This window comes from Panicum virgatum, chromosome 8K, assembly GCF_016808335.1.
Source record: "Panicum virgatum strain AP13 chromosome 8K, P.virgatum_v5, whole genome shotgun sequence".
In the NCBI taxonomy this organism is placed as follows: domain Eukaryota; kingdom Viridiplantae; phylum Streptophyta; class Magnoliopsida; order Poales; family Poaceae; genus Panicum; species Panicum virgatum.
The window spans coordinates 15713375-15782380 of NC_053143.1; the positions used below are offsets into that span (position 1 = coordinate 15713375).

The following is a 69006-nucleotide window of genomic DNA, read 5'->3' on the forward strand; positions in this document are numbered from 1 at the left end:
CAGCGCTGGGATAAAATGGACATAACTCTCTTGTTCGGAATCAATTTTGGGAAAATGAGGATTTGTTGGAAAGAAAAATTCGTGCACTTCGCAATAGAGCAATGTTTCAGTACAGGTTCTGTTCTGGAAATTGAAAGAAAAATTTGTGAAGATGAGGCAGCAATGGGACAACGAGGAATTGAAGGAGGCGACGACGATGAGAAGCAAGGATTGGGACCATGACTTAGTACAAGAATAAGTTGAAGGAAATTGAGGCAACAAAGGTGAAGACACATTGAAGATGATATTCATACACATAAGGGAAGGACTTCAAGAATTACAAGATGGTCCATCTTCTCCTTCCACGCCTAGCATCATGCTAAGTATGGGGGAGGATTTTGTGGACAAGGAAGAAAGATCTCATGGAGTAAGATAATCACGATTGCCACAAGATGCTCATGATTCTTCTTCCATGCTTAGCACAATGCTTAAGTATAGGGGAGGCCGTGCTACACTTCATTACGCGCTACACTTAAGTATAGGAGATTCACATATCCTATGTTGCTTTTTGATTTAAGTCTACCGATGACCTTACACCTTGTGTTGTTTAATTTGAAAACTTAATTCATATGCTATCTACATTTGTGAATCTCTTGCAAAGTTCTACCTACCAAAGCCTATACATACATATTTTTTCATGATGAAACCTTTAGATTGCAAACTTATATTTTGATGAGTTGGATTAAGATTGATTTCTTTGGTATGAGGATAAGAAGCTGGTCATTCCGTTTTTTGTGTAACCTTCTTTTTGCTAGCCTATTTATCCATGCATTGTGAGTTTCTACTTCAGGAATTTTGCAAACCTCGCTGGATATCCACCCTAAACCAAAAATATCTTTTTGTGATTACCTCCTTGACCACAACCCAATTTGAGTATGGATTATCATTTCGACGGAATCAAAAGAATCAAGGGCACCATATAAAGAAAATTTTTGGGAGACAATGCTCCCTGGAGATTCAAGAGGTTCTACGAAGAAGAAGGTGAATTTGAGATACTTACCCTAGCTAGTTGGTTCTCCCACTATTCATACTCGAGGACGAGCATTCGTTCAAGCATGGGGGGATGGCTGGGTAAGTATTCTATGTGATCAAAAGTTCTAAGGAGCAAAAAGAAAGAAAAATGAAAAAAAAGAGGAGAAAAGAAAAGAAAAAAAAGATAATAATAAAATGCTCCTTAGTTCTTTTTGGCTTCATTAATTTTCCAAGTTACTTTGAAGAACTATTCCATACTCAAATCTTCTAACCATGTGCAATCCGATAACGAGAACTTCATTTGTGTCTCGGGATCATCCATTTGCCACTTGCACATGTCCAGCTATCTAAATGTGTGTGTTTCATCTTTCTCCCTCTCCAACATTACTTTCCAATAGCCTTTTTGACTAGTCTCGGTAATTCCATTAGATCTCTCTCTTAGTTTGAAAATATTTCAAGTATAATGTTTTGCTAGGATTGTTTTTACCTACCAAGCTCCACATAAGCCTTCCACTTTTATATATGAGTAGAATAGGTTGAAAACAATCTAATGTAGGCTTGAGCGACTTGATGAGATGAATGTTTCCATGATCTTTTGCAAGAGAACCTCACTAATGTTTGATATGCATTCTTTTGAAAACTCTTCACGATGAAACAAGGTAAAGGTTTGAAGTTCGCTTAAGTTTGAGAGCATTGTATTTATTATTGTGGCTTGTTCTTTAATTGCTAATCTATCTTCCATAATGAAAAAGTAGCCGGTCACAACATGAACTTAAATGCTAAATACTTGAGAGAGCAATATGTCTTGTTATGTATGACTAAGTGCAGAGAGGACATTAAGGGGCAATGCTGATTTCTTTATAAGCAAAACTCCTAGACTTACTCGAGGACGAGCAAGGTTTAAGCATGGGGGGAATGTTGGCGCTCCTTAAGTACCCATTTTATCCCTTGTTTATCCTTGATAATGGCATGAATTTAATATCAAAATCACTAACCATCCTAACCCCAGACTAATTATTGGCCATTTTCACGTTTGCACATATATTTTGGAGGAACTTCGTTTTTGCAGGTTTTTGGCCTATTTTAGAGCATGAAATGATGAGGCCCATGATTGAGCGCTAACACGGAGAAAGACGAAGGCCAAAGCCCAAAGGAAGGACCAAAGCCCATGTTGATTCGAAGCCCATCCATGCACATCCATCCTCCAAGAGAGCCCAAAGGACCAAGCCCACGAAGATGAGATCAAGATACTTCGGGATTAAGCAAAGCAAATGAAGATTTAAGGAAGGATTTCCTATCCCATCCTTTCCTCGAAGAAATCTCCAAGATAACGACGTCCAAAGGGGTGCAATTGTGAAGGACATAAACTCTAGGAGATGCAAGGAGTCTACACGCGAAAGATGAGACCGAGGCGAGCCCGAAAGGGGGTAGGCCGGCCGGCCTAGGCCCATGGGGCCGGCCGGCCTAGCCCGTTTCTGAGGCGGTTCGGCCTCCCCTTCGACCGGTGGCTTCCTCGGCTTATAAATAGCTCGCACCTTATTCAACTCGCGGCATCCATCCACCCAGAACTCGACGAAAACCTAGGGCCAAGACCGGAGGGAGACGACGGTCACCGTAAGTCTTTGAAGTTGTCTAGGAGATGGCTTAGGCCACCCCTAGCCGCCATGGCGTCCCTGCGTGGTTGTGTCATGGTGGAGTTCATGAGCTAGTTGGAGTCATCAATGGTGTATACGCGGTGGTGACGATCCAAACGAATCTATTATGTGAGTAATGTCTTCATGTCATCCGATCTATTTAGCGATTATGTCCCTCCTCTTTGATTTCGTTCTTGCCTTGGGTGTGCTTATTCCTAGATCTGTTCTCGAGATAGATTGCATGGGGTATTCTTGTAGCTATGGTGGCTAGGAGTTCATACCAGATCTACCGAGGGGGGTTCGACACTAGCGTGCTTCTGGGTGCTTAGTCCCAAAGGGAGTGTCGTGACAGGGCATGGCCTGAGTAGGGGGGTTCCCGAGGGGTTGGATTGGAGGTTTTGGTTTAAAGAGGCTTTGGATGAGATGCATGTTGTGCTTACTCGTTTAGCTAGAACTACAACTAGAATGCATGTGATAGGTTTAGTCATGCTTTATCCTTACCGATGTTCATGGATGAGATCAACCTTTGTACATCACTCATATCTATCAAAGGTTTACCCTTTATATGCAATCAATGCTTCATGTTAGGATAGATCCGTTAGATTAGATGGAAAACCCTAGTAAGTTCATTGTCGATCCACGGATTGATAAACCTTGGGGGAATACTCTAAGGGAAAAGCTACCACGATCCGTGCGCTTGCGGTATATAAATTGGGGCGCTAAGGAGCGTCAACGGTCATTGCGTAGGAAATCGTTGATGGGAAGATCCTGCGTGTTAGTGATAGGCATACACGACAAGTGATCGTCAACAATATTTTCTACTCATTTTTTATCTTTTATTTCAAAGTCAAATTCTTGGAGTAGCAAGATCCATCTAGCAAGCGTGGTTTAGCATCTTTCTTGGTGAGCAAGTATTTTAAAGCAGCATGATCGATAAAAATGATAACTTTTGTACCAACCAAGTAAGATCTAAACTTATTAATTGCAAACACAACAGCCAGGAATTCTTTTTCAGTTGTTGCATAATTCAATTGTGCTCCTATCAAAGTTTTACTTTCTTAGGCGATTGCATGATGCTTCTTATCTTTGGTTTGGCCAAGGACCACCCCAACAGCATAATCACTAGCATCACACATTATTTCAAACGGCAACGTCCAATCAAGGGGTTGAATGATTGGAGCTGAAATGAGTGCTTATTTTAAGATATAAAAGGATTTCAAACACTCATAAGTAAACTCAAAAGGCGCATCCTTAGCCAAAAAAGGTTTGTGAGTGATCTAGCAATCTGAGAAAAGTTCTTAATGAACCTTCGGTAGAGCCCCGCATAACCTAGAAAGCTACGGATCCCCCTTTTACGTTTACCGGAGGTGGGAGCCTTTCTATGACTTCAATCTTAGCTCTTTCCACCTCGATTCCCCTCTCGGACACAAGATGCCCGAGCACGATGCCTTCTTGGACCATGAAATGGCACTATTCCCAGTTCAGTACTAGATCCTTCTTTTGGCACCTATGCAAGACCTTGTCTAAATTATCAAGACAATGATAGAAAGTCTTACCATAGACCCATAGACAGAAAAGTCGTCCATGAAAACTTCCATGATTTCTTCAATCATGTCGGAGAAGATAGACATCATGCACCTTTGGAATGATGCAGGAGCATTGCAAAGCCCGAACTACATCCTTTGGAAAGCATACGTTCCATAAGGGCATGTGAACATGGTCTTGCTTTGATCGTTGGGGTGGATGGGGATTTGGTGATAACCCGAATACCCATCAAGGAAACTGAAGAAAGAGTGCATTGCCAACCGCTCTAACATTTCATCAATGAAGGACAACGGGAAGTGATCTTTTTTTGTTGCCGAGTTGAGTTTACGGTAGTCAATATACATCCTCCACCCCTGTGATGGTTCGTTGTGGGATCAGCTCATTTTTGCTATTCTCAACAACCGTCATTCCTCCTTTCTTCGGCACAACCTGAACGGGGCTCACCCACTCACTATGAGGCACGGGATAGATTATCCCAGCGTGGAGAAGCTTCAGGACCTCTTTCTTAACAAGCTCCCTCATCACATTGTTTAGCCTATGCTGAGGCTCCCTAGAAGGTGTGCTGGACGGGTCTATAGGGATGCGATGAGTGCAGAGGATAGGGCTGATTCCCTTAAGGTCCTGGAGTGAATAACCGAAAACAGGCCTATGCTTTTCTAGAACGGCTAGGAGTTTGGCTGTCTCCTCGTCAGAAAGCTTGTCGCTAATGATGAGAGGAGATTCGGTGTCACCATTCAAGAAAGCATATCAAAGGCCAGAAGGAAGGGGTTTTAGCTCGATTGGTGGTTGTGCTGGCCATTCGTGAGTTGGGAGCTCAACAATTTCTTCTGAATCATCTTCTTCTTGGACAAAGAGTTCGGCATCTTTTTCTAAAGATGATTTAGAAGGCTCAAAGGGAGAAATGGCCATCACTTCCTCAACTAGCTCTGACTGGGGGAGAAGTTTTGCTGGGGAATTCTTTGTCCAAGAAATCGGGATCGAGAATATCTCTCTTCCCAGTTTCACATCAAGGGTTCCTAGTATGGGAGCTTCTAGGAATAGTTTTTCGAAGGGATGCACAATTAAGACGTTCAAGTCATAGACATCGAAGACATGAAAATCAAGGGCAACCTCCAAATCATCGTGACATAAAAGTATGTCATGAATTATCCCAACTCATTCTAGGATGGATTTTGGTGTGTTCAGAAGGGTTTTCTTGGTTGGAACCAAAGAGTGCTCCAAATGCATGAATGCATAGGAGGCTGACAAGATATTTGCTCCAACCATGGGATTGTATAGGGCCTTCCCCAAAGTTCCTTGGATAAGCATTGAATGGTTAAAGAGGGGGTGATGATCTGAAATGGTTCAAAAGATAGCTCTCCCTCTTGTACCCATTCGTTGCTCATTACAGTGGTTAGGTTTCTGACCGCCTCTTTAAGGAAAGCCTTATCGAGTGGCTCGGTAGGACCAACTGGAACTAGGGGTTTCTTCTAGTAAAAGTAATTCAACGTATTTCTAAAATCTTTGAATAAATCATCCTCAAATTGAAAAGGGAACTCTTGAGGTTGAATTTCTTCTTCCTCCAGTGTTTCTGGCTCGAGAGATGGCTCGGTGGTTAACTCCGGGTCGGTTCGGAGTAAGGGTGCCAACTCAATCAGTGAGACTTCCTCACAGCTTGAAGGTTCTGCTATTGGGAGGGCATCGGTGAAGGAGGTGTTTTCTAGAATGCGGTCTAGAAGGGCTTCTCCTTCGGAAGTGGTTTTGTGCATGAACGACCCTCCAGCGGTGACATCAAGCTGTAGGGCAGACTCCTTGCTAAGCCCTAACCAGAAGTGTTGAAGCAACACGTGGTTGGGGATAGAAAAGTCCGGGCTAGCATGGGTTTGCTTGGAAAACCTAGCCCAGGCAGCACCTATGGTTTACTTCTCATCCTGACAAAAGTCGAGGATCTCTTTTCACAAGGAAGCAATGCGAGAAATAGGGAAGAAAGCAAGACATAACCTGTCTCTTAGCTTTTCCCAATCTCCGTTTACCTTCCCTACATTATGGGCACACCATTATTTCGCTCTCTCATCAAGGGAGAAAGGAAACAACTTCCACCGAAGTGTTTCTTGTGCCATGACTGCGATTGACAGGCACAAGCACAGCTGCTCATACTTTTGTAGGTGGTGGTAGGGATTTTCGTTATCAAAACCAAGGAAGGATTGTTCCCGAACCATAGCTATGAAGCTAGGGCGGAGTTCAAAGCATGAAGCTGTAATAGGCTTGGAGGATTTTGGTGGCTCTAAGAACTCGCCCTTGTGAGCAGAAAGTTGGTGGATAGAAAGATTTTCAATAGAATAAGGATAAAAGAAAGAGAAAGGTAAAAGAAAGGATACACATGCAAACTAAGTTCAAAGACAACTACAGCAACCGTTTCCCGGCAACGGCGCTAGAAATGCTTGTTGGTATTTCTTAACATTCACAGATAAGATCCGCAAGCGCACGGAGATACCGTTGTAGTACATCACCCATGAGTATTCAATGGTATTGTATTTCCACGAGGAACGAAGGTGTAAAGGTCTTTTCGCTAGCTTACCTAGAGAAAAGAAGATAGGATGGCCCTGGGTAGTGTGGTTGTCTAAGAGAAGAGATACTTAAGAAAGGTAAACCCAGCTCTCACTTGCGTACTTCAGGCACTGGCTTACACCTGGAGATGATGAAAGGTCCTTCCCATCGCGAGTTGAGTTTGTGCAGGCCTGTTTCATCTTGGATTCTCGAAGGACCATATCTCCTATGATAAAAGACCTTGTTTGGATGTTGCGGTCGTGATATCATCGCATGTTCTGGAGATATCGAGTAGATTGCAGTAAAGCATTGCATCTCATCTCGTCGAGTGAGTCCAGCTGTATTTGACGTCTGCCATCTGGTTCTATTGTGTCGTACATTTTTAGTCGAGGTGACTTCCACATGATGTCGGCTGGCAGTATTGCTTTAGAGCCGTATACTAGGAAGAAAGGAGTTTGTCCAGTAGCCTTGCTAGGTTCAGTGCGCAGCCCCCAGATTACCATTGGTAGTTCTGCAAGCCATTTGCCTCCCTTTTTGCTTGTGGAATTGAAGATCCTTTTCTTTAGTCCATCAATTATCAGTCCATTGATGCGTTCTACTTGACCATTGGCTCTTGGATGCGCGACTGATACATATTTGACGTCAATGCAGGAGTTCTCACAATAATCCCAGAATTCTTGCGAAGTGAAATTTGATCCTAGATCTGTGGAGTATTTCACTGATGAACTCTACTGCCCGATCTGACGAAATTTTCGTGATTGGCTTGACTTCAATCCATTTAGTAAACTTGTCAACTGCCACCAATATGTGTGTAAAACCTCCTGGCGCTGTGGGGAGTGGTCCGATCATGTCCAGGCTCCAGCAGGCGAATGGCCAAGATGGAGGTATGGTGATCAAGTTGTGAGCAGGCAAGTGATTCTATTTGGCGAAGTATTAGCATCCTTGACACTGTCTGACGAGTGCTTCTGCATCTGATAATGCTGTTGGCCAGTAAAATCCTGATCTGAAGACTTTGCCAACCAAAGTACGTGAAACTGCGTGGTTTCCACATGTGCCTTCATGAGCTTCTTGTAGAATCTCTTTTCCTTCTTCTGCTGTGACACATTTCATGAGGACACCAGATCCTGTGCCTTTGTAAAGCTTATCGTCGATGAGGACATAGTTCTTGCTACGACGCATGATGAGTATTGCTTCTGCGTTGCCCTTTTGAATTCCTGGAGGAAGCACTTGATTCTTGATGTAGTCGATGAATGTAGCACGCCAGTCGACTTCGATCATCATGACCTCTTGACTAGTTTCTTGAGGAGCTGAGTTGACTTCCATTGGGGTGGAAGTGTTGATTGAAGGGTGATATAGCTCGTGGACGAAGACTCCCGGAGGGACCTCTGCTCTATCGGAACCAAGTTTTGACAGGACATCGACTGCAATGTTGTTGTCACGGATGACGTGACGGATCTCCAGTCCTGAAAACTTGTTTTCGAGCTTCCTGATTTCCGCGACGTAAGGATCCATGGTTTCTTTGTTGATATCCCACTCCCTGTTTACTTGTTGGACCACAAGGAGGGAATCTCCATAGACGAGTAGTCGCTTGATGCCAAGGGATATGGCCAGTCGAAGGCCATGCAAAAGGGCTTCGTATTCTGCTTCATTGTTGGAAACTTCAAAGAGGATTTGGAAAATGTACTTGAGTTGTTCACCTCTTGGGAAGGTGAAGAGTACGCCTGCTCCTCCTCCGCCTAGCTTGAGTGAACCGTCGAAGTACATGCTCCAATGTTCTGGGATAGACGCTGGAGTTGGGACTTGATTCTCTCTCCATTCAGCCAGGAAATCGACTAGTGCTTGAGACTTGATTGCTGTTCTTGGCTTGAAGTGCAGATCGAGTGCTCTAGTTCCATTGCCCACTTGGAGATGCGTCCAGTTGCATCCCTGTTGTGGAGGATATCACCCAGTGGGAAGTCGGTGATTACTGAGATATTGTATTTGTCGAAGTAATGCCGTAGCTTCCTTGAGGTGATGTGTATTGTGTAGAGGAGTTTCTGAATCGGAGGATATCGGACCTTCGATTCAGAGTGTACTTCGCTGATGAAGTAGACAGGTGTTGGTACTTTGTAACGCCATGAATAAATTCGTAAGCGCACAGATACCGCTGTAGCTTTCACCCAAGAGTATTTCAGGGTATCGTATCTACTGGGGAATGTGAGTACGCTATCTACGGGTTCAGGCTCATCTAAGGACACACACGCTGGTGTGGAAAAGATAGAAGAGAGGACTTTCTAGATCTAGAATCTATGCCTAGAAGAAGGGATCACGTCGCCATTATACTTCGAGCTACTGGTTTCGATTGGCTTATACAAGCTGATAGCTCCAGTAATAATGCTCTATCCAATATCCGAATGTGGAGGATTACTAGGGCTCGAACAGGGCTATCACCACTTGCCGGCTACCTCAACAAACCGTAGGACTATCAGACAACTGAGTGGTATAGTCCAGCCTAGACACCACGTCCACGCCTTTCCCTACTAACATTAGCCCTGGCCAAGACTACCCTTTTTTATTCGGGGTCTTAAGCTAAGATCAAATGCTACTCGCTAAGCATACACATCAACTAATATAAGGTAGAGACGATAACTTGCAATCTAAACTCTAATTCTAAAAAAACAAGAAAGTCTCGAACACTTACAACCGATTAAGCATCCGTCGAGGTATAAGCGGAGAAGAGTGCCGATAGACCCGGCACTTCCCCCGACTCCTCCTCACTCTCCTCCTCTTCTTCTACACCTCCTAGACTACCTAAGCATCTAGGATGAAGGCCTCAAGCTCTATGGAAGGAAGGTGAGTTGAGTTGTGTGGTGTGGTGTGTTGTGTGTGTTCCATTTCTCCAACCCCCCCCCCCACCTCTATATTTATAGGAGGGAGCCACAGCCGAGGGGGACTTCATCTGCAGCTAATCCTCTCCAAACCGACCTAAGCATCCAATGGTGAGCCTTCACGTGACCTTCCCTTTTGGTATGTGGGTTATTTCCTAGACCCACTTGTCATTGGCACGGGTATTAGCCTCTGGTATGTCGGTTTCTTGCTCTGGTGGGCCCTCTAATCCATGTTCTGACACGTGTCGCGTCCTGATTCACTGGAACATTGTGTCTTCGATCATACCACACCATTATGCTGCAAAATCAGCTAAAAATCACCTACACACATTCTAGAACATCATCTGTGGAATTCGTTAGTAAATAGGTTCATTTTTTGTAGGACTTGACAGTCAAAATAGGTCGTTAGTGACCATCAACAACAGGGTGCTGGACGCCGTAGGCGTTCCCTTCTTCTTTGCGCTCTACCACAATTGTCATGCTGACGATGTGTGTGGCAACCGCGATATAAAGGAGTAGCTCCTCTCCGGGCATTGGGGCCGTGAGGATAGGAGGCGACTGGAGGTGTTGCTTGAGGTCTTTGAGTGCATCGGCTGCTTCTTGAGACCATCAAAACTTATCTTGCTTCTTGAGAAGTTTGAAAAAGGGAAATCCTCTTTCTCCAAGCCTCGAAAGGAATTTGTTTAGGGCGGCCATTCACCCTGTGAGCTTCTAGACGTCTTTGATGGAGGCTGGAGCTTCCATGTTCATAATTGTGTTTATCTTTTCAGGATTTGCTTCAATCCCTCTGTGACTGACGCTGAAGCCAAGTAGTTTGCCGGATGGCACGCCGAAAACTCACTTGGTTGGGTTCAGCTTCCACCTGAAGCTTCGTAGACTATTGAAAGTTTCTTCTAGATCGGGAATAAAGGAGTTGTATTCCTTTGTCTTCACGACCACATCATCGACGTAAGCTTCTACGTTGTGATGAAGCTGATTGGTGAAACATAGCTGTATAGCACATTGATATGTCGCTCCAGTGTTCTTTAATCCGAAGGACATGATCTTGTATGCGTATGCCCCGAACGGAGTGATGAATGCTGTCTTGATTTGATCTTCTTCTTTGAGGGCTATTTGATGATAGCCCAAGTAGCAATCAAGGAAGGATAGTAAAATGCAGCCGGCCATCGTGTCGATGACTTGGTCGATACGAGGAAGCCCGAAAGGATCTCTCGGATAGTGTTTGTTGAGGTCTGTGTAGTCTACACACATCCTCCACTCGTTGTTGTTTTTCTTGAGAACAAGTACAGGATTTGCCAGCCACTCGGGGTGATAAACTTCTTTGATGAATCCAGCCGCGAGTAGTTTGGCAAGTTCTTTCTTGATGGCTTCTCTCTTCTCTGCTGAGAATCTCCATAGGCGTTGCTTCTTAGGAGTGGCGTTCGGGTTGACATTTAAGGAGTGCACAATCAACTCCTTAGGGACATCGGGCATATCGGCTGGTTTCCAAGCAAATACGTCACGGTTGGCTCTAAGGAAGTTGATGAGCGCGCTTTCCTATTTGTCAGTGAGTCCCGATCCAATCAATGCCATTTTTGATGGGTCACCTTCTTGTAGTTGAATCGTCTTCACTCCCACATTGTCGGGTGGCTTTGGTGTAGAACGATTTGTCTTCTTCGTAGGGATTTCCATCCCTGATGCAGAGTACTGTTGGGCAGTTGCGAGTACTTCTCCTGTGGTGTCTAGTAGTCGATTTGTGGAAGCGTAGGTGATAGCTTTTTTTTCACATTCAAATGACTTCTGGAGATCTCCGCGGAAAGTAAGGACTCCTGTTTTTTCCAGCATTTTAAGCAGTAGGTAGACATAATGAGGGATTGCCATGAACATAGCCATAGCCGGTCGTCCAAGTATGGCGTGGTATCATGACTCGAAGTCTGCTACTTCAAATTTGATGAGCTCTGTTCGGTAATTATCTGGAGTACCAAAAGTAACTGGGAGTACCACCATGCCAATTGGGATGGAAGCGTTTCCGGGTACGATGCCGTACAATGGTACTTTACTAGGTTTCAGTTTGTCCGAAATATCGAGTCCCATCTTTGTAATTGTACTCATGAAGATGAGATTCAAGCCGCTGCCACCATCAATAAGCACTCGAGTAAGTATGGAACCTGCCACCACTGGATCCAGAACGAGTGGGAATTTTCCTGGCTCGGAGAATCTGGTCCACTGATCTTCTCTAGAGAAGGTAATCGGGACCTCGCTGTGCCTAATGGTTTCTGAACGGCTGGTTCCATTTTTAATATTTCCCGCCAGACCAGTTCCTGACTTCTTTTGTTGAAGGAAGAGTCTCCTCCGTAGATCATGTTGACCATTTTGGCAGGTTGTTGAAATCCCATGGTTCCATCTTTATCATTCTCTTTGTCATCTTGCTTGTCCTTTTTCTTCTTGTCTTCTTCCATCTGGCGCTCTTAGATTTATGCACTCGAGGATCGTATGCTTTCCCTTTGGGTGGAGGGGGCAAGGTCTTGCGAGTAGTTTCTAGAAATCATCTTGCTGATTCCCCTTTTTGCATCGTTGACCCCGATCCAATGTTGCTACTGTGTCTTCCGGCTTTTGTTTTTTGTCAAAATTGCGTTGATTCTTGTTGGAACGTGAATCTCCGTTGCGCTTCTGATTGTTGTCATTGCGACAGGGAAAGCGATCGCGCTCCTGCTCTTCTTGATCGGCCCATCCCAACATCATATCTCGAAGTTCCACTACTGAGCGGGGTCGGTTCCTTCCAAAGTCGCGGTATAATTGCTGGGAAGCTAGGCCATTGTGAAAGCAGTTGATAACATCGTCATCTGCGATGTTAGCAATGGTAGCACGCGTGTCGAAGAACCTTTTAATGCAGGCCTCACCGTGCTCCTGCTTGCATGATGAATGGAGCCTTGAAAATTGTCGATGAAGAGCTTCTTCAAATCTTCCCATGAGTGGATAGAGTCATGCCTCAAGCTCTCGAGCCAAGTGAGGGGGGCAGATTCCAAAACCATTGGGAAGTATATGACTTTGGTAGAATTCATATCTCCTACTACTTCAATGGCAGTCGAGTAGATACGTAACCATTGACGAGGATCTTGCTTTCCATCGTATTTCTTTAGATTCTACATGTTGACTGGATTGAAACTGACCGGGTATTCAGTGTAGTTTATGTTGTGACTAAAGGCTGGAAAACGATCGGTTTCGTCCACGGGGCGTCCGTGACGCCTGGCATTGATGATGTCTCGTGCATCGTTGAGGTTGCCACGATTGTGGTCGTGACCTCTTGAAGGGCTGGCATGATGACTTTCATCTTGATATCTAGGCTGGTGTGGACCACGCAGGCGAGCATCTTGGTCTGCTTCCTGGTTGTCTTGCTGTCGTGTTGGAGTACGACTGTTGTGGGAAGTAGATGGAGCTGGGTTCTGCCTACCAATCTGATGCAAGGCATCTCTGGTCAAGTGCTGAATCTGGCGAATTTCAGGAGTATCTGGTAAACCTTGCATTAATATGGCTGCCTCGGCTAAGTTGATTAGCAGGCTACAAAAAGCTGGATTGGTTGCTTCGTCCAAGTCTCGTCGTAGGTTACGTGGACCATGAGGTGCCACGGCATGCTGAGCTTGTGCAGCCGCGTTCTTCCTGCGAGTGGCACGACGGCGGTTCCGTCATCGTCAGCTATCTCTGTCCTGTTGAGATTCATCATGTGGAGCATTGACTAATAGCTCGTCATCTGAAATCTGATCCAGGTTCTCGTTGGCGTATTGATCAGTCAGAGATTCGAGTGCGCTTTCCTCTCCCTGGAGTGAAACATACACTTGTCTATTCGGGGTCGAGTGAGTCGTGCTGTAGTCGACTAGGGCAATGTCGCCGATCTCTTCCTCCCCGATCGGAGAGAGTGGTCTGCCCAATTGGTAAGGCAGGTCCTGAAGACATGCTACTAGACGAGCGTTGTCGAGTGATCCGGTAGATTCCGAGCCCTTCCAGTATATGACTCGGCTTTGCGGTGTTGCCATGATGGTCAGACTTGGAAAGTTGAGTAAGTCCGATTCGAAATCATCACCTGAGTTCGGATAGGAGTCGAACTGAGGGGCAATCCAAGTCATGACGTAGTTCTGAGCAAGATTTTTTCGGTGGAAAATTGCGGAGTACGATGCGACTGAATTTTCCAATCCGAGAGGAAAACGAGTCGAAGTCGTGTCCGAGAGGGACAAACTTTCAATTTCTTCAGCGAGTTGAGGAAGAAGGATCTCGGCGGAAGTGGTTTCGCCGAGTTGCTCCCGTCGAAGTGTCTTCATGCTCGTGGTGTCGATCAAGTGGCTAGAGAAACCTCCTGATCCGTCAGCGGTGCAGACCCATGAGACCCCCTACCTGGCGCACCAGCTATCGGTGTTTTACCGGCAATCTCTCCGAGGTATACCCCGAGGAGATTGATTGTAGGTAGGGACTCGCCGAGATCAGAACGTGATGGTTCCAGGAACACAAAGATTTAGACAGGTTCAGGCCGCCGAAGCATAATACCCTACGTCCTGTGTGGTGGTTTGTATTGCCTTAGGTGTTGTTCGATCTTTTGAGGGGGTCCCTGCCCGCCCTTATATATCTTGGGGGGACAGGGTTACATGGAAGGTCCTAGCCGAGTACCAGTGGAGTCCTACTCCAACGAGATCGAGTAGTTTCCTTGTACATCAGCTAGTCCTACTGTGGGACGAGTAGTTACAAAGAGGTAGGGGGTAATCCATGTCGTCCCCCCTTCTCTAGAATATTCCACGCCTGTGAGCAGTCCCGCTGCTACGGGTCTGACACAAGCAGCTGCTCATGCTCAACAGCTACAACAAGCTAGAGAGGGCCTGCGACTATCCATGGATCAGGAACGTTAGGTCCAGGAAATCGCAGGTCTTCGAGGATAGCTTGAGAAGTTGAAGGCAGAGCACAAGGAAGAAGTCGATCTCCTGCAGAGTAGAGTAGATACTCTAGGGAAAGACAAGTACTCTTGAAGAGAGGAGTAAACATCTGCAGGAGAAAAACAAAAAATTGACAAAAGATTACAAAGGTAACTCCCTTGTATTGTTAGTTCTTGCAGCCACAAAAAGTAGTCGATCTCTCCTTCATCCTTCATGCTGGTACTTATATCACCTTATGTTCACATAGAACTCAAAAAATTGATAATAACAAAAGAGGAACTGGTGACTGATCTGACAAATATTATGTACTGTCACATAGATGTTGTGGAGAAGCTATCCAAGATTAAAGCTGATGCAGATAAGCAACTCATTCAGAGTATGCAACAAATCAAGGACTTGGCGACTGAGAAGGATCTCCAGGCCAAGGAATTAACCGATCTCAAGATGGCAGCGCAGGCGGTAGTCAGCGTGGTCGAAGATGGTGAAGCAGGTGATAGGACTTTGGTGTAGCGTCTTCGTGAGGCTCCCCAAAAAATTGCTGGCTTCCTATCCGAGGCGTCAAAGCAGTATATGGTGCACGTCCTGGGATTGGTCAAGTCATACTGGTCTGGAGCAAACTTAGATCTAATTGGCGATGGGTTAGCTGAGGGATACTCAGATGAAAGGTTCGCTGAGTATGTCGAAGAAGTGAAACGCATTGCCAACAAGATAATTGACGTGCTAGAGCAGCCCTTAGATGGAGAGGCGTGAACTTATTTACGTCGTGAAACATGTTGTAAAATGATGGGTCGTCACTTGTGAACATATTTATTTGTCCATGCTGCAGGTACTTTGTACTTGTTTAAAACAGGCATAACTTGTATCTATTAGTACTTTAGTAGCAAAGTACTTGACTTATTTGTGTAGTATGTGCCCCTGCAATGCGAGGCCATAGGTAGTCAATGGCATGAAAACGACGATTGGTGTGGGACTACAAAACTTTTGTGTCTCAGACCATTACCGGCTTAACGGGTGCCACAAGTAGTCGAGGGATGTAGGACTGTTAGGTTTTGATGTCCGAAACCTTAAAAGGTTTAGCGAATACCATATCCAGTCGAAAAATTGTGAGACTACCAGGTTTTGATGCCCTAAACCTCGAAAGGTTTAGCGAATACCAAATCCGGGCGAAAAATTGTGAGACTGCCAGGTTTTAATGCCCTAAACCTCGAAAGGTTTAGTGAATACCAAATCCAGTCGAAAAATTATGAGACTGCCAGGTTTTAATGCCCTAAACCTCGAAAGGTTTAGCAAATACCAAATCCAATCGGAAAATTATGAGACTGCCAGGGTTTAATGCCCTAAAACCTCGAAGGGTTTAGCGAATACCAAATCCAGTCGAAAAATTATGAGACTGTTAGGTTTTAATACCCTAAACCTCGAAAGGTTTAGCGAATACCAAATCCAGTCCAAAAATTATGAGACTGCCAGGTTTTAATGCCCTAAACCTCGAATGGTTTAGCAAATACCAAATCCAGTCCATAGCTTAAAGGTATAGCCCGAAGAGTTTTGTAATGATCGGGGTTTGAACATGATAAGGTTTGAACCACCTGATTTTTCATCTAAGATGGGGGGAAAATCGAGGTTTGAACCTGAATCGGTTTGAACCACCCGAGTTTCCTCTAGGGTTGAGAAAAATTGGGGATTGAACCTGATTCGGTTTGAACCACCTGATTATCTTCTAAGACGGGAGAAACAATCGGGGTTTGAACCTGAATCGGTTTGAACCACCTGAGTTTCCTCTAGGATAGAGAAAAAATGGTGTTTGAACCTAATTCGGTTTGAACCACCTGATTATTTTCTTAGATGAGAGAAAAAAAGTACTCAATCAAACTTAGGAAATAGATCTTTTATTTAATACGTAATGATGCTTGACTCGATATAGGTGTTTCATGAGCCAACCAATATTATGGCTGTTGCGAAAACGGCCCTTATAAATGGTACAAAATTTGTAATAATATAAAATTTATTAGTGTTGCAAAGACTATGATAGCTTTAGTGGAGATATCATCCTCATTGTGCACTTGCACCCTCGTCGGCGGGAAGAAGGGGTGCTCCTAGGGCTTTGCGTAGAGTGATGCACTGGAAAGTCGAGTGCTTGGATTTGGGGTGTAGGAGACACTGATCATGTAGTTTGCCGTAGAGATGGTCTTGAGCTGATGGAGCATTGTTCTTTGGTTGTCTTTTCGGAGATGGAGGTGTAGGGTTGACGTATCGGCGGTTGTGCGAGTTCCACTCGTGATCCTCGGGTAGTCGATAGTTGGAGATGATCACTATGCGGGCCTCACATCTACTTCTTCACGTTCCTTCCTTCTGGCGATGATCACTGTGCGGGCATCGCGTCCGATGTTGATGACGTTACGGAGATCACTGTTTGAGTAGTCGAAGGAGTTGCCGACTTGCTGGCGATGTTCTACTGCAAGGCGGCGTCTTACGTTTCTCTTCTGATTGCGAATTTTCTTCAGTTCATTCTTATCATCCTCCAAGTGTGCGGTTACAGTAACACCTTGGGGGCGGAGGAGGTATTTCATAGTTGAATGCTTCTGTTGAGGTTGGTGCTGCTTCGGCGTCGAAGAAATATTCATCGTAGTCGCTGGAGTTGTAGTCAACAAGATCAACTCTTCCCATTGGGTCATCGTCGTGTTCTTCGATCTCTGAGATTATTGCAATGAAAATCTCATGATCAGGGTTATGGATCTTCTGGTTGTCTTCTTCTTGGAGTGGAATGCCTTCTTTGAAGGGAAGTGCGTCATCTTAGAAGCTGGAGCATGCTAGCCTTGGATGATTCCATTGTTTGTTGTCTTTCTGATTTGCCTTGGGGTCATTTCTTTATAGGGACAAAGATAGTAGAGTCCTGGTCGGATTCCAGTTTCTGCTCTACCTTAAATTTTGCCCAATCGGAAGTCTGAACCTTCTTAATAGCTCCCTCCTTCCCAGTTAAGGTTTGAACCACACGGAGTAGGAGTCGGGGTTTGAACCTTGGTGGTGAGGGTCCACACGGGGGGACAATCCGAGAGTGTAGTGGAGAAGATCTTCATCGATATCGTATGGTAGAACATCAGGAGGCAGCCACCCTCCTTCCACTCAGATGGAAAGGTTGTTCATGAAGTTGTTGTAGTTTTGTAGATTCTCAAGTTCTTTAGGAGAATAATGAGAGCCCGGTTCTTCTGGTTCTGCAGGCTCCTCTAACACAGGGGTGGGTGAATTTGATTGATGAATAGTATTGCACCACCGAGACATGTAATCCACGATTGGGACAGAGTCGTCTAATCGACTTGTGCTGGCAAGGAGTCTGTCCAATCATCTGTTCGTCTTGGGGGTGTGATTTGCAATCTTTGTCTAGGAATCCTCCCATAACTGCTTGGCTTTTGACGGTTCCCACAATTCTTCGATTTTTTCAGGGTTGGACAATCCTTCTATAAATAGGTCGATATCGTCTAACCACTCGACAAGCTCGTCGTTGGAGATTGGTCCATCCAGCTCATTTAAGTAGTCAACGAATGCTTGATCGCGATTGGGATCTAAGAATTTTGAGAAGGTTTCTTCACATGAGTGTTCAGAAAAGAGATCCGCCTTGGATCCGAGTGAAGTATAACCCAAACGATCAAGCTGTGGGTTGCACTCCTTAGTTTTCCAGTGGTTCTCTGATCTGAGCTCCTCTAGCTCGTCGAAACTTCCAATGCGGAGTGTATCTTCTGCCAGCTTGATGCAATATGCGATTTTGTCGTCGATACGATCGAGTCCTGAGAAGATGTCGCCCGTGCGATCAAGTCAAGGACTAGATTTCTCAAGCTTAGTGCGGGGTTTCTTCTTGCGTAGAGAGGATTCTACAAGGTTGATGCAGTCTGCGATGTTGCGTGATACATGGTCGATGCCATCGAGAAGGTCCGTGTTGTCAACTCGCGGGCGTGGGATCGCCAATAGATCTTTTAGATAGTTCTCGATCGTAATGGGCGGGGTCTCATTGCCTGCTGGCGCTGTGTTGTCACAATCGACGTCTTGGTGGAGGTGTAAGGCGGGAGCCTCTCGATCAATGATGGCGTCCGGCCTTGTGGTCTCTAGGAGATGGTCCAAATCTTCTTCCAACTCAGAGGGAGATTAGGATGTCATTACATCAAAATCAGGTCGTTCTCGGACTTCTTCGACATGAACTGGGATAGGGATTTTGTCGAGATGATCGACGAAATCGTCAATTGCATGGCGCCGTGCGGCTTCCGATGTCTCCAGTGCTCTGGGGTCAATCAGGTGGCTGTCGAAACCACCTGAGCCATCAGCAACAAAGACCCAGGAGCCGACGAAAAAGGTGGTGCCCTTTGGAGGCATAGAGTTGCCCTCGAAAGATGCCATTGAGTTCTTCCGAGGATTGTTGGCGAGGTCCCATACCTGGCGCGCTAGCTGTCGGTGTTTAGCCGCCAAGCTCTCCGAGGGATACCCCGAGGAGATTGATTGTAGGCAAGAACTCGCCGAGATCAGAACGCGATGGTGAAAGGAACACAAAGATTTAGACAAGTTCGGGCCGCTGGAGCGTAATACCATATGTCATGTGTGTTGGTTTGTATTGCCTTAGGTGATTGTATATTTTGGAGAGGTCCCTACCCGCCTTTATATAAACTGGGTGGACTGGGTTACATGGAAAGTCCTATCCGAGTACTAGCAGAGTCCTACTACAATGAGGTCGAGTAGTTTCCTTGTACATCAACTAGTCGTACTGCTGTATGAGTAGTTACAGTATGGTAAGGTACATCCATGCGCTATCCCTTACTCTAGAATATTTCACGCCTGTGAGCGGTCTCGTTGCCCCGAGTCTGACACAATGTTCCTTACAATGGTGATCATTGAAGGCTACCCTAGTGTCAGTTTAGCCCACAATTGATGAAGTCAACAGCAGCTCATGTCAGAAGTTCAATTGCTAGTTTCAAGTTATTATTGATCGGTTAAACCGACAGTCCATCATCTCATTTGAACCGAAGTTGCACGCAGAAAAGCCCCAACGGCTAGTAAAGCTATTTCGAATTGGTGGCCTATATAAGGGCCTCACCCTGAGCATTTTAAGATTGCTGGAATCCAGAGGAACCCCATACACACCAAAGAAACGTCTCCAAGCCATTGAAGAGCATATTGATCTAACACTTTGATTTAGCACATTCTTTGTGCGTGAGAGTGCTAGGCTAGCTCAAGTTTGAGTACTTGTGTGCTGTGCTTGAGAGCTGCTCAAGCTTGTATCCCGGTTGAGATGGTTCGTGTTGTCTGAGAAGAAATGTGAAAAGTCAATGGATAGTCTAGGGGTTCCTCAGGCATAAGAGGTATTTGGTCCAGTCTAAGATTTGCCTCCTACATTTCGAACGCCAGTGGGGAACTTTTCTGTTTTGAGGCAGACGAGACAAAATTTTCACTCCAGCCGTGCGACATGAGGCACAATTTGATTGACCAACCAGGATCCACACTAATAACGAAATCAAAATGCTACTGAGATAATTAGACTAATATATTTTTTGATTGACAAGGTCAACATAGGGTTTATACCGGTCACACCAGGCGGTAATCAACTACTAGTATTTTGTTGGGTCAAGGACATGCCCAACAAACATGATTGCTCCGGACACCTCCTCAACCACGAAGAACATGAAGGGGTGGTCGGCGACGAAGTCCACTCTCCTCGGTGGGCTCTCCTGCAGGCACATAGCGCCACACATCATCATGGTGGCCGCTGCGGCCTCGGTGCCTTCTTCGTTCACCTCGACCACCGCCTTGTGGCAGATCTCATCGGCGAACAACGGCAGCATGCCGGAGTCATCGTCCATCGCCATGTCGGACAGGTCGGCTTGCCAAGCGTCCAAGTTGGCTCTGATTCCCATGCCGTCCCTGAGGATGCACGTCAGGCTATGCGAGAAGGACAGCTTGAACTTGGGCAGCCTGAACTCTCCGACGGGCACCCGCGTCTCCGGCAGGCGGTGGCGCTAGAACCCCGGCATGGACGTCATCCTGCCGACCAGGTCCGGCAGGCCATCGCGAGCGTCCGGGAGGAAGACGTACATGGAGTACCACGGGACTTGGTCGCCAGCAGCCATCGTGTTGGGCCAGCCTCCTTCCAGTCCCTGATGCCATGCCGGCATGTACTGCGGCCGAAGCGGCGGAGGTGCCGATTTGTACGGGAGCTTGAGCACCTTGAGCCCATCGCGAACGCTGACGAACTGGCTCGACCGTGAATGCATGAAGCGCACGCCGGTGGTGGCGCTGCCGTCGAGGCGATAGAACTTGTCCGCGACTGTGTCCGCCTCGTCAAAGGGCTTTTCCCACCTTCCCTTGAACACTACTATAGAACAGGCATTTTGTCCTGGTTGGGAAAGGTCTTTTGTCCCGGTTGGGAAAGGTCTTTTGTCCCGGTTTCCAAACCGCGACCGCCAAGGCTGGACAAAAGGGTCCCTCTTTTGTCTCGGGTCAGGAAACCGGGACAAATGAGGGAACACCAACTGGGACCAAAGGGTCTGCCAACTGCTGGCAGACCCTTTGGTCCCGGTTGGTGTTACCAACAGGGACCAAAGGCCCCCTTTTTTTCCTGTTTCTTTTCATGTTTCTTTTGGGTTATTTCTATTCCATTTCAGATTGAATTTTGTATTGGAATTTAAGTGGAGTATGAACTGCAGTAATATAAATATATATTCATTTACTCATATAAAGTGCAACACAAAAGTCAATTACATATAAAGTGCAACACAAAAGTCAATTACATATAAAGTGCAACACAAAAGTCAATTACATACAAAGTGCAACAAAAATTTTACTTAATTTTGTCATATTTACTCCTATTATCTATGTTTGACACGCCATCATAGTAGAATTCTCCAGTCGGGTTCAGGACCTCATGAACAATAAATCCGCACATGGCTTCTTGAATCGCCAGGATCCTTTCCTCTGGTATGAGTGTGTCTCGCATTTGAGAGAGCTGTGGAAAAGTGATAATATTAATTGCAACAATTTACAAAACGAGTTGCACGCAAGCTAAGTTTGATAAAGCTTTGTACTTACTTCCTCCTGCCATGCGGTAAAGGTCCTTTGAGGACCTATTAGGCTATGGACATTCTCTATGACATAGTATGCGCATAAATTAGTTCCTTGCGCCTGCCTCTGACACTTCAAGAGAAATAAAAGAAATAATTAGCTATCAATGTATTCATATAGACTAAAGGATATGGAATATGCAAATAAAGTAGAATCCCACCCGTACCGGAAAGTTTGTCCTCCACTTTAGTTCGGCATTGAAATTATTGCCACTATGCTTTCGAACCAACTTCTTCCAAACCCTGAACACGAACCAAAATGAATAAATATAGTTGTCGTTGATTTCAAAGCAATGGTGATTGAGGTGGTATGATAAGAATAAATTACTTGTTCAACATGTCGGTCATGTTTTTGTATTGGTTTGGATCTCTGTGCAACGAGTCCATAACAACCGCTAAGCTCTTGTCGGGATATATGTTAATTAATATCCAGTGATCTCTGCAAGATTTCATGTAGGGTTAATAAAATTCAGTTATATAGAACTAAAATAGTTATATGGCAGAAAAGACTTACCCAAAGTTGTACGGAAATGCAATGATCGCCTTATAGTGTTGAACACTTAAGTACTTGTACAAGTTTTTGAATGTTTATGTAGGATTGCTCTGGAGATTCTTGCAATTCACAACCATTGGGTCCACGAAGCCGATGTGATAATACCCTTTTTTGCGGCATGTTTGAATCTCCATCCTACGGGATACAAATGAAGTAAGAAAACTCCATCCTTAGTTATATATGGTAATGGACAAGATTTAAAGAACACACTTACAGAAGCCACAAAGTGACGATAGAGATGTCGAGGGCATCCTGATGGTATAGTTGGTACACTTCTTCCCAATCTAGCCATATGATGGCCTCTCTGCGAAAGAAATCTTCATCTCTAATCTTTGCGCCCTGCATGAAGTTGCAATCTCTCATCGCCTTCATGTACAAGTCATGTAGCCTTCGCATTTGCATTGGAAGCAAGTCCACAACATCTGGGGGGACAAGGCTGGTGCCTTCTTATATTTCCATCTCACCACTGGAGCTATCGGATACTCTTTCAGCGGATCCAGATCTTGATTCAAAGCTCCTGTTATCTAATCAATAGTGAGCTTTGTTGATTGCAAGAACCCCAGAAAGCCTTGATGTTCCTAGTTTAGAACAACTAGTGGTTCTATTGACTTTTTCTATTGGGCCCCAAGCTGTGGAACACCACCGGACGATGACGACCCTGATTTCCTCTTGTCGTATGATTTCTTAATCGAGCGGTCGTAGTCCGAAAGCGGCGGTGGCTCAATGAACTTTCTCATATTTGATTCCTTCATTCCAATAAATTTTTTTAATTTTGCAGGGTCCAGCAGTTTGTCCTGATTCTGTGGCTCCGTCTTCTTTCGCTTCTTTGGCGGTGGCGAAGGAGGTGAGCCAGGAGATGGCGGCTTGGCAGGAGTAGTCAACAGCCGCCTTTGAGATGAAAACGAAGGAGAGTGTTCTGGGGCAGGTCTCGAAGACGGTGGCGGAGGAGGTGAACGACGATCGAGTTGCGGCGATGCCGGCCTTGATCCTTGATCGGTAGGCTTGAGGACGATGTACCGCTTGTCCCATAGTATGTAACCATGAACAGCGTCTGCTAGTGTTGTCTCCCCGTAACCTCCAGGAATATCGAGCTCGAGATTCTTCCAATCATTGCACACCTCCTCGACCCCAACTTTAGCGTATCCAGCCGGGATCTCCTGCCCATGGTACACCTCGCCTGGTGTGCTTGGCATGGCGGAACCGTACGCTACCGTGAACCTTAAGTTCTTACTGCATGTTTGAAGCGCACAAGGTGTCCGCTGGGTGATCTCATCCACTAGATAGTGCTGCTCGGCCATCGTATCAATAGCGGGGATTCCCGTATCGACAGGGAGGGCCATGGAGGCGCAGCTGCTTTTACTTTGATATAGGCCGGCCGCATCGACGATAGGCTCTGCAGGCGCCGTTTGCTGTTGCTGCTGCTGGCTCATTGCTAAGGCCACCTGGCGTTTAACCTCATCTGCCATTCTTTCATCTTGTGAGAGGAGTTGTTCCTCTAGCCTTCGCAAGTGCAGGTGCTCCTCGTTCTTCCTTCTATCCCGGCTTCTATATGTATCGATGTAATCTATGAAGCCATATTTCCACACAACCACTCCCTTGCCCCTTGTACGCCCCGGATGTTCTGGGTTCTGAAGAGCGTATGTTAGTTCGTCCTTTTCTCTATCGGGCTGGAATGTGCCTTGGCTAACTGCTTGTATGGCCTCCTGTAGTCTGCGGGCCACTTGCTGAATTTTCTTGCCAAAGATGCACTCACCCGTCTCTGGGTCCAACGTTCCACCATGAGCATATTACCAGTTCTTCGAACATTCAGGCCAGGTGATGGTCGCAGGCGTGATATCTTTGTCAATCAAATCCTGCTCCATCTTCTCCCATTTTGGTTTTGCCATCTTGTACCCACCTTGCCCAAGAGTGTGACGATATACTATCTTCAAGGCATTTTCCTTGGCCTTTTGCACATTTCGAATCCCAACCTCTGAAGACTTATATGCCACAAAGGCATTCTAGTGGTCCTTCTGCTTTGTAAGGTCTCCAGTGAACTCTGGCATTTTCCCTTTCTAGATATAATTCTTCGTCAGATTCTTCTTGAATGTTTGAAGCTGTTCGGCCATCTTGCTCAAGGTCCATCGCTTAGCAGCTTCTTCTGATTCAGCCGGAACCGTGAAGTTTTTCTTCAGCTCCCGCCAGAGCCACTCCTTTTCTCTTTCAGGCACCGCATCCCTTTGCTCGCTTGGATTGCTTGCTTTCCATAACCTGAAGCTGATAGGGATGTGGTCCTGGACAACCACATCCTGAGCGATCGGTTCTGGAGCGATCGGTTCGCCATCTAGAGCCACTTCTGTTATGATAAATCGCCCTTCCAATTTCTTGACCGGGCCTCGCTTTGTTTTTTTGGCCTGACTTGATGATCCAGATGGCTTCAAAAAAATTCATATATATTCATGGTGATTACTCATTGTAAGTACAACAAATGAAAAGAATGATCGATGTTAAGATATATACATTTGTTTCCTGGGGCTGATCAATTTCGTCGCCACCAGACATATTGAGGTATATGTCGGTATTGGCGTCATCACCGGTGTCGTCGGCATGACCAGCTGCCGCGGCGCTACCGGATGCAATCATATCCATTAGGAACTGCTCATCATTCATCGCATCACGTCGCGGATCCATCTGAACAAACTATTGAATATACAAATTGTTTTGATCAAATTATACACCTATTTATCCAAAATATTCAGAACTAAATTTCCATCTAAATTTTGAAACTAAATTTGCATACCAAATTTCCAAGGATCCAAATTTCCAACTAAATATCCATCTAAATTTGCAAACTAAATTTCGAAGGATCAAAATTTCCATCTAAATTTCCAAACTAAATTTCCATCTAAATTTCCAAGGATCCAACTAAATTTCCAAGGATCTAACTAAATTTCCATCTAAATTACAAACAATCATTTCCAAACTAAATTTTCAACTAAATTTCCGAACTAAATTTGCATCTAAATACATCCAAATTGAGGTTAAATTACAAACAAATTAATGCACTAAACAAATTAATGTGAATCACAACAAATTAACTTCAATTACAAAACAAATTAACTTGAATTACAAACAAATTAATGCACTAGATTTGAACCTCAAATTATTTAGATTCTATATGTCCAGCAAAAATATTGCATTTTATTTAAGTGATAGGACTCATAATTTATATAACTTTATACATATTATAATTTTTATTTTGACCATGCAAATATGTATTAAATAATAGAAATATTTGAAACTATTGGCTTTCGAAATAAAATGAGTTTTCTCAACACATTAACGTTAAAAAAGTGATTTTCACATATAACTTAATCAATTCATGTTATTAGTCAATGTGTTATTTTGCGAGGAGTTTGTGAGTGTCAATGTGTGAGGAGAAATTGATGCAGTATATATATAAATCAAAATTTTCAAATTTCCCATCACATGTTTATGAAATATTACATAATAATTCTAATACATCAAGGATCCGCAGGTACTGGTATGGTAACAGACTTTCTCTTCACAAATGTCCATTGATTATGATCACGGCGCAAGTATGGAGCATCCGCAGGTACTTGAATTAGATTTAAATATAGTTAGTAATGGAAGAATAAAAACTATAAAAATGAAAATAAGGGATACATAAAGAAAATGTACAAAAATAGTATAATAAACAAGTGACTATAATGGAAAAGGCATTGGATAGGGAATAATTGTAAAACCAATAAATGAAAAATTAACAAAAGAAAAATAATAGTAAAATAAATAAATCAAGAATAATATATTTCATGGTGGAAATAACTCAAAAGAATACAAATGAAAAGAAGACCAGGAAAAGAAAAAGGAAAAAATAGGATGGAACCTAACAACTAGGAATAAAAGAAAAGAGAAACAAAATAAGAAGACAAGAAAAGAACTATAAACAGCAGCATGCTAGCAGGTGCAGCAAGCTCATCAATACAAATGAAAAGAAGAACTCCACATGCATTAGATCTATCAAGATGCTATTCCTCTCTGGGCTCTGGCTTCCTTCCTGTTCCTGTCCAGCGTGGCGCTGGCGGCGGCCGTGACGAGCTCCCTCTGTCCGTCAGGGCGCGGTTATCCTTCCAAGACTGTCGCCACTCCACAAATCAGGTTGGTAACTTCGCTAAACTCGTGGCCGGTTGTTTGTTATGCAGTTCGATCGGATATGTTCTTTATTAAAAAAAAGAGGATATGTGAATGGTCTGCTATCGATTTAGGGATCCAGATCAACTGCAGACCTGCACATTTCTGTTCCACATAACACATCCAATCAGTGTCAACCGGACCGTATGCCTAAACCATATGTAATTATTTGACCCAAAACAAATAGATGTGCATGCAGCATGCACAATTTATGATGCCTTTTGCCAAGTATATTTCAGCAAACCGTTTGGTTTGAGTTAATTTTTTTGGCATAATGTCACAGTACTTCTGAGTTATTGTAGCCTAATCAACTGAAAAGGATAACACATTCATTACATTGTGCAATTGAGTACAATACTACATAAGGTTCAGGTTCTTACATGGGAATCAAGATTACAGTACGAAAGACAAGTTGCTGATATGTTGATATGATTAACTATTTGGTTGATGTTTGGCATATGTGAGATTACATTATTTAATCATCATTGGCGCTATTTATGTTACAGAAGCACCGCTTGTATCTCTCTACATTAATTATCATGGACTATTCTCTTTTCCATTATGGAGTACATGGCATTTGGATATGGAGTATATGGTTTTTGGGTATTATTTGAATATGGCATCTATCTTATGGCATTGCATCATGTTGCATTGCATTGCATTGGCATATGGAGTTATGTCGTGAACCTATGGTTCCGACCGTACCGGTACAACATCGTTTATTGGGCACAACGATGCAGCTTCATACCTTGTTGGGTATGAAGGCAGGAGTTCATGTGCATTTATATGCTTTTCTATATGGTTTTGAGGGTTGGATGTGATGAAGTATATTACGATATACTATGAATGATTATGTTTCACAATGCACTACGGCTTATCGGACCTTGGATACACTATATGTGGGTTGTATTGATATACTTGGATATTGGTTTGATGTAGTTGTATTGAAACCAACATGAGAAGTGATAGTTTTTCTAGTAAGGTGAGTTACGGTTTGGCTAAAGGGATCGTCGAGATATTATTTATTTTCCCTTTCTTACCATTCATAAGCCTTTTTTACATATTATTTATTTGATTATGGGGTTTTATCTACATTTATGCTACTTTATTTTCCCGGTTGTTATGGTAACCTATATGTTATGGCTTGTGTGGGTGATTTTCTATTGTTCTATTAGGATCCTAAACTATCGGTCAGAGGTAACTCATTACAAACTAATGCTATGTTTTCATAACGTGATCACCTAATTCTTCGTGAAAGAAGTGGATATGCGATGGCTATTCTATACTTATTGCAATATTAAATGATTAATTAATCTAATGTGGTTTAAATAGTTTGTTAAAGCAGTTTCCTTGCTAATATTATTCAATCTCACCCTTATTTTTTTCCTTCCCAGGTTGTCCTTCGAAGAGAGCATGGAAAAATGGGTTAGTTGCACATCCTACACTTTTACAAGATCCCATAATGCTAAGACGGTTTGTCTTGAGTCCGAAAGATTATAGAGAACCCTTGCTAATGTTGTTAAAGATAGAGTTGTTCTGTCGGAGTATCACACTTTTCTTATATATCTATCTTTTGTTGCTTTCGCATCGTGCTTGTATATATATTTGCTGCTGAAATTTTAATTTTCAGCATTTGGTAGTTTGAGTGTAGCGTCTTAGGGTTGTGTGATACCTAGGTGTTACACTATACATGTCCGCGCGTGATAGCGCGCGCTATGCACTAGTTAGTTTTTGAGACAGGCCCGTTCCGTGCAAAATGGCTCTTCCTCATCCTGGTTCGCCGCATGCGGAAAATTTCAGCACATTTCCCCGCAGTTACGCTCGCCCAGTGCCAGGCATGCACACGAGCAAGCAAGCAGCGGGCAAAAAAGTGGATTGACTGCTGGTGGAGCGAGCAACTGAAAAGAATCTTCCACTAATCCGGCTGAACGCATGCATTTTTCTTGTGCATCTGGTCCGGCATGCCTGGCCGCCGGTGGGGGGGGAGGGGGGCGGCCGCAGTTGGGCTATCGCCGAACTGAACTGGGCCTCGATAGAAGGCCTGCCTCTGTGCTTAGCTGTCGGCGCAAAGCCTCCTTGTCCTGTCCTCTTCTGTGGGCTCTGGCTTCCTTCATGTTCCCGTCCGGCGCGGCGCCGGCGGTGGCCATGACGAGCTCTCTCTATCCGTCAGGGCGCGGCTATCATTCCAAGACTGTCACCACTCCGCAAATCAGGTTGGTAACTTCACTGAACTCATGGCCGGTTGTTTGTTATGCAGTTCGATCGGATATGTTCTTTATTAAAAAAAAGAGGATATGTGAATGGTCTGTTGTCAATTTTAGGGATCCAGTTCGACTGCAGACCTGAACATTTCTGTTCTACATAACGCATCCAATCAGTGTCAACCGGACAGTATGCCTAAACCATATGTAATTATTTGACCCAAAACAAATAGATGTGCATGCAGTATGCGCAATTTATGGTGCCTTTTGCTCAGTATTTCAGTAAACCGTTTGTTTTGAGTTAATTTTTTTGGCATAATCTTACAGTACTTCTGAGTTATTGTAGCCTAATCAACTGACAAGGATAACACATTCATTACATTGTGCAGTTGAGTACAATAATACATAAGGTTCAGGTTCTTACATGGGAATCGAGATTACAGTACGAAAGACAAGTTTAAGGGTTCATTGGACAATTACAAATCTAGACGTATTATAGCTGAGTTGCTGATACTGCAGTTTCACTAACACTGCCAATGCTTTTTAAAAAAGAAAAAAACTAACACTGCCAATAACCAATATGACTTATTCGGGAGGACTGAGCATGCGGGCATATGGCTTGTGGGCTTGTGGCCTAGGTACAAGCAGATATGGCATACATGAATGCAACTGCAAATGGAGCCCAAATGCCACTTCTAGATGTGGAGCTCTGCAACATATTGCATTTTCTGCTGCATTCCGTCCGTGGTCCACTGAGCTCTGAAGTCCTGGTGCAAATTCAAGAGGCACAGCTTCCTCAGAGAGTGAAGGGATTCGATACCTTCAGGGACCTTGTCGAGTTTTGGAAGTGTCACAACATATAAACCTTCAATCTGTGTGAGGGCGCCATCTCTGATCTTCAGTTGGTTAACATCAGACATGCGCTTCAAGACAAGTGTCTTCAACTTTGGGAAGGACCCTTCAGCAAAACCCAACAGGTGCTTCATTTTTCTGCTTGGTATTGTTGTTGCCTCCCAAGTTCCTTGAATTTTCTGTAAGCTAATGGTTAGTGCTCACTCGAATCAAATGACGCGTTAGCCTGTCTTGAGACTGACAAAGGCCAGTTATGATGCTCGATACATAATAATCTATATGGACGGCACATACGCACAAGTCAAGTCATCACCTCGATCAAAACACAGGTTTTCAAAAACAATTATGTCCGCGTTGATGTGAACAGGCTTTCAAGTCTTAAAGTTTTGTATGGCTACTTGCTGAACCACCATCTAAAGCAGGCCATTTACTTAATGAAGTTGGAGCAGGTATGTCCAAAGTGCACACTGGCGTGCGCAGTAGCAGGTATAAACAAATTGATATCTGTAGGTCCCCACACGCACTATCGGCGACTAATTAACCAGAGAACTGAAGTGCCCTTCCTCTCACGCCACTACAATCGAGCTAGCATTTGGCTTAGAGAGACTGCTTGAGAGTCGAGATGGCTGAAGTGATGGCGAGCGCCGCCACGAGCGTGATGGGCTCCGTCATCAGCAAGCTGACCGCCATGCTCGGCGAGAAGTACCAGCTCGCCCGAGACGCTGAAGAAGGGATCCGCTTCCTGAGAGAGGAGCTGAGCACCATGGACGCCGTGCTGCAAGAGCTCGCGGAGAAGGACGACGACCAGATCGATCGGCGGGCCAAAGACTGGCGGAGCAAGGTGCGTGAGCTATCCCTCGACATCGAGGATTGCATCGACCGTTTCAGGCTCAATCACAGCCATGGAGGTTCCAAGGCAAACTTCGTGCGCAAGGCCGTGCGGAAGGTGAAGATCTTGTTGCAGGACTGGGGATTAGCAAAGGGGATTCAGAAACTCAAGAGCCTCGTCGTCGAGCAGAGCGAGCGGGCCAAACGCTACGACATCCACAAGTGCCTCGGCGCAACACCTCCGCCCGTGCCCTTAGATCCTCGAGCATATGCTCTGTTTCAGGAGGCGATAGATCTCGTGGGGATCGATGGTCCTCGCAAGGAGATCATTGAGTTGTTGAAATGTGAAGAGATGCAGCACAAGGTGGTGTCCATCTATGGAACCGCTGGGCAGGGGAAGACCACTCTAGCCATGGAGGTGTACCGCAAAATTACTGAACCATTTGATTGCCAGGCTTTCGCATCTGTATCTCAAACTCCAGATATTAAGAAGCTCCTTAGAGATGTATTATCTCAAATAAGCAACAAGAAGTTTGACGGGGAGTCGCAATGGTGGGAGGAACAGCAGCTCATCCGCAATATGAGAGACTACTTAATTGATAAGAGGTACACTAGATAATATTCTTCTACTAATGGTTATATTATGTGCGTGTGATATTTATTTCAGTACAAAATTTACTCTCTGCCATTGAATAAATTTAGATTCAGCGAAATTATTTCTTCACTGAGATAATGATTTTGGAAACCCTTTTTGAAGATCATACACGTTTTGAATTGGTCTCTGTTCTAATGTGACACCATATGGGAGGTTCTAGCCTTTTTTTCAGAAAACGGAAGTAGGTTCCATCCTAAATCCCTAGCACGTGTAATACGTACTGATAGAAAAATGTGCAACTTACAATTCCATCTCCATTACATTTCACCGATATCTTCACCATTTAATGGGGTTCCGCAACCAATGCATGCAGGTACCTCATCTTGATTGATGATGTCTGGAGTGTAGCAGCATGGGAGCTTATACAGTCCGCCTTACCTCGCAATGATAATGGAAGCAGAGTAATTACTACAACACGCAGCAAAACAGTAGCCAAATCATGTAGTACTGGTATTGCTGAACAAATGTACGAAGCAAAGCCACTTGGAGATGACGACTCTCAGAGATTATTCTTTAAAAGACTCTTTTGCTCCCCTGAAGATTGTCCCCAAGATTTGATGAAAGTATCCAGTGATATTCTGAAGAAATGTGGTGGCTTACCACTAGCCATAATCAGTATAGCTGGTTTATTAGCAAACAGAAGGCAAACGGTAGAAGTCTGGGTCAATACATTGAAGTCCATTTCTGCTGCAGTTGACAAAGATTCTCACATTGATAAGATGAAAAGAATTTGGCTGCTTAGTTACTTTGACCTTCCTCCCCATCTAAAGAGCTGTTTGTTATATCTGAGTGTGTTTCCAGAGGATTATTTGATTGATTGCAGACAGTTGATATTGTTATGGGTAGCCGAAGCTCTGATTCCTGGACAAGACAGGGAAAGTATGGAGGAGCTTGCGACAAGTTACTTGAATGATCTGATCAATAGAAGTTTGGTTCAGCCAGTCAAGGTTGGAGCAGATGGTACAACAGTGAAAACTTGCAGAGTTCATGATGTCATACTTGAGTTTATTGTATCAAAGGCTGTCGAGGACAATTTTGTTACAATATGGAATCGTAATGGGTTTTCTGACAATTATTCTTCCAACAAGATTCGTCGTTTGTCCATCCAGGAAGACATTTCTGGCCAGGCTGAAGAGATGTTGAAGACAATAAAAAATGCAGCTCATATTCGATCAATTAGCATTTTTGGCGATAATAATTCGGTGCTGGGTAAGCACGCCTCTGAGTTTTTAAGTAGCCAAGTCTTGCGAGTGCTGAATATAAGAGGTGGTGGGCTTAGAGAATTCTATCTTGGACATGTCAAAAGAATCAGTCAAATGAAGTACTGCCGGATAACCGGTAGACCCCATGAGCTCCCAGAAGATATAGAAAAGCTGCAACATCTAGAGACACTAGATATTAGTAACACTCGCATTAGAAAACTACTGGCTAGTATTATCCAATTGCAGAGGTTAGTGCGTCTTCGTGTTGATTGGAAGGGGCAACTACCCGATGGCATTGGAAATCTGCAGGCACTGGAAGAGCTGTCAACGATCGATTTGGGTTTTCAATCTGTAAAGCTTATCCAAGGACTCGGCGATCTGATCAATTTGAAGGTACTTGAAATTTTCTGGCGGACCGTCACTGTAGTACGTGATGTGGAAGGCCACAAGAAAGCATGTATCTCATCGCTCACCAAGCTATTCACGAGACTTCGACAATTATCTGTGCGGGAGTGGCCTGAAGCCACGTTTCCATTAATGTCACTATGTGTCGGTACTCCACCACCACTTCAGAGGCTTTCCCTTTCTAACTGGAATAAATCAAGTGCCGTGCCCCATCAAATCAGCTCGCTACTCAACCTGACCCGCCTCTACATTGGACTTCATTGTGAAGTAAGCAAGGAAGGAATAAATATCCTAGCAAGTTTACCCATCCTACTCTCTCTTACTGTTTTCTTGGATGACAAAGAGGGAGATTCGGACATCTTCCACCCAAGGCATGCAATCAATAGTCAAGGTTTCCAACGCTTGGTCAAGTTCACATTCCGCTGTTGGTCTGAGGCAGTGTTAGAATTTGAGTCGGGAGCCATGCCAAAGCTCCAAATGCTCTCACTATTAACTGCGATGCTGCTAATTCAAGTATGGGGATTGTGGGCCTCAGACATGTTGCTCTCACTATTAACTGCGACGCTGCTACTGCTAACGAGGTGGATTCTTTGGAGGATGACATCACAGGTGCAGCAGGCGTCCATCATAACCGTCCCATAGTCCAGGTCGAAAGATGGTATCAAGGTTCGATGGCACATGGGTGCAGCAGGCGACCATCTGGCTATCCCACACTAGAAGCACCATGACCATGAATGCATGATGTGGAAAATAAATATCAATATCAGCAATCATCTTTTTCTCTGTTTCAGCCACCCCCCGAGCATAAATTGATTGTCACAATTGGTGCCGTAGCTTTATTTTCTATTTTTTTATAAAGAGTATTTCACATACTCCCTACTTTCCAAAATATAGGTCATTTTGGTCATTTTAGATTTATAGTATTTGCTATGTACTTAGATATAATGTATATCTATCAGCATAACAAAATCTATGAATAATCTAAAAAAGTCAAGCCTTAGCCTCCGTATTCTTTGATAGAACCATGTTTTGGACATATTGCCTAACACATCGTAATTTCTGCAACAAAAAAATCTCCTAAGATTACTTCTGTGTCCATTTATCCATGTCTTGAACACTAATTGGATGGTGTGACTCAAAGGAATATTGAATGTTCACCAAATAAACATAGCAAGATTCCATCTGAGGAACAAATGTTGTATATTTATTGGAATTTCATATGCTACAATTTTTATCCTATGCTAATTTGTAATATAGTTTCTGGAGAATTGAACCAAGAAATAGTTTAAGGTTATCCGAACTTTTGTCATATTTGAGTTGGGCAATTTGGATTTTTTTCTAATTATTCATCAAGAAGTTAGTAGTCATATGTACAGAACTAAGTACAGCCCTTTACATGGAGTGAAAAGTGAAAACAGAGAAAATCCTGGTACCATTCAAAGCCCACACAAATACATCATTTTCATTGTTTAGAAGAATTGGTGACGTTTATCTCTTGAATACGTGCAAACTCCCCGCCACATAAGCACCGACCACTGTGAGCTGGACTGGTCGAGCTCCCCACCATCGCTGCTCGCCCATGCCCCGCCACAAGCTGCATCGACGCCTCTCGCATGAGCCCCGCCATTGCTGCCACAGGAGATGTGTTGCGACTACCAATGCGAGCTACCTGCGGCCACTACCACAGGAGATGTGCCGTTGGCACCCTGACCATCCTCACCTAGGCCGTTGTGGAGAGAGAAGATGGGAGGGGAAGAGGGAAGGATAGAGGTGAGGAAGAAGATGACAAGTAGACCCTGACAAAGGGCAAAATGGTCCTTTTACCCAACCTATTAGCTGCAAATAATTTGTTTATTCGATTTTGTGTGTTGTAGGCTAAAATCGTGCTTTCCTGGTGGTGAGGTGAAGATAAAATTTGTGATATGTTCTACATAAAAACCTGATTTTCGCATTGTCCCAAGAGCTAATTTCCTAGAAAGTTTTGAATGTACGTAGCTGTCAAAAGTTTCGAATGTACGTACCATATTTATAGATTTAGTAACCATGTAGTTAGTTTATTTTTTGAACTACAAATAGTAAGCTTTTGCAAATGTGATTCACAAGCTTGTCCCGTGTATACAATTTAAAACTCAAGGTTAAAAATAATTTTATGCACGCCGTTGGTAAATTTCAAAGTGTAAATAAAAAGTTTAAGTTGAAATATTTTTTAGTAAAATATGTCCACCTAGAACAAATTATGTAAACTCACAAAAAACCAATTGTACAGCTAGAACAATTTATATGAATAGACCAGACAACTATATATGTATCTAGAATAAATTATGGGAACTCATAGAACATAGATATATACACCTGGAAAAAATTATATGAACTCATCGAATAAATATTTCTGCACAAAGATATGAACTCAGGATGAAATATTTGAACCCCAGAATAAATTGTATGAAATTATGGAACAACTCTTACAATCTATTTGTACACGTAGAACAAATACATATACTATGTGGATAAACAACTCTTACAATCTATGTAAAAATTTAAATGAATGAAGTTATGTATAGAAAATAAGGGTGGAATGCGAACTAAAAATGAAAGGATAGATAGAAAATAGATAAATAATTTTATGTGAAATAGAAAGATAAAGTCAAATAATCATTATATAAGAAATGAGGGGAAAACCAAATAAATTAAAATATTTAAAAAAGAAGTGAACATAGAAACATCAAGTATTATTTTTTTCTAGCACTCAAGCACAAAGTATTTTTTAAAAAAATAAAGACACATGAATGACAAAAAATATAGAGAACATGAATATTATATAGTATTTAAAATGCTTAAAAAGAAAATAGAATATAAATAAAGAAACTATTATCATTCGCGGACAAAGATTTGTACACTTAGTATATCCATATTTTGAACAGAGAAGATATTATATTTTAAAAAATAAATAACTAGATTTAAATATTGTTAGTAATGGAAGAATAAAATCTATAAAAATGAAAATAAGGGATACATAAAGAAAAATGTACAAAAATAGTATAATAAACAAGTGACTATAATGGAAAAGGCATTGGATAGGGAATAATTGTAAAACCAATAAATGAAAAATTAACAAAAGAAAAATAATAGTAAAATAAATAAATCAAGAATAATATATTTCATGGTGGAAATAACTCAAAAGAATACAAATGAAAAGAAGACCAGGAAAAGAAAAAGGAAAAAATAGGATGGAACCTAACAACTAGGAATAAAAGAAAAGAGAAAAAAAATAAGAAGACAAGAAAAGAAATATAAACAGCAGCATGCTAGCAGGTGCAGCAAGCTCATCAATACAAATGAAAAGAAGAACTCCACATGCATTAGATCTATCAAGATGCTACTCCTCTCTGGGCTCTGGCTTCCTTCCTGTTCCAGTCCAGCGCGGCGCTGGCGGCGGCCGTGACGAGCTCCCTCTGTCCGTCAGGGCGCGGTTATCCTTCCAAGACTGTCGCCACTCCACAAATCAGGTTGGTAACTTCACTGAACTCGTGGCCGTTTGTTTGTTATGCAGTTCGATCGAATATGTTCTTTATTAAAAAAAAGAGGATATGTGAATGGTCTGCTATCGATTTAGGGATCCAGATCAACTGCAGACCTGCACATTTCTGTTCCACATAACGCATCCAATCAGTGTCAACCGGACTGTATGCCTAAACCATATGTAATTATTTGACCCAAAACAAATAGATGTGCATGCAGCATGCGCAATTTATGGTGCCTTTTGCCAAGTATATTTTAGCAAACCGTTTGGTTTGAGTTAATTTTTTTTGGCATAATGTCATAGTACTTCTGAGTTATTGTAGCCTAATCAACTGAAAAGGATAACACATTCATTACATTGTGCAATTGAGTACAATAGTACATAAGGTTCATGTTCTTACATGGGAATCAAGATTACAGTACGAAAGACAAGTTGCTGATATGTTGATATGATTAACTATTTGGTTGATGTTTGGCATATGTGAGATTACATTATTTAATCATCATTGGCGCTATTTATGTTACAGAAGCACCGCTTGTATCTCTCTACATTAATTTTCATGGACTATTCTCTTTTCCATTATGGAGTACATGGCATTTGGATATGGAGTATATGGTTTTTGGGTATTATTTGAATATGGCATTTATCTTATGGCATTGCATCATGTTGCCTTGCATTGCATTGGCATATGGAGTTATGTTGTGAACCTATGGTTCCGACCGTACCGGTACAACATCGTTTATTGGGCACAATGATGCAGCTTCATACCTTGTTGGGTATGAAGGCAGGAGTTCATATACATCCATGTGCATACATCATTGATTTGGCATAGAGATGCAGCTTCATATCTTGATGGGTATGACGGCAGGAGTTCATGTGCATTTATATGCTTTTCTGTTTGGTTTTGAGGGTTGGATGTGATGAAGTATATTACGATATACTATGAATGATTATGTTTCACATTGCACTACGGCTTATCGGACCTTGGATACACTATATGTGGGTTGTATGGATATACTTGGATATTGGTTTGATGTAGTTGTATTGAAACCAACATGAGAAGTGATAGTTTTTCTAGTAAGGTGAGTTACGGTTTGGCTAAAGGGATCGTGGAGATATTATTGATTTTCCCTTTCTTACCATTCATAAGCCTTTTTTTACATATTATTTATTTGATTATGGGGTTTTATCTACATTTATGCTACTTTATTTTCCCGGTTGTTATGGTAACCTATATGTTATGGCTTGTGTGGGTGATTTTCTATTGTTCTATTAGGATCCTAAACTATCGGTCAGAGGTAACTCATTACAAACTAATACTATGTTTTCATAACATGATCACCTAATTCTTCGTGAAAGAAGTGGATATGCGAGGGTTATTCTATACTTATTGCAATATTAAATGATTAATTAATCTAATGTGGTTTAAATAGTTTGTTAAAGCAGTTTCCTTGCTGAGATTATTCAATCTCACCCTTATTTTTTTCCTTCCCAGGTTGTCCTTCGAAGAGAGCATGGAAAAATGGGTTAGTTGCACATCCTACACTTTTACAAGATCCCATAATGCTAAGACGGTTTGTCTTGAGTCCGAAAGATTATAGAGAACCCTTGCTAATGTTGTTAAAGATAGAGTTGTTCTGTCGGAGTATCACGCTTTTCTTATATATCTATCTTTTGTTGCTTTCGCATCGTGCTTGTATATATATTTGCTGCTGAAATTTTAATTTTCAGCATTTGGTAGTTTGAGTGTAGCGTCTTAGGGTTGCGTGATACCTGGGTGTTACACTTTACATGTCCGCGCGTGATAGCGCGCGCTATGCACTAGTTAGTTTTTGAGACAGGCCCGTTCGGTGCAAAATGGCTCTTCCTCATCCTGGTTCGCCGCATGCGGAAAATTTCAGCACATTTCCCCGCAGTTACGCTCGCCTAGTGCCAGGCGTGCACACGAGCAATCAAGCAGCGAGCAAAAAAGTGGATTGACTGCTGGTGGAGCGAGCAACTGAAAAGAATCTTCCACTAATCCAGCTGAACGCATGCATTTTTCTTGTGCATCCGGTCCGGCAGGCCTGGCCGCCGGTGGTGGGGGGGTGGGGGGGGCGGCTGCAGTTGGGCAATCGCCGAACTGAACTGGGCCTCGATAGAAGGCCCGCCTCTGTGCTTAGCTGTCGGCGCAAAGCCTCCTTGTCCTGTCCTCTTCTGTGGGCTCTGGCTTCCTTCCTGTTCCCGTTCAGCGCGGCGCCGGCGGTGGCCATGACGAGCTCTCTCTATCCGTCAGGACGCGGCTATCATTCCAAGACTGTCACCACTCCGCAAATCAGGTTGGTAATTTCACTGAACTCATGGCCGGTTGTTTGTTATGCAGTTCGATAGGATATGTTCTTTATTTAAAAAAAGAGGATATGTGAATGGTCTGTTGTCAATTTTAGGGATCCAGTTCGACTGCAGACCTGAACATTTCTGTTCTACATAACGCATCCAATCAGTGTCAACCGGACCATATGCCTAAACCATATGTAATTATTTGACCCAAAACAAATAGATGTGCATGCAGTATGCGCAATTTATGGTGCCTTTTGCTCAGTATTTCAGCAAACCGTTTGTTTTGAGTTAATTTTTTTGGCATAATCTTACAGTACTTCTGAGTTATTGTAGCCTAATCAACTGACAAGGATAACACATTCATTACATTGTGCAATTGAGTACAATAGTACATAAGGTTCAGGTTCTTACATCACTACCAGAAAACTTGGCTTTTGCCGTGTGCAAATTCACGGGCACACGACAAACATGAATTTTGCTGAGTGTGCTCAAGAAAACACATGGCAAAACTAAAGCACACGGCAAAGTCATGGTTTGCCGCGTGCTTTTTTCGGCACACGGCAAAGAAATACTTTGTCGTGTGTTTTTTTTTGACACACGGCAAAGCATGACTTTGCCGTGTGTTTTATTTTGGCACACCGCAAAGTAATAAAAATTTTTTTATCTTCTCACCTCAAAATTTTTTCTACTCTTCACATATTACATGTGGTACTCCATGTTAAAATTTGGTACATTTTTATATTTATTTGTTATATTTAACTAATTAATTGCATTTCAAGTAATTTTTTGAATCAAGTCAAATTTGAACCGCAAGTGATTCAGATAATAGAATAAAATGAGTAAAAAATGATACTCATGTTATTTAACCTAGTTCGAGGCCTTACCCAGCAAATGAAAAGAAATTTCGAACATCTTGTGCAAGAAACACGACCATGAACGTGTGCCTGAATGATTTTAAAATTTAAAAAACAAATAAAGTCTAAAGTTTATGAGATTTGGCAATATCTCGTGATATCATATGTGGAGGCTATGGTAAAAATTTGAGTGGATTTTGAAATTTTATCGCATACGATGCCTACAAATAGAAACATCTGCGAAGAAGAATCAGAGAGTTGAGAAGGATGCGGTTAGATTTGGAGTGAAAGTTACGATCAAATTTGGGTTTGATTTCAAAAAATTTTCTATAGCCAACAGACAATTTAAATTATTTCATGTAAAATTTTGGTTATTTTTCGAAGTTGTTGATAATTTTATTTTTTTTGCAATTAAATAATATAATTTGAATCTGAGCTTGAAACACATGAAATAAAAGATTTTTTTGCATAGAATCATCAAACATGAATTGTTGAGTCAATTTGGCAAGGTAAAAATTGTGACAAAATTATGCAAAAATGAAATAGTGGAACAAATTGAATGGTACAAAAATTGAAGGTAAAAAAATATTTCGAACACGCTTTGTCGTGTGCCAGGTCAAGGATGGAGAAACTACCAAAATGAAAGTTATAGAACTCGAAAAGTTATGAAACTTTGTAGTTGACAACTTTTTAATTTGAATTCATTTAGGGCCTCAAATAAACAATATACACTCGGATTAGTATAGTATGTGAGGAAAGAAAATGGAGTATAAACACAAGTGATTGTGTGGTAATGTGGTAGAAAAGATTACACGTAAGGGAGAGGTCGTGAGTTTGAATCTTGTCGGTCATGTGGTGCACAAAAATGTTGCAACTTGCAACTTCGGTAGAGCGGGTGTGTGGCTGGCCGGTGGGGCTCCCCGAATTAAATCTTTTTTGTTTTCTATTTTTAAAATCAGTTTTCTAAAAACTTCTTTGCCGAGTGCTTTTTACCATTTGGCAAACTCTTTGCCGTGTGCCCGATAAATGGCACACGGCAAAGGACCTCTTTGCCGACGCCTGTTTGCCGTGTGCAACACACGGCAAAAGCCTTTGCCGTGTCCTTCTGGCACACGGCAAACAGCCTACCTCCCGTATTGCATGGGAATCGAGATTACAGTATGAAAGACAAGTTTAAGGGTTCATTGGACAATTACAAATCTAGACGTATTATAGCTGAGTTGCTGATACTGCAGTTTCACTAACACTGCCAATGCTTTCAAAAAAAAAAACTAACACTGCCAATAACCAATATGACTTATTCGGGAGGACTGAGCATGCGGGCATGTGGCTTGTGGGCTTGTGTCCTAGGTACAAGCAGATATGGCATACATGAATGCAACTGCAAATGGAGCCCAAATGCCACTTCTAGATGTGGAGCTCTGCAACATATTGCATTTTCTGCTGCATTCCGTCCGTAGTCCACTGAGCTCTGAAGTCCTGGTGCAAATTCAAGAGGCACAGCTTCCTCAGAGAGTGAAGGGATTCGATACCTTCAGGGACCTTGTCGAGTTTTGGAAGTGTCACAACATATAAACCTTCAATCTGTGTGAGGGCACCATCTCTGATCTTCAGTTGGTTAACATCAGGCATGCGCTTCAAGACAAGTGTCTTCAACTTTGGGAAGGACCCTTCAGCAAGAACCAATGTGCCTGCACTGCTGACCCTGTTAAGGCTAAGATAGGTTAGGTTTGGCACGTATGGAGAAAGCAACTGCAGCGGGTCTTCCTCAAGTCGACACCAGCTTATAGCTAGAAACTTCAGATTTCTGCCATGGTCAAGAAATATCGGGCAGTCTAGTGTATTGTCTGCCCAACACCCTCTGATTATCAATCTGTAGAGTTTTTCAGATTCTGGCTTGAGAGCTTGGAAGCAAAGTTCCTCGTTCTCATCCCTCGCAGAGAGAAGCAAGCTAGAAAGAAGCGGCATCGTGGATAGTGTAGCAAAAAGATTTGCACAGTCCGCAGCTCTTATGTTGTCAATCCACACGCTCCGTAGTTGCTTAAGTTGCATCAGCTGCTCAGCCAAGTCCTTGTTAGCTTCCACGGTCTCAAGAGTCTGAAGTTCTTCCAAATTGGATAGCTGTTTTGGTGCTTGCATTCCAATGAAATAGCGAAACTCTGACTGCTCCTCATCTTCATATCGGTCAGCCAGAAGGTGCCGCAGCTTCTTGAGTCTAACAATGCCTCGAGGTAGCTTCACTATTTTTGTTTGCTTGATGTCCAGGGTGAGGAGGTTTGAGAGCTTCCCAACAGACTCTGGGAGTGACTTGACCGTGGTGCGCCGCAGACCAATGTACCGCAGATTAAACAAATTTCCTATGGACGGTGGCACTTCAGTTATTTCAGAATCTTGCAGCTCAAGAACAGTAAGATAGTTCGATTCAGAAAAAATTGGGGATAACAACTGAGGAGAGGAAGCAGTTATTCCAAGAGCCACAAGGGTTCGAAGGCGCGAGAATTTCACTTTTACTGCAGCTTTGTCTTTCCATCCACATGATGACAGGCGACGAACATGTTTGTCCATGTTAGAAATGCTTGAAAAGTCATTTGCAGAACCGAACTTCTCATCTTTGAATATTGAAATTGCCAGGTCACGCACGAGGTCATGCATCTTGCAGGTTTTAACCCTGCCTAGCTCATCGTTCTCCACAACTTCCAGCATATTTCTTTGAATCAATTCTCTGAGATATCCTTCAGCCACCTCCTCTGCTGTGCTTTGTTCTTTTGGCACTGCAAAACCTTCTGCTGCCCACAGCCACACAAGGCTTTCACGTGACAATAGGTGATCCTCTGGAAACAGACCACAATACAAGAAGCAATTCCTAAGATCTCCAGGTGTGTCATGATAGCTCAGATTTAGAATTGCACGAACATGATCATTATTCGCCAGCTCACCACGAAGTTGTTTGTAAGTCTCATTCCAAACATAATCTGTTGTTGGCAGTGAAGACAACATGCCACCTATGGTTACTATTGCAAGTGGGAGGCCTTGACACCTATCCACTATATTCTTAGCCAGCTTTTCAAGGTCCTGAGGGCACTTGCATTCCATGCGGTTATAGAAAGCCTTTTTGCAGAAGAGGTTAAATGCATCATTGCGTTCCAAGGGCTTGAGTTTGAGTTGATGTCTTGGTTGAGCAAGAGTAGACACATGTTCCTGTCTTGTTGTGATAATAATGCTACTTGATTGAAGATTCTGGAATACGTCCGCTATCTGAGTGTATGCTTCTCGATTCCAGACATCATCTAATACAACCAAACATTTTCCAGCTGATAGTTTTTCTTTTATTTTTGCTTTCAACTCATGGGCATCCATATCCATTAGCTCTGACTGTTCTTGGTATTCAATCTTCCTAACCATTTTCCTCAGTAATTCAACTACATCATAGGTCTTGGTCACGACAATCCAAGCATGGGCGGTAAAGTTTATCTTCTCACGCTCATACACATTTGCGACCAGAGTGGTTTTTCCCAATCCACCCATACCAGATACTGTGATCACTGTGCTACCTTGCTTATCAGAGTATAGCCATTCAATCAACTGTCTCCTGTTGTCTTCAATCCCCACAAGATCATCTTGTGGAACTTCCTGGAAACAGCCTTGTGGCTTTTTTCTTTCAATATCAGCTAGTGGGTTAGAAATAAGCTGTGGCAGCTGCAGCCACCGATCACGCCGCTTCACAACATTTTCTATCTTTCTCTCTATCTGTATAATCTCCTCAGCGATTTCACTGAAAACTGTGACATAATAAGCTTTTGAGAAGAACTTCTTCAATGTATTTTCTTCCTCCAACTTAAGAGCATAATACGAATATTTGTCCATTATATCCTCAACACGGTGGGCCAGCTCCCGCACCTCGCCAATCCAATCCTTAACAAGCTCGTTTGTAAGACTTGGTGTACTAATCTGTTTTATGACATTACTCATTGCCTTAAATTCATTCCCTATTTCCTCAACTTTCTCTGGTAATTCCTTCAGATTCTTAACTTTCTCAGATAACTTTGCAATGACGGCTTTCGTGGCTTCCTCCGTTAAGATGGAACCAATCTTTGAAACAGTATGGAGTAAGGCCTCCGCCATCTCTGCTGAACATCATAAACATAGATCATATTATATAGTATAGTAAAAAATTTAAAAGAATTAGCAGAAACCCAACACACAGTTGCGCAATCTGAATACCTTGTTATAATTATCAGTAAGAAGAATAAAACCAGATGGAAAGACAAGAATGCCGATAAAGAACGATATGAAGTCAATTTTCTTGGGTTGATAAAATCTGTAGGTTCCATATTACATTCCTTTCTATGATTTGACATGTAAATCGAGAATTGGAAACAAAAACGCAAATAAGGCACAAAACTAATTATGTGACCATAGTCCATAGACTCTACACAGACTAAATAAAACCATGGATTCTGCACTGCAAACATCTATATTCAGTTTGATTCAACTCTGATTTCTAGCTTCTGTCATAATTCAATATCTATAATTAGGTGTACAAAAACCTCATGCATTAGTAGAGAAGTATAATGCCACTAATTAAAGCATTTCATTTTTTTTTGAACCTGGACACACAGCGAGGGAGGCCCCCACTGTGAAATTTTATTTAAAATGTCCGACCAGAGAAAAGGGATACTTACAGGGCAAAAACTGTTAGATAAGTCTCACAATAGTGCGTCCCTGTATTTATCTATACTACTAGATAGGGCTAGGTATAGCCCCCCCGGGGTGATCTCGACCATCGATGGGATCACACGGAGGTTTTTCTAGCCTCCTGAGACTGCTTAGGTGTTAAGAGTCTAGTAGCATATTTCATAAAATATGCTGTCTTGGGATCTATATATGTAAGACTGCCCTTTGGGCTTAATGGGTTGAGAGAAATAGATTTCAATTGGGCCAACAAAAACAAAACAGCTACCAGCTAACTGATGGAAGTGAAAGAGGGGGGGGGGGGGGCTGGAAGAACTGAAAAAACTGTAACTGAAAGGGAAAGCTAAAGCATTAAAGCATTTCATTGAGCTTAAGTATGGATGCAAAATGTCATGTCTCATGTGTAAGTCACAGAATGAATAAACCAGTCCATGAGAAGTGAACTATCCCTTGTAAACTATCTTGTGCTCTGTTTAATTGATTCATCAACATATTGTGCCTCTTTGTTATGTGGGGATGCCAATACGTGCGATGCAGGAAGAATAGCACGGAGCCTGGATCAGTTCAGGTTGATGGCGCCGAAGTGGTTGATTAGAAACGTCGGTTTGTTAGGCTTGTGAGTTTAGTTAGGCATTAGTTGGAGGAAGGCAATTAGTTATGATATGGTTTGTTTAAATGATCAGATAGTTAGCAGATTGGTTGATCCTGAACGTGGGGCAAAAGTCATCAACCTATAAATATAAAGGCTGTGTAATTGGAACATCAAGCAATATATCAATCTATTCCCTCCTTTCTATCTTCTGTCTAGCGTGAGAGCAGGCAAGGCAACGACCTTGTCCCTCGATCCTCCCTGGTGGCCGGGTTAACCCCTGGTCACCACATGATCATTGGTTGAAGCATTAGCTGTATCTTTGTTAGGTGAAGGTAAGTGTGGGACAGGATATGCTTTATGTAACACTTCTGTAGATTATGACATTATGAGGTTCAGGTGTTCTGAATCTTCATGATCAAAATCAGTCTGTTACATTTCATAATAAATTTTCTGATCGTGGAGATTTACATTGGCGCATTTATTTGGGTGGCGCTTTATATTTTTTTTGGTTCAATCATGCATTGATCTCTAGGTTTCCCATTTGTTAGGATTGCTAGCTTATTCCCTGTTATGTTTTTCAGAAGTCATGCTAGAGGTATTTCTTAAGATACAGCTTCTGATCTTGTTAATTCTGTGGCACACATATGTTGCAGGTTGATGTCCTTTCTGACTTATTCCTTCCTACCATTAATTTAAGGCTTTATTGCTTTAGAAAAGTCATACACTGTATGTTTTGACCGCTAATTACTGAAATTATATGCATAACATTGACTCTTTCTTACCAAAATGCACAGTAAAAATGGACCGAGTCTCTTATTGCGCTGAATGGTTCCTGCCTACTTTGGAGGTGGTCTCGCAGAGCAGCCTTTCTTTGGCTGTTTGTCATCCTTTTATCTTAAGAAGGTGTATTCCCTAAGGCTTCGAAGCACTATATTACCTCTAGTGCAGATTTTCCTAGTGACATGATTGACGTACATAACTTATGAGTCCAAAATTTCAGATATCTTTATTACCTAGATTTACCCTGATGCTGTGGCAGGAATAGCTACTGTTTCAGTCAAGATAAGCTAAGTTTGTTGATAAAAACATCAAATGCTTGATTTCTTAGTCTATGCTGTTTCGGTTGGTACAGAAACAGCTGGGCAGGGAGAAAAAAATACTACTGGTTCTTGAGCTTGCCAGTTCAAGTGGCTTCTTGTATGCATGAGCATTTCTACAGTTTTGGTATAGTAGTGTGTAAATTTGTTGTTTTGCCAGATACTGGTTACCATGTCAACAGAATAGCTTCTAATTTTTAGCTTTTTTGTTTTTGCCCGGCTTGTGAACCATAAAAACTCCATATAAATTTGTACCTGACCACAGGCCTTAAAAGAGGGTAAATTGGCAAGATGTTGGATAGTTTTGTGCACAGAAGTTTTTTTATCCGCTAGGCACAGATAATTCTGATATTGATACGTAGTGATTTTAATGCAATGCCTTTAGCATTTCCATTATTCTGAATTTCTTTCTTGTTCCCCGGAAGGTCAGGAGTTGGAATATGGATATGTGTTGTGCAAGGTGGCAGTGTAAATCTTTTACAAAGCAAGAAGCTATGGGGCTCTGGTGTTCTGAATCATGGTATGCTTGCTGAATACTAATAAATCCTCTAGTCATGCCAGCATAGATGAATTGGATGTTGTACTAGTTTCCAACTTCATCATACATCATCAAACCAAAGGAGTAGGTACTTGTGGGATGGCAATTGCATGCTTTGTTTTTAAGAGGCTAGGATTCCTAATGATTCCAAACAGTTTATTGTGATTTGTGATATTCCTAATCATGGTAGATTTGTCTAATGACTTGATCAGTTGATCCCTGCTGGACACTAGTTTGGAGTTCAGAACTTCAGGTATCTTTGGCGCCCAAATGCCCCATAATGCATCCGAACTATGCTTGTAGATATACTTGCTTTCTTAATACATAAGCTATCGGTTTGGACGTTGTGTGGAAATTTAGGAATGTTGGCTAATGACTATTTTTTATGTCTGCCTTTTTGTAGTCCTGTATAAATCCAGAACTGTCTACAAGCAGAGGGGCTTCTATTTCAACCTTGCAAAAGGGGAAATTATGCGAAATACTTGGATTTTCATTTCTCAAAAGGAAAATCTCAATACTAAATCTGATAGGCATGGCTAGTCATCGTATCACCAAGAAAAGAGAATGTTCTGGAGATGCAAAAATTTGGGAGTCAGGATTCAGAGAAGGTAATCAGCACCTGCTGGTGATTGGAGCTTGCAACTCTCCTACAATCCCTGACACTTGAAGGAAGCAGTCCAACAGGCCTGAGCTGAACCCTGCAGAAATTCCGATGGAAACACTTGAATGATGTACCAGCTAATCCACGTTGACAGTTTAGATGAAGAAATACAACTGAATCGAAACTTCGCAATTTGCCCATGGAATTACCCTACACATAACGCAAGGATAAGAGCAGGCATTTCATCCGGGAGTAAGGCCCGCTGAAATTTTCACATGTGACCCACTAGCAAGATATTAGATATGCTCGTCGAAGCTCAGATTTGAATCTAAATTCGCGAAATGACAGGCTCCGAACTTGCTCGTGAATGTATTCTGGTAACAGAACACCAGGAGAGAATCTAACCTTGACAGCATCCGGGGAGCCAGTTCTCGTGAGCTAGAACATCCAAGAGCAGCAGCAGAGGAGACCGTGTGGTGTGGTGTTTGAGCTGCTTATGCTTGGCTGGAGCTGCAACAATCGCAATGGAGTGCGCTGGCGAGGGGAGATCTGAACCTTTTTTTTTTTGATTCAGGGGAGATCTGAACTTGCTTGGATCTTAAGAGATGCAAATGCAAGCAAGCACCAAGGAGACTTCCTGTAGAAGGAGACCTCAAGTCGTCCAAGAAGACTTTTCCACTTTGGCCAGGTCCAAACAGTCTGCTCTCCTATCCGGTAGGGCACATACTGACAGGAGGCGGCCCCACGTCTGGGGAACGAATCCGATGAGTATCATTGGAGCAGAGACAAACTTGAACTTTGCTATGTAAAATTTTTGAAATAAAATTTTTACACATTTAAAATATTAAATATAGAATAATCACAAAATTAATTGTAAAACTCGTAATACGAGATGAATTTATTAAAACTAATTAATTTGTTATTATAACATGTTTACTGTAGCAATTTATTGTCTAATCATAGTTTAAGTAGACTCATTAGATTCGTAATTTATAAGCAAACTTTGCAATTAGTTTTTTATTTTATCTAGATTTAATACTCCATGCATGTGTCACAAATAATTTTGGAATTTTGAATTTTGCATCTAAACAAAACATTGATCAATCACCATCAGAAAAACAGAGCTAAACATACTTTGTATTTTCAGTGAACCTTCATCTCGACCTACATGCGCAAGAAGTTAGTCTGACTCAACACGTCGTCATCTCCTACGCTGAATTAACGCGGAAACTATCCTTTTTCGAATTTGTAAGCTCCTTTGTTGGACATATTATTGTTGCGCCGAATGCAAGCCTTTCATGTAAGCTTTCTTTCTTAGGCCCTCCTAACATTGTTTAGTTGTCAATAGTCCCCACCAGCCATGGAGCCTAGTAATCTACCATTTCGCTTCAAAGTTAGTATTTCAATGATAATACACTTGCTTGTGGTACTGTGCCATAAGCAATCATTGGACCTTCTGCATATGGCCCTGTGAAGACAAATTTGAACTATCACCAATACCAACTGGCTGAGAGAGAAAACACTGTTTTCATGAAAATAAATGACAAAAAAAGAAGGAAAGCAACATAACCAAGCAAAATATTTGCAAAATCAAACACTGGCAGGAAACCACATGCTCAACAGCTCAAGTCACCATGTGATGATGGGCACAAATAAAGTAAATTAATTAAATGTTTTTAAAACAAATTCTGGGTAAATGTGCTCAAGCCTCCTTGGTCAATGCCCCTTATTGCCAGCTTGGAAAAAGCTGTCCAAACTCCAAAAAGTGATTTTTTATTTCTCTTGTCGAATACTCACACACGGAGACCTACACAAGCAGGTCGTCGACCCTGTCTCTCTCCCTCCTCGTCCTCGCCGGAGACAACACCGGAGACCCGCCATGGCCGCCGTCGCCGCCACCGCCGATCCTCCAAGTAAGGACTCCACCGACACTTGATGAGCATCGATTCCCCCTGCCCATGTCTCATGCTAAACAAGCTCCAAAAGAAATTGTTTACGGAAGTATTTTTTTTCCTCCTGGATCTACCCCCAATAACACTTTGCGAATGGTCTTGTGTTTCTTGCCGTGGCATCTGACCACAGCCTACTTCGTCGGCCGTCCGTTGCACTACGAGGAGCAACAACCGCAGGAGCCGGTGCCGCCACCGGCCGTCGACGACCAGAACGCTGTGAAGGCACAAGTCCCTGGTGCGTTCTTGCAGCTCTGTTCTTGATTACGCAAGATTTCCTGCCCTGATTAGTGATCTCTTGTTCTTTTTCCATTATGTTTCGTGTCAATTGTTCACGTTCATGAACCTGGATTGGACAGGTTACTACGCTGGGCCTACGCAAGGTAGACGAGACACTGCCACGGAGCACAGCAACCCTGCTGAGAGTACTGCAGTTCAGCGGAGCCAAGAACCGGGCTTCCTTGCCAGATGGTAACTAGTTTGATGCTTTGATTGGTGTACAGACTATATGGAGTAATGGAGCTCAAATCTGCATCTATGAACTGTTTGATGGTTCTACGTTTGCTGTCGACAGGTTCGGATGCTTCTCCGGCAGCAGCGGGAATGCGAACTAGACCCAGGACATCCCCTGCTAGGAGGCTCGGAGCTCAATGGAGGACTGGTCATCTTGATGGATTGCACGAGGCCTTCAGATTCTCTTGGTTCTATGAAATTTGTTCTTCGGCGTTTCCGTTGTCAATTTGAACCATATAATACAGACTCAATGAGGTTGTTCGTTGTGTATACCAAAAGGATTTCTTGCTATTGTACTGTCTATTGCATGAGGAATTGGGGCATTTCACTGAACATTTATTCCTCTTGAGGGCTTGTGCTCCTGCATTAGACACCGTCAGAGACGCGAGTTGAGATTCAGGGACTACATAGAAGGGCACAGACTGCCAAATTCCAATACTTCACAAATCTCAGCGCACATCTAACAGTGCAAGACACTGGAACACAAAGGGGACAAAAATTACTTGGCCGCATTTTATGAACAAGGAGGCAAGCTTCCCCCTTTTGAGCAAGCTCTGTCGCGGTAGCTTCCACATCCAACTTACTCCCTCCATGTTGTAAAGAAAATTGTTTTGAGTTTGTCTTAAGTCAAATATTTTAAACTTTGACTATAAATAAATTATTTTGGGTTGAGTTACAAGACATGGGAAGAAGATGCTGAGAACAAAATAAAGGCACATAATAATCATGCATGTTAAGAAAAATTACAATTCGTCACTAGCAAAAAACACACAGGATCAACAAGACATGAAGTGGTGGCAGTAATTCGTTTCGTTTCCGGGCTCTGGACTTAGGCCATTCTCAGTGGGAGTTTTATGGGCATTAAATAGACTGTCATGTCAACATTTTTGATGATGTGGCAGTGTATTAATGAAGAGAGAGGTGAAATCAGTTTCACGGTGATGAAACCCTGTGTACACGGTTACCTAGACAGGTTGTGTCTTACATGTAACCTAGGAAACAACAATAGGTGAAACTATGCATTGAGGGAGGGGTGTTTCATCCTAGTTTCAAACAATTTTAGATGATGTGTCATTCTAGGTAATCGTGTCCATGAAACTTTCACTGAGAATGGCCTTAGTGGACTAGAATGCTGATTGCTCAAGAACAAGTCGATCAGTGGCTAGTGAGAGCATCTCCAACAGATTAGCTAAAAATCTTAGCTAAATGAAGAGGTAAAGAACAAGCTAAAAAAATAAAAAGCTTCTCTAGGGGCAGGGGAACCAACAGCCTCTCCAATTGAACTCTCTCTCCCTCGGACTCCTTGTCGGCGTTCGGCGACACCGCGCGGCGGCGCGCGGCGGCGAGGGAACGGAGGCTCCAGGCGGCGCCACGCCGCCTGCGGCCCCAACCAAGAAGACAGCCGTGAGGGAGGGGCGCAGGCGCGGCCGATATAGGCCGCGCCCGATAGGCCCGCCCGGCAATGGCCACGTCACTCGGCCGGCCGCCGCGCCGTGAGGAGGACCCACCGTTGGCCGCGCCGGCTTGGCCGCCCGGCCATGGCCGCGTCGCTCGGCCGGCCGCTGCACCGCGCCGTTGCGAGGGAACCCGCCGCTAGGGGCCTCGGCCGGCTGCCGCGCCGCGCCGCCGTGAGGTCCCGATTCGATTTGCTATGCAGAGGAAGGCACACATGGCCACACAGCCGTCGCTGTAGTCGAGCGACCGCACGAGCCCCAAGCAAGAGCGGGACCGGCAGGCCGCCGTCGAGCCCAAGCAGCTCCGACCCGTCCGCTCCTCCGCGGCGGCTGTGGCGAAGGAGTCCAACAAGCCGGTGTCGTCGTTCCTCTACCCCACCGTGAGCTTGTCGCTGCACGGGGCCCGCTGGACAACGCGCCGCCGTGAGGGTGGCTGCAACTGCAACACCAGAGGAAGAAGACGAGCCGGCGACCAACACGGTGGAAGAGAAGGTCGTCGAAGAGACAAAGCCCCAGGAGAGGCAACAAGAAGAGCAAACAAACGCCAATGCGTGGGGGCCGGCGGTGCTACTCCCACTTGACCCGTGAGCTCTAGCAGCAGCGCTCGTGCGGCCTCGGCCTCGGCCTCGACTTCGCCGCCGGGCATCATCCGACTTGAGGCGCGGCAAGAGCTCGAGCTAGCGGAACGATAGGGGGCGGACAGCGGTGAGGTGGAGCGACGTCAGACCGGACAGGGCAGGGTAGGCGGCGAGCAGCACGGCGTCGGCGTCCCAAGCCGGAGTAGCAATGACGGGAGGGCAGGATGGATGCGCACAAAGCGCGGGAAGGAGGCCCGCGCACGGGATGGCGAGCGGGACTCCCCCTGCAAAGAAGCCGAGCGAAGGGGTCGGGTTGGCGAGGCGGAAACAGTAGCGAGTCGGAAATAGAGTCTCTTGGATGCAGTTTTCACAGGGAATTTTCATCTATTATATTAATAAAGGAGTGTTAAAAGAAGCCACCATGTTCACCGAGAGGGTCTAGAAATTCCCACGTTAATCTGAAAAAAAAAAGAATTTGCACCGTCGGATTTTATGAAGATCTAACGGTCTAAATTAATTAAAAGAGTCCATATTAAATTTAGAGGTGTAGAAATTCCCATGTTAATCTAAAAAAGAGATGGATTTGCATCATCGGATTCTATTAAAATCTAACTATCTAAATTAATTAGAAGAGTCCATATTAAATTTAGGGGTCTAGAAATTCACACGTTAAACTAAAAAGAGAAGGATTTGCACCGTCGGATTTTATGAAGATCTAACGGTTCAAAGTAATCATAAAAATCCATGTTAATTCAATAAAGATGCAGCGAGAGCTGTCTTCTACGTGCGGGGATGTGTTTCCAGGTGGCCGGGAGGTTGCTTCAGTGCTTCGCAGGACGGCTCGCTTGATCTGGTGGGAGGCATGTGTGCATCACACTGTTTCACACTGGTGCCACAAAACCACGCAAGAGGACGACGGCGTTGCAGCGGCGAGCTAATAAGGCAGACGGGAACGGGAGGATGCGCGCGGCATGTGTGCATCATGCATTCATATGTGCATCTGCACGCTTGCCACCCTGAAGAACAAGCCCAGCTGCGGCAGTGAGCGGGATTGGATTGATTGCCGAGAGCCCGAGACACACACGGACGGGCCGCACGCACAGGCAACAAGAGTTCATGCAGCCGCAGCACAGCAGTAGGCAGTCCCAGTATGGCGGATGCAGCAAAACAATGGAGGGGCCTAAGCTCCTCCCTCCTCCTCAATCTCTCCATTTTTTCTTATGGTTGACGTGAAATCCGGTCAACACATCGAATGCGCTAGATCGTGCGGGTCGCGAACGGACCGAATCACCGTGAGGCTGCGCAGACCGGTTTAGCAACCCTGTCAAATCGGATTCCTCGGGTATGGCCTAGATCGATCATTTGATAGGGGATAACTACCACGCTTATGTGATAGAGAACGGTTAAGTTTACTTATAAACCAGTAAAAGGATAACTAACACACTTACGTGATGAAAAATAACTATAATTATTAAAATATTTCATATGCCATAACTTATTATGTACCTATGAGTACTTGGAAAGAGACCAGTCAATAAATAAAATAAAGGTATATGACTCGGAGAGGAAAAGGAGTTCACCCATGACAACATAACCTGGCTTGGCTTAACACAATTATTAAAATATTTCATATTCTATAGCATATACATATGTGTACTTGAAAAGGTACCGATCAATAAATAAAATTATAGGACTCGGATAAGAAAAAGGTTCCAGCCAAGTAAATAAATAGATGACCAACGAGCATATTTCAAACAACAACATAACCTATGAGGCATTTTGCACATCTTGATCGCTTGCGTTCCTGCGCCAGGTTGTTTTGATTTCTTTCTCGGCCGATACTCCACTTGCCAAGAATTCAAGTCGCTCGCTGCGCATCCCAGCCGGAGCCGTGGCGTGTCCTAGCCGGAGCCGCCGTGCTGTTGCCGCAGCCTTGTGGGCAAACGCCGCACGACATGACCGGAGCAGCTGCTCCAATCACACGCCAACAAAAAACATGAGCCTGCAGCCGACAGGATAACCCCGGGAGGACTCGGGCAGTCGAGCTACACAGTGAATTTCTCCATGAAGGGCATCCGATGCGGAAAATGCTAACCGATTTCAAATGTATGGATAAAGAAAATGTGAGAGGGAAAAATCAGCAGAAATAGCTGGAGAAATTAGAAGTCCAAGAAAAATATTACAGACACCTGCAAAATACACATGGAAATATCCATTGCTGATATGACACAACTCTAAAGTGGGCTAATTTATGTGATGAGATGAGCCAAGAAAAATAAAACAAAAATCAAAGTGAAAAAAAAACCAGGGCTGGCCCAAATAAAAAACTTTATCCATCTGAACTTCTTAAAGAAACATTTATACATTAATATACCATATATAAAAAAGATTTTGCAAAGAAAGGCTAAATAAAGATTCAAAATATTATAAGGCATAAATTAAAGTCCAACAAGCAAGTTAAAAGTTGTAGCCTTCTGCAACATCACTATCACATTTATATAAATATATATTTAATAACTACATATAAAAAACTTTGTAAAAGAAAAAAATATATTCAAGGTGACCACATCTTACAATTAACCATCGGACTTACATGCTAAAAAATGCACCGATATTCAAGGCGATCCAATATTAAAATCAATCTCCAAATTTAGACATTAAAAGGTATATGAGAATATGCCAAAGGGATATAGAAAAAAATGAAAATTCAATATCATTCTGTCAAGAAAAATTATAAAAAATTAACTACCCGCGCTATTAGCGCGGGCCACCTTGCTAGTTTTTACCTAATCTAAAGGATACACAAAGACTGTTGGAGTTGCTCTGATGGCAGCTCCACACACTTGCAGAAACCTAGTAGCTAGCACAAGTTACCATGCTAATCATTGATCAATGCAATGAACCAAGCGATTGGCCAGTGTAGGTGGTGCCGTGGTGTCTCTGGTTCATGTATTCTCAAGTCTCCTCAAGTCAATTCCCTTTTGCCAGCTCGGAGAAAGCGGCGTCCCTAGGCACCTCTTCTCATTCCTAGCCAAGAACCTGAGGCCGACGCGAGAAGGGAAGGCGTGCCTTCGTCCGCCTCCGTTGTCGCCTCGCCCTCGCCGGAGGAGGAGTCGTCCCCCGCCCCGGCCGCCGGAGCTCCTCCGCCATGGCCGAAGATGGCCCTGCCGGTATGTCGCTCAACCTCCTCCATCCCTGCCTTTCTGTCCCTTGGAACAAGCGTGCCCAAATGAACAGCCATCCACTCTTCTCGATCTCTTCTGCGAATTCACTCTCTTCCTTTTTCCCCCTTCTTCTATCGGCTGAAGGCTACTACGTCGGCCGTCCGATGAACTACGACGACCAGAAATCTCAGCCGCCGCCGGCGACGTCCCAGGCCACCGGCGAGCAGGTCAACGCCCAAGTTCCTGGTGCGTGCATCGCAGATCCGGGCGTCTCATGCCCGGATTCCTCGTTCCATTTCTTTTCCTCTCAACCTGCTTGAACGAACCTGGTTCTGTTTGGCAAGGGCAGGCTACTACGCCGGCCGTGTGCCCGGCAAGAAAGCCGCCGCCGGCGAGCAGAGCTCCGCTGCGGATCAGGCGAGCAAAGAACCGGGCTTCCTTGCCAGCTGGTAAAATACTACTGCACACTACTCAATAATAACTGATATAGAATTTTCAGAGCTTATGCTGCTGCCTGCGTGCTTACTTGATCCATTTGCTGAGGGTTCTCTGCTTGTCGCTCATCTCTAGTTTGGGATGGTTCTCCGGCGGTCAAACTGCAAAATAGATTCAGTGGAGGAGGATGGCTCAGGAGGCAGGATGATTGGATGTCACTGATTGTTTGGGACGATGGAGAAATTATTCAGATTTTTTCATTTGAAGATTTTTTATTTCGGCAGTGGCGTTGTCAAATTGTACAAGCGTATGCAGATGCAGAGTGAATGAAAGTATTCAGTATGATCCATCAACCTTGATGTCTTAATGTGGTTATTTATGTAAATCGCTCGTGAAGGAAAATTTTATGGAAAATTATATGTAGCCAATAGCCATCTAGGACAGCGTATATCTGCAACCTCTTTTTATTTCAGAAAAAAAAACTGCACCCTCTTGTGAAGTTTTCGGTTGGGCTCAAGCTCAATCTCTCAATCGTTGTGACTAGCCTTGCATTGTCAATCAGAAGGCAAAGCTTTTAATACTCGACCGCAGGGACTAGGAACCAAATACAATAATTTTGCATTTAATGAACATCTTTCCCATAATTGGGACCCAGCAACAAATTCTTGAGCCTTAAAGAGTATACACAACCTTTGAAATTATTGAGTACCAAATGCTTCTATGTAGTATGTACTCCAAGTGATGTTTAAGTAAAGTAGCCTTCCAAACCAAACTAGCTAACTTGTTCCATGTGTGCCAACAAAACATATGGTAAAAGATAAGGGGATTTCAATTATGAATGACGTCAATGATCCATTAAGAGCAGAGAAGTACCCTTTCAGTAAATTCACCATGAACCTGAAACTTCTTTTAAAGTACAGCCTACATGAACGTTTGAGTTACTTCTCTTTGGTACACTACACTAGCAGGATTGGTGCCGGGCATGTGTCCATGAGACGAATTGATGTGGCCATGGAACAGAGATCTGCTACCGTGGTTCGGCAGAACAGAGTTCTGGCCTTCTTGGCTGGATGCCTGCATGTAGCAAGCAACCCACAAGCTATATGCTAGTTACTAAGAGATTATTTTAAGCAGTCTCATTTTTTAACTTGTAGGCCATGGGATCGATATATAGAAATTTAAAAGCGTGTTGAACTCTGTCACGAATACTAACTGACCAGAAAATAACTCTGAAAAATAGGGTACGCCACAATTGCAGAAACCCACAAGCTCAAGCCATCTTCAAAAAGAAAAAAAAAGGACAAATTCACAAGCTTTTTGTTAGTCGTCTCAAGGCGCTGTGGGTTTCTAGGTGGTTTCTGGTTAACGCGTATGCACAAGTCTGCTCAGTCAATTGCTTAGTGCCGACGGAGAGAGCTGCCTGAAGAAGTCTTTCCCGCTGCATCCAAGAAACGGAGACCGCAATGGCAGCAGACTAGACACCCTCTTCCTCCGCGTCTCCACAGCGCTCGCCGGAGGAGGTGCCACCGGCCGGAGACCCGCCATGGCCGACGCCGCCAACGATCCTACCGGTATGTCACCCAGCCTCCAAGTCTAGCTCCCCACTTCTGAAAACGAAAAAAAAAAACATGCTCGAAGCAGAAGAACAACCGTGTGCAGAATGTTTACATTGCCCCTCTGCACCCGTTTTCTTCAGCAAGATCATCTTGTTCGTTGGTTTTCTGTGGTTGCAGCTAACTACTACAGTGGCCGCCCCCTGAGCTACGACGCGCAGCAAGCGCAGGCGGCGCCACCGGCACGGCCGCAGCCGGCCGTCGGCGAACAGGCCAGCGCTCCGCCGGCGCCGGCGCCGGCGCCGACGCGGCAGCCACTGCGGGACGCTACCGAAAAGGCCAACCACACTCATGTCCATGGCGTTCCTGGTGCGTGCAACACGTATCCAATCCAAGCGTTTCTTGTCCAAATTTCTCGCTTGTTTTGTTTCTTTCAGAATCCTGTTTGAATAATTGAACCTAGTTGCATCTGCCTAAGACGAGCATACATACTCTGTTTGGACCTGTTGCTTTGGGGTGAGCAGGGTACTACAAAGGCCGCGTGAACAAGACGAACGCTGCTGCAAGTGATCACAGCCGTGCTGCAGCTCCTCCTCCTGCTCCTGCTGCAGTTGAACCGGAAAAGGAATTGACCAGCTGCATTGACAAACTGTAAGCAGCACACTAGTTTCATCCGATCATGAAGATACCAGTGTACCTAAAGCTGAAATGTACTCACTGCTGTGTTTGCTGAATTCTTTTTGCATGATGCTCTCAAGTCTCTGGTGCTTCACGGGCGGCAAAAACATGAAATAGGTTGAGGCACCCGTGCTCGCCGTTCGGGGAAGGAAGCTGCATGATTACACCACGGCTGATCGATACTGAAAAGTTGAGGTTTTTGGTTTCAGAGTTTTATCCCCTGCAATTCGTTTGTACAAGTTCATGCTGAGGCAGAGTCAATGAGTCTATTCAGTATGACCCATCAATTTATACTCTGCTCAATGATATAAATCAGAGAATTTGTCATTTGGTTTTACCTCCAGGGACAGTAGTATAAAAAAAATAAGTCCATTTTACCCCCCTCCCCTCGAACTTTTCAAGGAATCCGGATTACCTCCCTCAACTACAAAACCAGACATCTTGCCCCCCTCAACTCCTAAAACCGGGCAAATCACCCCCCCTAGCTGGTTTTACGGTGGTTTCGCTGACGTGGTGATCGGCCCCATATATCAGTCCTCTCCCTCTCTCTCCTATCTCCTCCTCTGTTTAGCCGCTGGACCTCTCTCCCCTCCCTCCTTTCGCCGGACCTCTCTCTCCTCCACCGCCACTTCTCTGCCGCCGCCGCACCTCCCTTCACCGCCGTCGCACCACCCTCTGTCATCGCCGCACCTCCCTCCCTCCGCCACGGCATGCCGCTGCTGCTCGCCCGCACCTCCCTCCCTCCCTTCGCCCCGCCATGCCGCCGCTGCCCACGCGCGTCGTTGAGCAGCTCTGCTCGCGGCGGTGGAGGGTGGCGTGACGGCGGTGGGGGGAGATGCTGCGGCGGCGAATCCCCTGCTCGCGACCCTCTGCCCCTCTCTCCCTCATGTTCCTCCTCCGCCGACTCCCCTGCTCCCTCCGCCCCATCCCCTGCTCGCGATGGCCGGATCCCGCCAGCCGGCGTGGGAGGAGTGGGCTGGCCGACGCGCGCGGGCAGGCTGGCTCGTAGAGGCAGAGGCGTAGCCTCCTTCTCCCACCGCGGGCGTGGGGTGGCTCGACAATGGCGGCCCCGGCACGACAGCACCAAGTTCTGCGGCGACAACGGCCCGAGCAGAGCAGCGATGGCGGTCAGCGCAGTCGCTGGCCGGCGGCGGAGGCCCGTGGCGAAGGCCGGGCACGAGGGGTGCAGTGCAACGGCGCGGGGTGCTCGAGGGCGGCTAAACCATAGTCACAGGATTCGGGGTCGAGGGTACCGTTCCTCGACCTAGAAACACCGATCCCGACCCGGAAACACGGGGTCATTTTCGTCCCCGCCTTGTAAAAACCTCTCACGAGGACCATATATCGTTCCTCGACTCCGTCCCTCGACCCCATCGACCCCGAATCTTTGTGACTATGGGCTAAACAGAGGAGGAGAGAGGAGAGAGGGAGGACTGATATGTGGGACCCACCGCCATGTCAGCGCCACGTCAGCGAAACCACCGTGAAAATCAGTCAGGGGGTTGATTTGCCCGGTTTTAGGAGTTGAGGGGGGCAAGATGTCTGGTTTTGTAGTTGAGGGAGATAATTCGAATTCCTTGACAAGTTCGGGGGTGGTAAAATAAACTTATTCCTAGTATAAATGCATATCTTTTATAGCCTGTTTGGAAGGATTTCTTCCAAGACAATTTCACCGTTAAAGTCAAAACCAAGGAAATAAAAAAAAACTAGTTTCACTAGGTTATAATTTTTGCCTCAGTTTATTTTTGCTAAATAACTTTTTTTTTCCTTGCCTTCTTGGAGGCCTGGCAAAACATTAACTAGTCTCCAAGGTTGTTGATCGATGGGCTCTCGGCTCAATGGAAGGAAAGCTAAACCTCTCCCCGGCGGCGGGCGATATGATTACCTAATCCAGTGATTCCAGTCTCCCTCTTGTTTCCAGACGGCCGGCCGGCCGCCGGCGCCACCGTACGCATTACGCAATGGCGTTCATCTCCGACGCCGGCGGGCCTCCCGAGCAAGAACAAGAAGCCGCCTCTCCCTCGCCGCCACAATCCGCCCCCCGCCTTATCCTATCGTCCAGCCCCATCCCTGAACCTCGAGCTTCTTCCCCTAACCGATCCGTCGCCTCCGCCGTCAATGCCGCCGCCGCCGGCGCCGCCTCCGGTCGCTCCTGGAGCAGCGACCACGGCGGGTGGCCCGGCGCCGTCTTCGGCGCCTTCCTGTCGTGGGTCTTCCGAGCCGGCGCCGCGCGCGCGGACGACGGGAAGAAGAAGCCGGCGTCGTCGTCGGACCAGGACGCGCGCCGGCTAACCCCTGCTGCCAGCGCTCCGTTCTCCGGGCACGGCGGGGCGGCGCCGGCGAAGCACCGGCACAAGGTCATCCCCGTCGACCGGTTCAGGTGCGTCAACATGGGGGTGGCGGCGCAGCCCCACGGCGACGAGGCAGACCTCCGCGAGGAGGACATGTCGGGGTGGGAGAGGTTCCAGCGCCACCTGCGGCGGGAGCGCGAGCACCAGCAGCGCGTCGGCGGCGCCCGGCCGTGCATCCTGCCGGAGGCCGTGCGGCAGGAGCTGGAGGCGGTGGTGAGGGGCCACGGCGGCGGGGCGAGCCCCGGGCTTCTGCGGTGGGTCGCCGACCGCGTCGGGCGGTGGTACCACGGCGAGGGCTTCGCGTGCGCGCGGGTGGTCCGCTACCGGAACCCCGGCTCCGGCGAGCTCGCCTGCGAGGTGCAGGAGGGGGACATCACCGGGGTGGAGTACCGGTTCGTGGACGAGCTCGGCAACGCCGTCGACGGCCACACCCGCATCCCTGTCATCGAGAGGGAGTTGCCCCAGCAGGTCTCTTAGATCTTGATGCCATCATGCCACAAGCTCCATGGTTAATTTACATTCTTCATTGCACATGACTCTAATAATTATTTTTAATGTGAAAAGAATTATTTGATTCTATGCATTTGATTATGAACATGATTCACTGATGGGAATAATCCCTGTCCCCTGTTTCATTCAGTTAGAGTCTTTGAAGTTCAGAGTCCATAGTCTGTTAGTGTCACGGTCAGTTAGAAATCCTAGTCTTTCAAAAAAAAAGTTAGAAATCCTAGTCTTCAGGGTTTTTCAGCTGCTCTCGTTCACAGGACATGCTTCTGTTTGATAGTCACTAGTTTCTGTTTGATAGAGTCACTAGTTATCTACTATAAAGACTATCTGTTTTGCCATGATAAATAATAGAGCAGGATCATCAGAAAAGCGGCCGTTGCAGCACCAAACTACTCGTGTGTTCTTGAGTTTGGCGAGTTGAGACTTGAGAACTTACATGCTCCAGTAACCAGTATATATGTGACTGCCATTTTTTTTAATGTCCTCTGTTTTTATGTGACTGCAATTCTATGTTATTTAACTTTTGGCTCTCTGTACCTGTTGCAGCTTAGACCTGGACATTAAATTTTGAGCATGATAATCCGTACTCCTTTCGTTTTTATTTACATGTTGTCCTAAGTCAAACTTGACTAATTTTGACCAAATCTATAGAAGAATATAGCAACAATTATACGATCCAACATATGCACTATCAACATATATATCATGGTGGGTTCAATAAAAAAACTTTGGTATTGTAAATTTTATTATTTCTTTCTATACTTTTGGTCAAAGTTTACCACGTTTGACTTAGAAGAAACCTAATACGACATATAAATAAAAATAAAGGGAGTATGTAACTGCCATTATTTTTTTAATCTGCTCTGTTTTTATTGACTACAATTCAATGTGATTTAGGTTTTGCCTTTCTTAATCTGTTGTAGCTTAGGCCTGGACATATCTACAACATTGGAGCAGCTGAACAAGCTGTGAAGCATCTCAAGTCGCTAGGATTATTCTTCAGTGCCGAACTGATTCCTCGCCCTGACAAGACGAAAGAAGGCGGTGTAGTTGTTGAATTTCAGCTCAGGGAGCTAGAACCAAGGTCGGCAGGAGTAAACACAAATTGGAGCATAGTGCCTGGGGATCAAGGGCGGCCAACTCTTGTAATGTACCACCGATTCACATCCTCTTGTTCTCTGCAGGACCTGTACATGACCTTGCTGACATGGTCTCTTGGCAACTATTTTTTTTTTCATAGGCATCCATTAAACCTGGAGGAACCTTGTCATTTGGGCACCGCAATATCTCTGGTTTAAACAGGTCTCTGGCTGGTTCTGTTACAGCCAGGAACCTACTCAACCCAAAGGTGAGTTGCTAGTGAGCTCTGTTTTTGACTCCATTCTGAGATGGTTCTCTAGTTTGGGCAGTTATAACACCTGTGATATATATATCCTCATAATCTTTCTAAATGTGCTTGAAATTACCCATGTCCTTTTTTGGGGGGCATACTAGGATGATCTCTCCTTCAATTTTGAGTATGAGCATCCTTATCTTGATGGTGTGGAGAACCGTAGTAGAAACCGCACCTTCAAAACTAGCTTTTTCAACACCAGGAAATTGAGTCCCGTCTTTGTTGCTGGCCCCAGCATGGAACCAGTTCCTCCATTATGGATTGACAGAGTTGGATTTAAAGCAAATATAACAGAGGTCTGCACTGGTTACATTTTGTAACTTTTGATTGTCAGTAGTAACAACCGATTCAAGGCAGATTCGTAACATGTTGAGACTGCATCTCTTTTATTTTCTTTCAGAAATTCACACAGCAGAGCAAATTCACATATGGCCTAGTGCTGGAAGAGATCACGGCACGCGATGAAAATAACAATATACGCACACATGGTTCGCGAGTACTGCCTACTGGCAGGTTGAGCATGGACGGGCCTCCCACAACATTCAGTGGTACAGGCGTAGATCGAATGGCGTTTCTACAAGCTAACATGACTCGAGACAACACAGAGTTTGTAAATGGTGCAACAGTTGGCGACAGATGTATATTCCAGGTATGCTGCTTTTTTAAACCAAATAGGAGTACCCTTTTTTTTGTGAAAGTGACTATGGTTGTCCATTCCGTAAAAAAGCTAAGATTATGGCTGTTTATTAATATGATTGGTTATAATCCTTTTGTTTTAGAACTGGTCTACGTTTGAAGTTTGCATGCAGTGCATAAACGAAATGTTTGAGCACATTTTAGCAAATTTCGTTATTAGATAATTTCTTATGACAGAGAAAATGTGCTTTGATTGTTGTCTTTTACTCGCTCCATCCCAGAATAAATGCAACTATAGAGTTCAAAATTTGTTTCACAAAAAATGCTAATTTTGACCTACCTACATAAAAGACAAGACAATTTTCCGAACATTCTCACAAAAAAACAACTAACATCTCATCCACTCATCACAAAAGACAAGTGCTATTTTTGTAATTTTATACATAATATTTGTTTGCGTGCTCGGTCCTAGAATTGCATTTATTTTGGAACAGATGGAGTATCTTTATTGCTGATGTACTTGATATTTCGACTAGTTTACTGACATCATGGGTTAAAGAAATTTCTCCATGGTAACAGTTTTTTTTTATGTGCTGCAGGTTGACCAAGGTCTGGGCATTGGGAGCAAAAATCCGTTCTTCAACCGTCATCAGCTTTCAGTGACAAAGTTCATCAAATTGAATAACCAGGAGAAAGGTGCCGGCAAGCCACCTCCGGCTGTCTTGGCTCTTCATGGTCGTTATGCAGGTTGTGCAGGAGATCTGCCAAGCTATGATGCATTTGCACTCGGAGGTCCTTATTCAGTTAGGGGCTATGAAATGGGGGAACTCGGCGCAGCCAGGAATCTCCTTGAGGTGAGGGTTTTTTTTTTTTTTTTTGCAGAATCGTGACGTTTCAATTTCATCGCTCGTCATGTAGGCACAGACTGTTTTTTCTTTTATTCTGATTTGTTTTGTTTCGATTGTTCATGCAAGTTGCCACCGAGCTACGCGTTCCTGTCAGTGTGATGGACAAACAGGCACAGGTTTACGCATTTGCTGAGCATGGCACTGACCTCGGTAGCTCCAAGGATGTGGAAGGGAACCCCACAGAGTTCTTCCAGCGCGCCGGCCGTGGGTCCTCCTACGGCCTTGGCATCAAGTTTGGCATGATAAGGGCGGAGTTCACCATGGATCACAATGTTGGTACTGGATCCTTCTCCTTGAGATTTGGCGAGAGATTCTGAATGATGTGTCTCGTCCCAGCATCCGACGGTCTGCGAAGTCCTGTAAGTTTTGAAGGCGTAGTAGTGGTGATAAATCTTGTAGCAAACGATGCTTTGCGTGTTTGATTAGCTGGGTACAAGTAGAGAGTTGGAATTATCGCCATGTTTTTTTTTGTTAGTATGCTAAGCCGCACAATAAAACGAGTTTCTCGGTCGCTATCATCCTTGTTCTTGTATGTTAATAAATTTGTGTGAATATGGTTTCTAAATGGCTTGGTTCTCTCTACCCAGAAAGAGTACCTGCATAAAACCTAATTTGACTTGGGTTAATTAGTTGTTGGGCTTGACTTGGGTTAACTATATGAGCACAAGTATGCAGAGTCTTGTGTGAAAACAACTATGGTAACACCGCAGCAAAGGAAGAGTAGTGCTAGCATGTTTGGATGGGGGCCAACAGGTCCCTGCGGGTGCATTGCATCCCATGGCGACCTACGAGTCTTCTACCCCGAGTGGACAAAGTACGAAGAAACAAAGAGTCAAGTCAACGGTCAGTCCAAACATCCAACTAAGGTCTTGTTTAGTTGCATTATCAAAATTTCAAATTCCAAAACTATCACATACATGAAGTATTAAATCTAGACGAAATAAAAAACTAATTGCACAATTTGCTTGCAAATTGTGAGACGAATCTAATGAACTTAATTAGACCGTGGTTAGACACTAAATTGCTATAGTAATTGATACAGTAAACATAAACTAATGGCGGATTAATTAGGCTCATTAAATTCGTTTTGTAGTTTACAGACGAGTACTGTAATAATTTTATAATTAGTCTATATTTAATATTTCAAATGTGAAAATATTCCCTTTCAATTTTTTTTTATGAGAGTCATCTAAACAAGGCCCAAGGTTAATCGCAATCATGCTTATTAATCTACGTGCAGACGACATGCCCGGCCGGTTAGTACAAACTACAAAGTACAAACTGTGTCTAATAACCAGCAGCACTGACAAAAAAAAAGGATTGTGTGAGGGGGATAAAGATAGCAAGGGACAAGGAGCTAGTCAAGTCAACTGTCACTCCAAACATCTAAGCAAGCGCCACCCCCCTCTCCGTGGACCCTGCCGCGGCGACGGCGACGGTCAACTACCGCTCGCTCGCTCCGGCGGTGCACGCATGACGCACGTTGAACCACTCAAGCCACCGAGATTGTTCCGGCTGGTGCGAACTGCCGCCAGCCTGGGGCCGCCGGGACAGCAGCATGCATCTATTGCGCCGCGGCCATCCAACTCAAGCTGCCGGTTGACGGAGTCGGAGCATCGATCGGTGTCTGGGGGCACGTCGTCGTGCTGATAAAGCGAGCCGGGCGAGGTCTCCGGCTTCGTTGCCACCGTCTAGGCTTCTAGCTTGGTCGTCGTCATCCTCATCCTCGGCAGCGGAGGAGAGGACGTACGCGGACCGGCCGATCCGTCCGCAATGGCGGACGCCGATGCCAATGTTCCCGGCGGTAAGTGTTGCCTCTCTCGGTCACAAGCTTCTTCGCTGGCTCCGAGGGCGCGAAGGTCAACGCCCCTTACGCCTCGCCTCTGTCATGATTTTCTTGCTCCTCTGAACAGCTTTTGATGCCTGCTATGTTGTGCAGGGTACTTCATCGGCCGGCCGGCGAACGCGGCGGAGCAGCAGCCGCCGGTGGCCGCCGCCGCCGCCGAACCCACGCCTGCCCACACACAGACTCCCGGCGGTACGCCATAGTTATGCTCCGTAACATCCTCTAATTCGATTCATCTTTTGTTGGACTAACTTTGGCCTCGTGTCTGTCACCATCAAGATTACTTCATCGGGACCCCGGAGAACCGCCGGCCGCAGGCGGCGGTGGCCGAGCCGGCAATGCCAGCCGGCAACCTGAAGAGATCAAGGAGCTTCCTGGAATGGTACGGGTCAACTGGTTCTGAGTCGATTTTTTCTGAAAACCAAACTAGTTTTGAAGGTCACTTTAGTAATGATTGAACACGCGCTTCGTGTCAGCTGCTTATTACTATTGCGTTTACCCCAGGTTCCCTTGTCTCCGCGGCGGACAAGTTGCAAACTAGAAAGATCCGACGGCAAGGCCATGAGATTATTACTTGCGAGAGATTCGGAGAAATGAATTTGGACGAGGGAAGAAGCCTCGTCCTGTATAGTTGCAGTTTTTTTTTAATCTGGATGATTTTCCCTGAAATTTGTTACCTATTGTTGTTCGTCCCACTCCAAAGTGTGAATTCGACGAAGGCCTGTCGTCCAGCCTATATTGTATACTTTTTTTCTGGTGGAACTGTTCTAATTCCTCGTTGTAAAATCATAACTACATGTTTCTTTTATGTAAGGAAAATGAGAATTTTTTACAATGATTGAAAAAAATAAGAGTCATTCATCTGATAGAATCATACGGGGGTAAATTTATAAAGTACCTAATGGTATAAAAATATGGGACCAAGTACCAAAAAGTGGGACCGAATACTAATTTAATTTAATTTTTGTAAATACCTTCCATTGATCAATGACCAGAAAAAATTTAAGGCAAAAGTACCTGAAATTACCCAATTCGTACTTTACAATCATTACAACAAAGCTCAAGAAAAAAAACTACATTTTACTCCCCTCACCAATCCATTTTATCCGCTTAATCCCCTACAAAAAATTTAGGCTCAATTTACTCCCCAAACAATTTAATTGGTCCAATTTACCCATTAATAATATTGTATTTTTTCCATATAAAAATTGAATTTTAAGTTCAAATTTGTTAGTGGATACATGCCATGATGCCTTATGTTAAAAAAATACATTAAAAATTTATCATGGTAATTTTCATAGGTTAGGAAGGTTTAATACAAAATTTACTGTAGAGATACAATTCCATATCAAAAGTAATCATGAAAAAAATTATAATGTACTTTTCTAGCATCGAGCATCATATTATAAGTCATCTTGCAAAATTTGAAAATAAAACTTTACTTGTACGTGGAGAAATGAGAAGGAGAAATCTTAGTTGGGGGCAGATTAGACTAGTCAAACAGATAAATTGGATTGGTAAGGAGAGTAAAATGGACTTTTTTTTCTTTACATAAGGATGATGATATGATGTTTGATCGGATTTAAGCTTTTGAATTCATGGTTGTCATGTCCTACGTAGTGTGAAAACAAATCCATTTGGAAGTTCTTTGGAACTCCATATACCATAATTTATACTTTTTCTCCATTCTAATATCTAGATGCCTACAAAATTAACTCCCAAAAATTGATTTTGGGACTTTCCTATAAAGTATGGGGAGCTGAAAAAACTTTCTCCATTTGAATGCTGCCACATCATCTATCTATGCGCGGACCCATATCTTTTGCATGCGGAGATTAGAAAAATAGAGTATTTCCGTCAGAACAATCAGCTACACTACAAGAAACCCCATGTTTACAGTGCCTATGGGTTTGCCAAGTGCATTCCAGCGGGCACTCGGCAAACAATATATTTGCCGAGTGTAAAATATAATATGCTCGGCAGAAACAAACACTCGGCAAAATGTCCATTTTGCCGAGTGCAAGGCACAATGCACTCGGCAAACAACCGCAAAAATACTTGGCGAATAAATAAAGTTGGCAAAAAAATAAGGCACGTTAAATTAGGTAACAGTTGTTAGTACTTCGCCGAATGTCCGTTAATGGCACTCGGCAAAGTCCATGGTTTGCCGAGTGTGTTTTGTACACTCGACAAAGTTCTTGGTTTGCCGAGTGTATTCTGTGACACTCGACGAACCACTGATTTGAGTTGCTGGTTTTTTTTTAATATAGATGCTTTTCCCCGAAATTTGGAGCCTTTTGTTGTTCGTCCCACTCCAAAGTGTGAATTCGGCGAAGGCCCGTCATCCAGCCTATATTTGTATATTTTTTTGTGGTATTATTGTTCTAATTCCTTGTTGTAAAATCTTAACTACATGTTTCTTTTATGTACAAAAAAATACATTTTACTCCCCTTACCAATCCATTTTACCCGTTTAAGCCCTAAGCAAAATTTAGGTTCAATTTACTCCCCCAATTTTAATTGGTCCAATTTACCCTCCAATGATGTTTTATTTTTTTCTCCATATGCAAGTTGAATTTTAAGTTCAAGTTTTGTGAGTGGATGGAGGACATGATCTTATGTTAAAAAATACATAAAATTTTTTTCATGATAATTTTCATAGGTTAGGAAGATTTAATAGAAAATTGATCATAGAGATACAATTCTGCATGAAAAGTAATAATGAAATAATGTATTTTTCTAGCATATGGCATCATATTATAAGTCATCTTGTAAAATTTGAAATTCAAATTTTACTTGTACATGGAGGAATGAAAAGGAGAAATCTTAGCTGGGGACAGATCAGACTAACCGAAATAGTTATGAGAAGTAATTTGAGACTAAATATTGTTCAGAGGGTTAGATAAAGTGGATTGGTGACAATAGTAAAGTAGATTTTTTTCTTTATATGATGATGATGATGGTATCATTTAAGCTTTTGGATTCATGGTTGTCATGTCCTACATAGTGTGAAAACAAATCCAAATTTGGAAGTTCTTTGGAACTCCGTATACCATAATTTATACTTTCTCCATTCTAATATTTAGGTGTATAACAAAAGCTATGTAGTTAGATTTGTCAAAACGATCAATAATTTGGAACATAGGGAGTACTTATATAAACCAAAAAAAATCATATATCAATTCCCTTTCACATCTTGCTGCAGCATAGGTTGGTGCTCCCATGTGATGGTACTGGTCGGTGCCGGATAATTGTTTTCTGAACTAAACTAAGGTTGATTTACATGATTGTCTTGGGCCATACAAAAGGTCCGATAATCATTAGGAGCTTGTCCAAATTAAGGGCATGTTTGTTTGAGCTTCGTGACAACTTTTCAGCATGGAAAGTTAGAAGCACAAATACACAACGAATTTCTGGTGCAGTCTCTGAAAAACTGGAAGTCTAGAAAAGCTGAGTTTATATGGAAAGCTAGAATGGTCAGTTTTATGAGCTTTTTTTTTTTTACCTTTTTGAGCTCTGAAATCTGAACATATCTTCTACAAGTTGTTGTTGGATTTTTAGAATTAAAAAGCCACCAGCAGCTTTTCAGAAACAGGCACTAAAGCATGTCTCCTTGCTCGTCCTCTCACTCCCCTAGTTGCACGAACGTAGCCGATCATTGTCTCCTTGGTCGTCTCATCGTCCATGGCAGGGGAAAGGGGAAGGAGGCGCGGCGGCAGCTAGCTGCTCGGCCGGCAGGAGAGATCTAATGCCCCAGAGTAGATAAACTATAGTTGTTTGTACAATTTTTTTTGTAACCTAAATAAAGTTAGATAAATTTGTCTGCGCCCACAGCGTGCTACGAAGACTGATACAAGTCGATGCTTTCCTGGCATCAGGTTCCTGCGGCCAAGATGGACACACAACTTTTGGCGACAAGTGGAGTCCACGTTCTTTTCTTGCTGCGTGCAAGGGCTGCCTGGCCTGTCGATTTCACACAGTGGAGCTGGAAGCTTCCATGTGGACGCCCATCGGCGATTTGGCTGAGTAGACCACCTCCTGGCTCCTGCTGGTCAGTGTGGACGATTCGCAGAATCGATAATCGTTCCTACAGCCTGGTCCGGCATCTCCCCAACTCTTCCCCTCCGGCTGCTCCTCCAAAATTCTGGCCGGGCAGCCTCCTCTCTCCTCAGCCCTCCTGGTGGCCGTCTCCCTCGGCTCGCCGCCGCCGTTGGCAACAGCGGTGGCACCTGGTGCCTCGCCACCCGGACTTCCGCCATGAGCAACGGTCTCTCTCTCTCTCTGCTCATCTTTTTTTTTGAGATCTCTCTGCTCATCTTGATCATCTAGTATTTCCATTTCCCTCCACACTACAGATGCCACTTTCTAC

The 69006-nt window shown here is 43.9% G+C and overlaps 7 protein-coding genes and 1 long non-coding RNA gene across 13 annotated transcripts in view; 6 read left to right on the top strand and 2 right to left on the bottom strand.

Annotated features, from left to right (window-relative positions):
- Nucleotides 1–7649: 7649 nt before the first annotated feature.
- LOC120645500 lies at nucleotides 7650–8228 on the bottom strand. The gene has a single exon (XM_039922282.1). It carries the CDS (start codon nucleotides 8226–8228, stop codon nucleotides 7650–7652), a length of 579 nt encoding a protein of 192 aa, XP_039778216.1.
- Nucleotides 8229–28963: 20735 nt separating this feature from the next.
- On the bottom strand, nucleotides 28964–47355 carry LOC120644041 (disease resistance protein RPM1-like). Of its 3 annotated transcripts, none has more exons than XM_039920580.1 (4): nucleotides 47078–47355; nucleotides 46691–46769; nucleotides 40822–43279; nucleotides 28964–29474 (listed from the first exon to the last, which is right to left on the bottom strand). In XM_039920580.1, exons 3-4 carry the CDS (start codon nucleotides 43272–43274, stop codon nucleotides 29213–29215), a joined length of 2715 nt encoding a protein of 904 aa, XP_039776514.1. In that variant the 5' UTR covers nucleotides 43275–43279; nucleotides 46691–46769; nucleotides 47078–47355; the 3' UTR covers nucleotides 28964–29212. The 3 variants fall into 3 exon arrangements, with proteins under 3 accessions (XP_039776514.1, XP_039776513.1, XP_039776512.1); XM_039920579.1 differs by having other exon boundaries at nucleotides 28964–29403; nucleotides 40751–43279; XM_039920578.1 differs by lacking the exon at nucleotides 28964–29474 and having other exon boundaries at nucleotides 40306–43276; nucleotides 47078–47353.
- On the top strand, nucleotides 29969–33459 carry LOC120644040 (disease resistance protein RGA5-like). Its single transcript, XM_039920577.1, has 2 exons — nucleotides 29969–30803; nucleotides 31166–33459. Exons 1-2 carry the CDS (start codon nucleotides 29992–29994, stop codon nucleotides 33099–33101), a joined length of 2748 nt encoding a protein of 915 aa, XP_039776511.1. The 5' UTR covers nucleotides 29969–29991; the 3' UTR covers nucleotides 33102–33459.
- Nucleotides 47356–48423: 1068 nt separating the features above from the next.
- Nucleotides 48424–49473, top strand: LOC120644042. The gene is made up of 4 exons (XR_005663355.1): nucleotides 48424–48585; nucleotides 48755–48859; nucleotides 48981–49092; nucleotides 49196–49473. It is a non-coding gene; the product is annotated as an uncharacterized LOC120644042 (long non-coding RNA).
- Nucleotides 49474–54011: 4538 nt separating this feature from the next.
- Nucleotides 54012–55193, top strand: LOC120644044. 2 transcript variants are annotated; one of them, XM_039920584.1, is made up of 4 exons: nucleotides 54012–54336; nucleotides 54475–54576; nucleotides 54680–54779; nucleotides 54901–55193. In XM_039920584.1, the coding sequence occupies exons 1-4, from the start codon at nucleotides 54315–54317 to the stop codon at nucleotides 54935–54937; spliced, it is 261 nt and encodes an 86-aa protein (XP_039776518.1). In that variant the 5' UTR covers nucleotides 54012–54314; the 3' UTR covers nucleotides 54938–55193. The 2 variants fall into 2 exon arrangements, with proteins under 2 accessions (XP_039776518.1, XP_039776516.1); XM_039920582.1 differs by lacking the exon at nucleotides 54680–54779 and having other exon boundaries at nucleotides 54026–54336.
- Nucleotides 55194–55413: 220 nt separating this feature from the next.
- LOC120644043 lies at nucleotides 55414–57370 on the top strand. The gene is made up of 4 exons (XM_039920581.1): nucleotides 55414–56336; nucleotides 56499–56687; nucleotides 56843–56969; nucleotides 57077–57370. The coding sequence occupies exons 1-4, from the start codon at nucleotides 56309–56311 to the stop codon at nucleotides 57111–57113; spliced, it is 381 nt and encodes a 126-aa protein (XP_039776515.1). The 5' UTR covers nucleotides 55414–56308; the 3' UTR covers nucleotides 57114–57370.
- Nucleotides 57371–58551: 1181 nt separating this feature from the next.
- LOC120644045 (protein TOC75, chloroplastic-like) lies at nucleotides 58552–63386 on the top strand. Of its 2 annotated transcripts, XM_039920585.1 has the most exons (7): nucleotides 58563–59815; nucleotides 60778–60999; nucleotides 61095–61202; nucleotides 61349–61543; nucleotides 61648–61896; nucleotides 62483–62737; nucleotides 62857–63386. In XM_039920585.1, exons 1-7 carry the CDS (start codon nucleotides 58958–58960, stop codon nucleotides 63106–63108), a joined length of 2139 nt encoding a protein of 712 aa, XP_039776519.1. In that variant the 5' UTR covers nucleotides 58563–58957; the 3' UTR covers nucleotides 63109–63386. The 2 variants fall into 2 exon arrangements, with proteins under 2 accessions (XP_039776520.1, XP_039776519.1); XM_039920586.1 differs by lacking the exon at nucleotides 61349–61543 and having other exon boundaries at nucleotides 58552–59815.
- A 5129-nt stretch (nucleotides 63387–68515) lies between these two features.
- LOC120644046 overlaps nucleotides 68516–69006 on the top strand; it is a 1457-nt gene continuing 966 nt past the window's right edge. The window contains exons 1-2 of one of the 2 annotated variants that reach the window (XM_039920587.1): nucleotides 68516–68904; nucleotides 68993–69006. The exon at nucleotides 68993–69006 is cut by the window's right edge and continues 95 nt beyond it. In XM_039920587.1, the coding sequence (XP_039776521.1) occupies nucleotides 68531–68904; nucleotides 68993–69006 (388 nt within the window). In that variant the 5' untranslated portion in view covers nucleotides 68516–68530. The remainder of the gene's footprint in view (nucleotides 68905–68992) is intronic. The other variant, XM_039920588.1, reaches the window with a different exon arrangement.

Excerpts from the sequence above, each read along its gene's own strand:
- LOC120644043 (XM_039920581.1), top strand. The coding sequence starts at position 56,309 with ATGGCCGACGCCGCCAACGATCCTACCG. Across the intron at positions 56,337-56,498 it reads CGCCGCCAACGATCCTACCG|CTAACTACTACAGTGGCCGC; the intron begins GTATGTCACCCA and ends CTGTGGTTGCAG. Across the intron at positions 56,688-56,842 it reads TCATGTCCATGGCGTTCCTG|GGTACTACAAAGGCCGCGTG; the intron begins GTGCGTGCAACA and ends TGGGGTGAGCAG.
- LOC120644044 (XM_039920582.1), top strand. The coding sequence starts at position 54,315 with ATGGCCGAAGATGGCCCTGCCG. Across the intron at positions 54,337-54,474 it reads GGCCGAAGATGGCCCTGCCG|GCTACTACGTCGGCCGTCCG; the intron begins GTATGTCGCTCA and ends TATCGGCTGAAG. Across the intron at positions 54,577-54,900 it reads GGTCAACGCCCAAGTTCCTG|TTTGGGATGGTTCTCCGGCG; the intron begins GTGCGTGCATCG and ends GCTCATCTCTAG.
- LOC120645500 (XM_039922282.1), bottom strand. The coding sequence starts at position 8,228 with ATGGATCCTTACGTCGCGGAAATCAGGAAGCTCGAAAACAAGTTTTCA.
- LOC120644041 (XM_039920580.1), bottom strand. The coding sequence starts at position 43,274 with ATGGCGGAGGCCTTACTCCATACTGTTTCAAAGATTGGTTCCATCTTA. Across the intron at positions 29,475-40,821 it reads ACATTGGTTCTTGCTGAAGG|GTCCTTCCCAAAGTTGAAGA; the intron begins GTCCTTCCCAAA and ends TTTTGCTGAAGG.
- LOC120644045 (XM_039920585.1), top strand. The coding sequence starts at position 58,958 with ATGGCGTTCATCTCCGACGCCGGCGGGCCTCCCGAGCAAGAACAAGAA. Across the intron at positions 59,816-60,777 it reads AGAGGGAGTTGCCCCAGCAG|CTTAGGCCTGGACATATCTA; the intron begins GTCTCTTAGATC and ends AATCTGTTGTAG. Across the intron at positions 61,000-61,094 it reads ATCAAGGGCGGCCAACTCTT|GCATCCATTAAACCTGGAGG; the intron begins GTAATGTACCAC and ends TTTTTTTCATAG.
- LOC120644040 (XM_039920577.1), top strand. The coding sequence starts at position 29,992 with ATGGCTGAAGTGATGGCGAGCGCCGCCACGAGCGTGATGGGCTCCGTC. Across the intron at positions 30,804-31,165 it reads GACTACTTAATTGATAAGAG|GTACCTCATCTTGATTGATG; the intron begins GTACACTAGATA and ends CAATGCATGCAG.